This window comes from Saccostrea echinata, unplaced genomic scaffold (genome assembly GCF_033153115.1).
Source record: "Saccostrea echinata isolate AGI-Se365-2 ecotype Australia unplaced genomic scaffold, CSIRO_AGI_Sech_v1 ptg000028l, whole genome shotgun sequence".
Lineage (NCBI taxonomy): Eukaryota > Metazoa > Mollusca > Bivalvia > Ostreida > Ostreidae > Saccostrea > Saccostrea echinata.
The window spans coordinates 7,086,604-7,158,692 of NW_026889777.1; the positions used below are offsets into that span (position 1 = coordinate 7,086,604).

Here is a 72,089-nt window from a genome sequence, read left to right on the forward strand (position 1 = left end):
CATGGATCAGATTAGTAGAGGAAAACACTAGCGAAGATTCCGAGTTTCTTGTCTAGAAACTAACCTTTGCAGATGGTAACGAGCGCTTAGGATTCTAAACCTACTTTTGAAATTTATCCTGAACACGAAATTTCCTACCGGAAGTTTGGACAACTCTTTTCAATTTTAACTTCTGAGGGGGAGTTTTTTGTTATTTTGATGTGATTTTTTTGCATCGGAAACATCTAGTAAATAAATTCTTCATCTCTTTTTTAAAAGATGAACTTAAGCTTGCGTAAATCAATAGATCTATAGGCTTCCCAAATGTAAAAGTCAGTGACAAAACTATAATATATACTCCATTAAAGACGTAATGATTTGAGATGGTATAATTAGTATCAACCGTGGGCACATGTGTCAAAAGGATTATGAGCGGCAATTCCTGTAAAATGTAGGATATCCCCATAAAAATATTGACCTTTATAAGGATTATAAATTTAATACTTTTTGCAGTTGTTTTCCTTACGTTTATTGACAACAGTGATATTTTAGCTAAATTTTGTCGTAAAAGAAATACCAATATAATATTTGCAAAAATATGAATAGCGAATGGAATAAGGTGAAAGTAAGACATGAAAAAGTAATAAATTACTTTGTTCCATACGGATTCTGTTGAAAGAAATCTAAAATAAGAAGGTTCAAATACTTCACATCCCGTTATTACTTTCATAGGATGCCCTGGTTTAAACTGCTGCATTAACCGAATCTTCAAAAACTGTGTTTTCGTTCTGCATATTTCATAGAGAGCTGTTATCGACACATGCGTAAAAGCAAATCCACACCACACCTTTTTAAACTGCACTTGTCTAACTTTAAACGGAAACGCAACCAAAAACAGTTGATGCAAAATCATAAGAGTTTTTAACCAAACAGAAACGCCATGAATATTGCTTTGTGTTCTAAAGGAGTAAAATATCCATTTACAAACATTGTACTCGATAAAGCCGTAGTTCATGTCAAAGGCAGACAGGAGTCCATCTCTAATTGTAGAAACGAAAATGAAACAAACATCTGACAACATGATGCAGATAATGAATCGCTGTGTATACCCAAAAAGTTTTCCGCGCATAAATGCAATTAACATCAAAAAAGCGGAACCTAATGGTATAATAGAGAACACCGGTCCATAGAGGAAGGCATATGCTTGACCCCAAGTACCGTAAATATTTGTAATTTCGAGGCATTTTTTACTCCTCATGTTATCTAAAGTAAAATTCCAACCAATATTCTCTAGTCGTTTGATTAAGAAGTCTTCGTGATCCTTGTTCATCTTTTGTTTGATGTTATACACATGTAGTTTGGCAAGAGTCGCATTTACATACAAAAATTCAACTTGTTCGATAATGAAAAATCCCTACCATACTTAACAAATCTTAACTCTCTCTCTCTCTCTACATATATATGGTGGCAATGTGATATTTTGTCAGCCGATATTTTATCAGTGGCATTTGTTGGATCCAGAAAGGATTCTGTAAGTCTGGCGAGTACTCCTATACAGTTACTTGTCTTGAATTTTTTATTTTGTTTTTATGAAGATAACGAGATTCAATATGATCTGTGTTTTGCGAGGTATTAAAGCAAAGTGATACAGAAACATTGTTGTGACAAACAAGAAATTGATGCAGTGCACTTTGAATTAAAAAGTACTTTAGGATTAAGTTTTACTTTTTTTTTTAGATTTAATTTCTTCATTTAATCTTTTAATAAGATAAAGAAACATAATCAATCTTTCACGGTCGAATATTATTTTTTATGCTTTTGATTCAAAGACCACATTTCTTTCTTAATTTGTCAAAATATACCATAGTGATGAGCCTTCGATTGTATCGCGAAAAATAAAATTTAATCTATCCGTAATAAAGGTATCCAAAGGGCTGGACTTTATTACTTGTTTATACTGTAAAATCTCTTGTGGGGGTCAAGTTTGAGGTATTTCAAGTAAGAAAATGATATTGCTTCGTGGTTGAAGAAAAGTCATAATAATATAGTTGGAAATAGTAACATTTCGTTGAGAACATGAATTCACTGGAATCTTCATATCAAAAAAAATAATAATAATAATAATAATAAACCCAAACAAAAACAAAAACAGACAACAGGCCCAAGGGCCTTAACGGTCACCTGAATATAATACAACAATTTCAAAGTTAAATACACTGATAGATGAAGCAATGTGCCCTAAAGCAAGAGAAGTAGGAAGATCAGGATCAACAAAATAATTAGTCTAGTATTCAGTATCAACTCATAAATTAAGTTCTAATCTGTCCCCCACTTAACACTATCACCATGCAGACTATTGACAAACTATTAGTGCTTCTGTACTATTTTTTATACCCATATTAAGACCTCTAGCATTGACCTCTCTTATGGTCTTTGAAGAACTTTTAATAAGATAAGTTATTTTTGTCTCATTTTTATTTATCTATTACTTACAGGTCTACCTGATTATTAAAACTAAGAAAGTACTTTTTTAATTATACGATAAACATTCTTGCTTAATTATCTTATTCTATTAACCTTTCAAATACATTATTTACAGTGATTAATTATCAAAGGTGAATGGAAAAGGGGAATAACTTCTCTCAGTAGAATACAAATTAATAGAGCCCTGCCCAGGACCAGAATGCTTAGACGAATGGTCCAGATGTTTAAAAATCTGGTAGAAATACACTTACTCAATGACATATCATTTAAACTTTTACTCAGTTTGCTTCCGATATGCCCAGAAGCAGAGAAGAATTTCACAGGTACAATGCATTTTCACTACAGATTCAACAAAGCCTTACCCTAACACCAGAACCCAAGACCAAGGGTCAAGAAATTTACAAATTTGGAAGAGTTACCCTCATCGTCATAACTATGGACTTCAAAGAATTAACACTTTTCCACTATATTATCAAAAGCCCCCCCCCCCTCGTTATGCCAGAACCCCTCACCCTAGGACCACAAGATTTAAAAATTCTGTTCAAAGCTCCCATTTTCATCATAGCTAAGCAATTTATTATCAGCTCAACACTAAGGAGCAGACAGGATTAATTAATGATTAATTAATAGAATTAATGCTTTTTCACTATATAATCAATAGAGCCCCCCCCCTCCTCAAGAACCCCAAAAACTGAGGCCATATATTTAAAAATTTTGGAAGAGGCATCCTTGTCTATCATAATCATGCACTTAGTTTGTTTAAATAATCTCCAGTAGCAGAGAAGAAGATTTTCAAAGAATCAATGTATTTTCACTATATAATCAATAGAGCCCCACCCTAACACCAGAACCCCTGACCCTGGGGCCATGAAATTCACAATTTTTGAAAAGGCATCCTTATGCATCATAACCATGCACTTAGTTTGTTTAAATAGTTTCCAGTAGCAGAGAAGAAGATTTTCAAAGAATCAATGCATTTTCACTATATAATCAATAGAGCCCCGCCCTAACACCAGAAACCCTGACCCTGGGGCCATGAATTTCACAATTTTGGAAGAGGCACTCTTGCTCATCATAACTATGTACTTAGTAACTTTATTTGATACCCAGGAGCAGAGAAGAAGATTTTCAAAGAATTAAAGCATTTTCACTATATAATCAATAGAGCCCCACCCTAACACCAGAACCCCTGACCCAGGGGCCATGGCTTTCACAATTCTGGAAGAGGCCCACCTCCTCATCATAACTATGTACTTAATTTATCACCTTAATGCCCAGGAGCAGAGGAGAAGATTTTCAAAGAAATAATGCATTTTCACTATATAGTTGATAGAGCCCCACCCTAACACCAGAACCCCTGACCCTGGGGCCATGAATTTCACAATTTTGGAAAAGGTACTCTTGCTCATTATACCTATGTACTTAGTTACTTTATTTAATACCAAGGAGCAAAGAAGAAGATTTTCAAAGAATTAATGCTTTTTCACTATATAATCAATAGAGCCCCGCCCTAACACCAGAACCCCTGACCCTGGGGCCATGAATTTCACAATTTTGGAAGAGGCACTCTTGCTCATCATAACTATGTACTACTTAGTTCTTTTAATTAATACCCAGGAGCAGAGAAGAAGATTTTCAAAGAATTAATGCATTTTCACTATATAATCTATAAAGCCCCATCCTAACACCAGAACCCCTGACCCTGGGGCCATGAATTTCACAATTTCGGAAGAGGCACTCTTGTTCATCATAACTATGTACTTAGTAACTTTATTAAATAGCCAGGAGCAGAGAAGAAGATTTTCAAAGAATTAATGCATTTTCACTATATAAATCAATAGAGCCCCACCCTAACACCAGAAACCCTGACCCTGGGGCCATGAATTTCACAATTTTGGAAGAGGCACTCTTGCTCATCATAACTATGTACTTAGTAACTTTATTTAATACCCAGGAGCAGAGAAGAAGATTTTCAAAGAAATAATGCACTTTCACTATATGATCTATATAGCCCAACCCTGGGGCCAGAACCCCTGACCCTGGGGTCATGAATTTCACAATTTTGGTAGAGGGCTCAATGCTTATTATAATGATGCCAACAGTTTGACTGCTTGATGTCCAGGAGTAAAGAAGAAGATTTTTAAAGATTGCATTATTTTTGGTGGTTTTAGCCCCACCCCTTAGGCCCCAGGGGGGCAGGGACCATGAAATTCACAATTTTTGTTCCCCTTCACCTATAGATGCTATATACCAAATTTGGTTGAAATTGGTTGAGCGGTTCTAGAGAAGAAGTTAAAAATGTTCAAAAGTTAACGCACGACGGACGACGCATGACGCACGACGACGGACGAAAACAGATAGCAATAGGTCACCTGAGTGACTCAGGTGACCTAAAAAACCTTGATGCTGCCATAAGACAGTAGTACCCGCACTAAGGTGTTTGCCCATAAATGTACACTCCTTCAAATTTGGGTAACCAAGGAAAAAGCCACAATAATTGGTAATAATTTACATAGAACATGTAGTTGTCAAATCGAGCAAAAAATGCTCAGGTGGACATGTGGCCCATGCGCTTTCATATACTAAATTCATTACCAGTCTGAAATTACAGAGTTTAATTAATGATGTAAATTATGTGGTTTTTTTTTTTTTTTTTTTTTTTTTTTTTTTTTTTTTTTAAATTAATATTATTAAAGAGGGGGATGCAATTTTGGTCCATAATTGGAACTCTTTAAGTTTATTTTCAAAACAAATATTATTATTTTAGTGCATTTTTTGATGAACTCAAATTAAAAAAAAATTAGATGCCAACTTTCGAAATTGATCAGATTGTGCAAACTTTTATCAGTATTAAGGTAGGAAAAACCCCTCCCTAAAACCCACACCCGATCAATTTTGTCAACCTCCTCTCCCCACAACTTGCCTGTTTTCTGAAATAGATAGTACAAAATTATGTAAAAAAAAAAGTACTTATAATATAAAATTTGTACATGTACCATGTGTACACCTTTTTGAAAATTTCTAGACCCTCGACTCACATTGGACTTGTTTTAACATTATCATTATTGGATTGTACATGTCGTACACATCATTATATCAGTAGGAATTAATTCATTGTGTGTTTTAATTCATTTGGATTATATATAATGAAGTTGACAGTACCTATGACAGGTGGTAAGTAAAAGTTTAGGTATAAAATGGGGTAAAATAATCTGAAATGCAAATGGTTAGGTTATAGCTTAAAAAGGATCAAAGATCATCGGATTTCAAATGCAAGTTATATATTGAAGCAAGTCCCTGGGGGTCCTTCGCATTCCCTCGATATGGAAACAATCAAATAGCTTTAAATAAGATCGGAAATCCCAAAGCCGTCTTTTCATTATGACAGATTCAATGGTATAAGGGGTCATGACCCCCAAAGGTCTCCCTGGCCACCCCCTGTACCTGAAACGACAAATGATTATGTAACTGAAAAATGGTTAAAACTTTTCCCCTTGACCATGCACTGTTGACCATACATAATTTTGTTTCTTGTATCATTATGTATCTAATGGTATAAAGGTTATCAACCTCTAGCCTGAGGGTCATCCCCACCCCCTTGAACAGCTGTTGAACTAGAAATAGCAATATGACGTGCAATTCATCAGTGCATCAATGCATATGATAAGATTGCTTGACATTCCGTTCATGATTTGGGGTCAACCCACTCTCCTGATTATGAATGAAAATCATTCAGATAGACGTAATTTTAAACTTTGTGCACATTTTTGTTATATATTCACAATTTTTTTAATATCAAAGCAAAGTATAAGTTTGCATACATAAACAAACTGGGGGGTGGGAAAGGGGAAAAGGGGAAGGAGTTATCTCTGCTCCTGAACTCCTGATAATTATTAACCCCACTTCTGACTTGTCATCATTTTTTACTCTTCTCAAAACAAACATGTGCATGTTTATTACGTAGTCAATAGATATCTATTTAGACTTTTGGTCATATTCCTAGTTTTTCCTTGAATCTGGAATGATGATATAAATATTTTAAGAATGATCAAGAGTTGAACAGGTCTTGCATCTTAAAATTGATTAAGCTCTGTGGTTGAATTAGCTATCTATCGCTATAGTTTGATTTTGCTTTTCAAAAAGCTTGATTAGCTATATATAATGTACCGTTTTCTAAAATATGCAGTTTTTCAACATGGATAAAAGTCATACTATGGTGACATTGTATACATTTTCAGCTTCGAGCTATTCTGAAAACAATGCATGAATTTTTTCAAATAGATTATAGTTCTTTCTGAGCACTTGCGATCATAAGTTTTTAGTTTTGCATATGGCTATAAACCTGGGGTATTTTTTCTCTCTTTCTCCTTTTCTTTCTTTCTTTCCTTTGTTCTGACATCTACTTGAACCAACCATTAAAATGGAATAATATAAGAATTTTTTTAATTGATGATTTTTTAAGGATTTTATACTACATGTAATTCAAACTGCAGCTAAATTGATATCACTCCCAGATATATAAAAAATAAGTTTACTCACAATCATGTCTTTGATCTACAATTAATTGCAAAAGAACATAAGAAGTCTTTTTCATGATTTGGAACTTCTATTATTTAAAACACGTAAGTTTTTTACTTAAATCCCTTAAAAAATACACAACTGTCTTCGGGAGCATGCACAAATGAATTAAATTACCGATATGTTTAATAATTTGAAAACAACTCACTGAACCCTCAACTGATTTACCCCTCAGGGTATAATTATCATACATGAGCCTCTACAAAAAGTTTTAACTTAGGTAACACTTAGTGTTAATTCCAGTTTGTCAAAATCATGACCTCTTTGGGTAGGCTGGGGCTACAATAAGGGATCGAAGATTTACATGGGAATGTATAGGGAATATAAATCTTCAAAAGTCCTCTCAAAAACCACTGGACAAGAAAAAAATAACTTTATGTGAAAACTTCATAACATAGTGTAGAATCAAATGTGTTCTTTCAAAACTCTACTCTTCCTACAGCTTTGATTATGGATTTCATTAATACCTGGAGCCAAGTAGACTATACTAAGATACATGTACATAATTCTCTTTATCGGTTTTTGATTTCCTATTATACTATTGCCATGGTTAGTAAAAAAAAAAGATATTCTTGTGAAATGCATTCAAAACGCTACTCCTCCTAGAGTTTTGGTTCAAATTCAATGACTTTGTGCACATAACCCTTTCATAATGTACATAATTTAATGTTCATCAGTTTTTGATTTCTTTGAATAATGCTGCCATGGTTACAAAATGTAGATTAAAAATGCAAAAAGAAAAGTTATTTTTCAGCCCCTATTTGTCCCACAAGATGAATTGAAAAATTCAGAAACCTTATTCCACATCTACAGGACGCAATCAATCATCTTCCAAATGATAATTAGGCTACTGCATAAAATGTAAGAGGAGTTCTGCGAACCAGGGTGTTTTTGTATAAAAAAAAAAACAAACAAAAAACTTACATGATTTATTTATTATTATATTATTTATGTCTCATACTGTTTTCCTTAGAAACACTGAAGCTTGTTTTTGCTTAAAACTGAACACGACTCGTAAATAGGCATACGCCATTTTCGATATTACTATCTACGATATCAGCACCGGGGTATACTCTTAGCATTCGTTACACCTGACTGATTTATTGTCGCGGGTATCGTCGTGGAATGGCGACCCGTGTTCGTGCTGGTTATCTTGCATTACCTTTGTTTACATTTTTTTGCAGTAATATGTATTTTGTGTTTGTATACTGCACTTATCTGTGCATCTGTTGTACGTTTCTTTGGTATCTTACGCTCCTGCGTTAGGAGAAGTACACAGTTATTTTTTTTTGTCGCTACTGAGTGCTGTATAGCATACGTTCGTCTACACCGGTGACGATTGATTACAGTCTAAACAGTGACTAAGTGAGCGGCTTTATATAGGGGCGAATATGGCGGACACATTCCTTTTACGAATCGTGTTCAGATTTAAATTGACATATACAACAGGACAATTGCCTGAGAATGAAATATGTTATTTATTTTAAGTCAAAAATTAACGAAATATTGGATTTACAAACAAAGGGGGAAATCAGCAAATATCAAACATTTTGTCATCTAGTTACATAACATTTCATCACATTTCTCCTGATTTCCCCCCCCCCCCCCAAACAATATTTTCACAAATAACAATAATACTTCAGTATTAGTTCAATCACAAACTTTGAAAAATTGTTCAAAAGCTTATAAAAGCAAAAAGATGGCGAACAGTAGGGCCAAAGCAATTTGATGGCAAACAATAGGGCCAACAAGGCCTCCATACGCCAAAGAAGATTGTATTGCAAATCCTAGAATGTTACAAACAATATTATTAGATTTCCAAAATAACCAAATTAGTGTTACAAGTTATATCAAAATAATAAATAATACAAAAAAGCTGAGATTTCAAGGTGGATATACAAGATTTAGGGAGGTGGTAGGTTAATAAAATTCACAGTTTAGATGCGGCTGCAGAATATTTAAGTTAAACAATGTAAATAAAAGATTAAGGACGCATAATGCAAAAGTGAGATTTCATTGGCCGAGGCACAGATGATTCTCTCAGTGAAAAGGGGCTCAAAACAGGGCTTCATGATCGGGGGAACAATACAGGTTAAATAATAAAATGGAAAACAGTTTCGACATAAATGCTATTATCTTCATAATCTTTATTTTACTATGTATAGATTTCTATCATTGACCTTGGACCCTTCGACCTCTAAATCAATAGGGGTCTTATTGGACCATAGATACATGTAGTAAGATATAAAATTTCATTGCAAAAGCTCAAATGTTTTTTTTTTTAAGAGACAGTCCGGAAACAAAAGTGTTACACACAAACAGAATGTATGAATTTCGGAACATGATATTGTCTCTTTGATTTTTGTTTTTTATTTTGAACAATTATTTTACCGGAAAAAATTAAACGTTTCGAATAAAATGCTCGCAGAGGAGCGCGGAAGAATCATTGACATTTTTTAAAGTGGTCCCTGCGTAAAAGAGTTGAGTTTCTACGATATTATCAGCCTTTATCGACATTTTTATTACCACAAGCAATTATAATCTTTTATTCCAAGTAATTTTGTATTAATTAACACAAAGAAAAAAAATCTGTGGTTGCTTCACAATTGCATCTTCACCATTTAGGTGACCATTTGTTGTACCGGAAGTTTCGAGTGACGGGAAGTGATACTATCTTGAATCGTCAATTGTCAAGACGTCGGGTAACCAGTAAGATGATGATTTCGTTAAAGAAATCTGGATTGACAGGTGTCGAACAGTGATTTGTGGTCATATGCGGAATAAGGCTGTTTCATTAATTTTCAACAAACACCATTTAATCATGTTGATAATGAAAGAAATCAGAATAATAAAATGAAAATTTTACTGATACATGTATGTGTCCATTGAGCTGACGGGTTAAGTTTTGACTAAGATACATGAATATGGTTTTTCTCTTTATTAAATGATGGATAGCAAACAATAAGATTTATACTGCACACAAATACCCAAACAAAAACAGATTGTGACCGTCAATAAGTCTAGTTTCCAGTACATAAAACATTTGTATATAAAACAATTTGGGGACAACAATTAGAAAATTGGTTTACGAAAGGACAAGTTACAAGACATTACAAACTTTCAAAATAAGACTTGTTATAAATGCATAGGAAAACAGATATCTATTTCAATCGTAACAGGTTCCTATTTATATTAAAAGGTGAATTTGGAAACTGTTGCCAACACATGATAGAATTTGTTGAGAATAACCACTAAGAAATGAGACGTACTCAGACCATGTCAACTAAAGTCAATTTTGTGTTTATATAAAGGCCATGGATCAGATTAGTAGAGGAAAACAATGGCGAAGTTTCCGGGTTTCTTGTCTAGAAAGTAACCTTAATTTGCAGATGGTAACGAGCGCTTAGGATTCTACACCTACTTTTGAAATTTATCCTGAACACGAAATTTCCTACCGGAAGTTTGGACAACTCTTTTCAATTTTAACTTCTGAGGGGGAGTTTTTTGTTATTTTGATGTGATTTTTTGCATCGGAAACATCTAGTAAATAAATTCTTCATCTCTTTTTTAAAAGATGAACTTAAGCTTGCGTAAATCAATAGATCTATAGGCTTCCCAAATGTAAAAGTCAGTGACAAAACTATAATATTAATCTCAGCGAGATCCGTAGAGACTACAAATTTTGGTCTGGTGTCTCTACGGATCTCAGTACAGTATCACACAAACTGATTCGGGCTTTCTTGCCCCAACTTCGACCGCCTGTTTCAATCAATACGGGCTGAAATGAATTAGCTGCCCGCTTCAACGTTTTCCTTTGGACATCCTTTTAGGTCTCTATCACTATAAAACTTTCATGTCTTATCTTTAAAAGGTTTAAATCCAACAAAACATAAAGTTGTATATTTTTCATAGCTATGTGCTAATCGTTTAAACCTCCGACGCTGAAGAGTTCCAGTCAAGGTCGCAAATAGTCCGTTTCAAAATGTTTCGTACTATGATTTATATAGAAAACGGTGTCCAGAAGAACAGAACTTTTTAAAAACGCCCTCAATTTGCAATTTTTTTGGCACAAAACAGTGAACACGGAAATTATACGCAATTAAAAGGAAACTTTGATAATTTTATACAGTTCACTTCATTTATATTCATATTCTGGAATGCAGTTTTCTGGTGTCTTTGAATAGAAGATTGTTAAAACTTTATACCTGACATTTTTTTTCACTTCGTTACTCACCACAATTTAAGTTGCTCATAAGACAATAAATAATTTCAAAAATTAATAGACATGTTTATAATTTTAATAATTTTCTTTAACGGTAAATAATACTTTACAAGAAGTAGCCTACAGTATGCTGAAAAGAAGAATCCTGAAATTTGTACACTCTGGTGTATTATGACTGAAAGAGATGATACAAATAAATCTTTTTGTAATTGCATTCAAGTAAACATTCATCAAAGGACAAACGTCTTCAAAAACTTAATATTAAGAAGAGGAAAGAGCCCGATTAATCTAATATATGTAAGCATCCATTTGTACAGTATGTGGGTCCTCTTGTTACTTAAATTTCCTTTCTAATCTGTTGCTGTGCACCTCCGGATTTTATCAAGTCTTTTAGAAAGCTGGCACAGTTTTTTCTTCAATCTTTCCGGGTGCCTGGATTCGATTGAGAAATTGAAATCAGGGTAGCTTTTGAAGCTTCTTCCAGGGCTATACCTAAAAAACTGTTCTGGTAGAAGCAGTTTAACAAACAGTTCCAAATCCTTGGTGTAACTTGTATGGTCTTTCCTAATGAAGTCAGAGAGGTGTGCCTCAACGGACTCAGCATAAGCTTTGTCAATGACTCTGCCCAAACCTCCAGCTAGTTGGCTATGTCTGTGGATTGTTTCCTCTGTTAAATTGCCTCCTGCACCCTTCAGGGACTCTGTTACAAAAAAAAGGAACTTGAGACATCTATATCTATATCTATATCTATCTATCTATCTATCTATCTATCTATCTATCTATCTATCTATCTATCTATCTATCTATATATATATATATATATATATATATATATATATATATATATATATATATATATATATATATATATATATATAACTATATCTTTATGTTTTCAACAAAAGAATAAGAAGAACTAATGCATTACATACCTTTAAACTCTTTGTTCAAGAACTCGTTTACCATATCACATTCCAAATTTCTACCAGGACCACCTGCTAAATTGACAGTTCTATTCCAGATACTGTCCATGGCAAGACGCTCTGGAAGCCAGCCAGCCACCCCTAAATTTTGGTATAAATACATATATATATAATGGCCATTTTGTCTTAGTGTAAAGCAAGAATATATAATATCTACATGTAATTTAACAAACTAAAAGTTAACAACTACCATAAATTACCATTTATTGATTACCATACCTGCTAACAGTCTGTGTCCAAGTAAGACATATTTGGGATGATGGTTGTTATGGAAAAGGATCATATCCAGTCGCCAATGGGACATCATGGCTGTTCCATCATTTTCCCGGACAGCATCATGACGGACAAGATCCATCAGTCCTACAAACATCAGTGCTGTTATGTAATTGAACACACCATCCTCCTTTGTATCAGCCTTCAAATTCCTCTTCAAACCTGCTATCCTACATTCTTTGCTGCAGAACCATTTTCCAGCTATGAAAGAATTTTTGTCAGTTACTATTTAAACGGCACAGCATGCAGCATGTAATGTTTCTTAAAACACATTCATTTGAAACATATAAATAGTAAATAACCTGGTGCATTTTTCAGTCCTACACATTTCAAATGAAACCACTCATTCCTGCAATTCGGATTGTCACACCCCATCATCGGCTCATACTGTCCCATGTCCACATGGCAGTTGCAGTATTTATAAACAGCACGTTTCCTGCAATCATCAGAACAGTAGAACTCTTCATCAGGAACATCATCATCCTCCATGTGCAAACACTGTAGATGGAACCAGTTATTCCCTGGACAATGAATACCGGAGCAGTAGATCATTGGGACATCATCTCCAAGATCTATGAAAAAAAAATGATGGGAAAATGGGAAAGAAAATTTCAGACATTGAAACAGAGAGAGAGAGAGAGAGAGAGAGAGAGAAAGAGAGAGAGAGAGAGAGAGAGTATAACTTACCTATTTTACAAAGGCAGTAAATATAGCTGTCTTCCTCATCTGCATCGCTGCCAAGGATTTTTTCCACTCTAGGACTATGCCAGATGAGTTGGACAACTCTTCTAGCAACATCTGTCAGGAGGGTGTCATCATCTCCATCTTCCGGTAGATTAGGAGGGCCCCCTATGCTCTCCATACCACACATATCCATCGTTGCCAGGAGGACATAACCATGCGTTACAAACTTTATAAAGTCTGCTGCATGGTTAAATGTCTCTCTTTCATCTTTCTTAACAGACCTGTGTCCAAAAACATTTTTCAGATGGAAAAGAGTTCCCTTTTCTGCTGCACTGCTTCCATGGAAAAATGTGTCCATTAGATCCTGTTAATGCACAGACAGTGATATAGCACATATTTGCTACCATGTAATTAGAAAAGTTTCATTTAGTTTTCATTGAGATGAAATTACCTGCATAAGTAGCATTCTCTTGTGAAATTCTTGAACCTGAGGCTGCAATCCCTGTAGTCTTGAGAGCATTGATTCTCCATTTGAACGAGCCATGTGAGCATCATTGTGTCTCTCACAAGACAATCCATCGCCAAAACATATCAGTTGGAAGAGTTCATCCCCCTGTCGTGGAACATACTCATGCAGTTGTTCCATAATCTTGATGGTCCCAGTGGTGGTTGAGGGATTTTCCTGACAGACTCCAAGATTTATCTGCATTCAAGTATGCATATATTTCAAATACTTCTTATGCAGACAGTAATTGTTCAGAATTAATTTTTCATGATAAAATAAGCAAATTTATATTACTGAAAACACATGATCAACAGTTGGAAAGTGAACTTACTACTTTACTCTTCCTGCTAGACTCTCTCCAGAATTTGTGTCTGATGTGAGGAACAACTTTGCAGCTATTAAAGTAAGGCATCTCCTTCTGTATGATCCTTGCTACAATGACCTCCATGCGCTGTTTGATTTCGGTGATGTCTTCCTCCATTGGCAAAAACTTCTGGAGCGGTATATCTGAAGCATTCACATAACTGTTTGTTAAGTGTGTTGTAGGAATTCTGTTCTCCGCACAGTAAGCCAAAGCCCATAGCATCATTTTATTTTGCCGTTCTGTACTCTGATGACAGGCCTTTACCATTTTCCCAACATTGTCCCATGTGATACAAAATCCCCGTGAATATGGAACTGGAATACAAATACTTGCATTGTTTAAAGTTATTAATTTTATAACTGTTACTAAAAAATGGTTGAACACCATGCTAAATTTAATGTTTCCTATTTTCATACAAGGTTTTCTTAATGAATAAATTAATTCTTTATTTAATACATGTACTACCTAAATCCGAAACACTTTCAATTGTGTTCAGTTCTTCATCATCTCCGGAAACAGAATCCTCAGAGTCCTCTTGAAGAGAGCCTGATGAGGTACCTACGTCAGTCCCTGAGGACTGAACTACTTCCTCAGAGCTCAGTTCACTGATATCTATATCAGTATCACTCTCTAAACATGTTTCCAAAGTACCTGCTTCCATCTGGTGCTATTAATCACAATGAAATAACAGGAGTTTACTAATGTTAAAAAGGGGCAGCATGTTCTTGTAAAGAAAACTTTAGTATAAATCATAACAAAAAATTATAAATTTAAATACCTCAATGACCCTTTTCAAATACAACAAATCCTCATCTGAATGCACTCTTAATTGAGATATCAGTCTCAAAGCTGTGTTCTTGCTTGTGCAGAATCCCAACTGATTCAAGTGCAGAAATGCCTACAGAAATTTTATTTCATAATTAGTTTCTCTTGTTAATTGACACAATAAATTAACTTGATAATAAAAAAAATTACAATTTTAAATACCTTTCTTTGTGCACCACATCTCCATAATTCAATAGAATTCAACCCCTGCACAAACTTCACTTTCAATGGGGAATACAAATGGAGAAGGACTGAAACTGCTAGTCCAATACCAGGAGCCAATGGTTTATTGCGAACTCTAAAAAAAATGTTGAAATGTTTGCCATCTATAAAACAATTAAAAAAATGAAATGAATATAATATATATCAGTTACTATAACAGGAACTAGAATTCCATGTTCTCAATTTTAAGATATACACCTGGTACATGTAGTAATACATGTTAAACACATCTAATTCATCGAAATACATGTACAGGTATATAAAGCAGAAGTGCTTTACTATTATACTTAATGTCATAGGAATTTATATTAACCTTGATCGAAGATTTTTCTCGTTGGATGGACTGGCAACGGTGGCAATTAATGCTGAATACAGAATGGGAATGTACTTCGCAACATCAGACAGAATAGCTGACCAACTGAATTTTTTTATGTTCTCCAAGTTGCATTTCTTAAGAAGACTTCCCTCTTTGTCATTAAGGAGATTCTTTACACCTTTCCTTATTTCTTTCTTTACCAAGTTCTCCACTGCTCTTCTGGCACCAGCATAATTGTTGTATAAATATGTGAAGGCTTTCTTATATTCATAATGCTCTATGCATCTACAGGCATATCCGACACTTTTAATCTGAAATTAGCATAATATTTTACATTACTATTCTGAAGGATATCAGTGCCATTTGGACACTTTTTTTAAAAAAATTTTCACTGTCTGCACTTTCCATTTGTAAAATTAAGTATTTAAGATAATATGTTGTTACAGTATGCATGCGGAGGAAGGGGACACTGCCCCCTTTTTTTCATGGGCAAGATAAAACAAATTATTAAAGTGCAACAATTAAAAGAAATCATAAAAAATTACTTTGGAAACTCCCTTTGGGAAAAAAAGATTTCTTGTAACTTTGTGGAATTTAAGAGCCCCAAGAATTAGATTTTCAAGTTTGAATATTGCAAATTTAATTTCTGTCTTCTTATATCTTTGCCTAAATTTTCAACTCAGAAATATTTTTGGAGTTAATTACTCTGAGTAATTTTTGGATCCGCATCTAGTTTATTTAATTTTCTTTTGTAAAAACCATTTTCATATTATCCGGTATGTGATTACAGTATTACTTTGACATTGTGCGTATTATCTTACTTTAACATCTTTGAACTTTGAAGGAGTACTGCCAACCGGTCGAAAAACCTTCGTTTTCCGCGGTGTCTTTACCGGCGTCAACCTTCGTTTGTATTCCATCTCTGCTATGTTACACGCGTGTTTTCGCGCCAAATGTCATGAGAATACGTTTGACGTTCGACGTCAAGATTAAAAGAGTTATGGACGTAAAGGATATAACTGAAACTTTTGAGTCACTGAAAAGCGTGTACAATTTTCCATTTCATCTCAAAAAAGAACAATTAGCAGTCATTCAAGGGTTAATGAACAAGCGAAACGTTTTTGCTTTGTTACCTACCGGTTATGGAAAATCCATGTGCTTTACTCTACCTCCTTTGTTGCTTGACGAGGTAATTTTATTTAATTAGCAATTTTGTTCTTATATTATGTGCAAACACTCTTTATTCTACAAATTTTCTCATTTAAAATCCGAATAAATTACGAAATGTGTTAATACAGTGGTCCCAGAAATTTTTAGAGATGTCAAAAAATGTTTAACCCCCTTGAAATCATTGGCCCCTATATATATATATATATATATATATATATATATATATATATATATATATATATATATATATATATATATATATATATATATATATATACATTTGTGTGTGTGTGTGGGTAAAGGGGGTGGGTTGAAGGAACCCCCACCCAACCCCCATGAAAGGTTTTTAGGTTGAACAATTTTTTTTTGGGGGGGGGGGGTGTCAAGAAAGTTTCACTTGAATTTTCTAAGTAAGTATGTAACCCCACCCCCACCCCCGCAAAAAAGTTTGATGGTGTAGACAAATAATGAAAAAATGTCCATTTCACAGTTTGATTGGACCATTCGCCATATAGCCATTGTGGTGTCACCTTTGAAATCTCTTATGGCTGACCAGGTAAACACGCTGAAGGAGATGAATGTCCAGTCAACTGCTGTAGAACCAGATATGTCCACGGAAGCTATTGCTGGTAAATATCTTTTTAGCATGTACTTTTCCAAATCACATCTATGATCAAATTAGATATTTAGGTTGATTGACATGCGTATTTCTTTTTACGGGTATCAAGGAAGGAATGTTCTCAATATTATTCTTATCCCCTGAGTCAGTAAGATCAAAATTCTGGAGAGAGATATTCCTTAGTAGTAGTATGCAGAAGAAAGTTTGTTTGTTGGCCTGTGATGAGGCCCATTGCATATCTGAATGGTATTACATTATAATGGAAGTTTTATCTTACAGAAAAGATTGTTACATATAAATTGCTCTTGAAGTTGACCAACTTGTTGAAACTCTGTATATACTTGCATATTTGTCTTCATTATTCTAGGGGAGAAGATTTCAGACCAGCATATAAGGATGTTTTACACTTGCGAAGCATGTTTGTTGATGTTCCAGTTCTTGGAGTAACAGCAACCTGCGATGAAAAGGTCCGTAAAGACATTTTCACATCATTGGCTTTTGATGATGAATCTTTAACAGTGGCTGTGGTCCCTGACAGGTAGGATGATATTCAAATATATATAATGCCATTGTGCAGTTATCAACTTAAATTTTGTTCATGTGAGTTCAAAGCTTTTTAGTTATGCATTGATTTTTTGAGAATTGCCTTGCCTTTTATGTTATATTTGCAGACCTAACATATACCTCGACATTAGGGAATCCAAACAGGATCATGAAAAGGAATTACAATGGCTTTTGGACTACCTATTGAGAGACACCATTTGTTTAAAGAAAATAATTGTGTATTGCAGGTAAGCATGACTGTTATATATGTTATTGAATTTTTAAATCTGTTGACATTACTGAAATTTTATAATTTATACATATTTCATTATAAAATTCAGGTCTGTGACTTCAACTGCTACTCTCTACAATCACGTAAAAGACCATCTACTTCTGCAGAAAAAATCTGTACAAATTATTGACATGTTTCATCGTAACATCGATGAAGACAGCAGTGTAAGAATATTACAGTCTTTTAAAGATAATGACAGTGAACTTAAATGTTTGTTCTCTACTGTGGCATTTGGGATGGGAGTTCAAATTCCAGATGTGGAACTTGTAGTTCACTGGGGAGTTCCCAAGTCTGTGCTCTGTTATTGGCAGGAAGTTGGAAGAGGAGGAAGGGATGAAAGGGATGCGTATGCTATATGCTATGCATATGGCAGGTCATTGATTAAGAAAATCACGGACGAGAAGATGATATCAGTTGCCAAGTCATCTTTGCAGAAAAATGCATGCATTCGATATTCTGTTCTGAAGAACATGGAGATAAAAGGAATGGCATTGTCTCACCTACAGGAAAATGGTCAAAGTTGCAGTGGAAATGAAGATCAGTGCCTAGCTTCTAGGTGTTGCACTTTCTGTTCCTTGAAGTGCAGCTGTGGTAACCAATCAAAAGTTGGAGATGAGTTTGGTATCCCATGATATCATTACATATTGATATGCAGACTTGGGTCCTTAATTCAGACTTTCAAGTACATAATTCAGTAATCAAAATCATAAAATTATCATTATTATGTAGCTGAGATTAGCCAGTTGTATACTAAATGTGTGCTTTTCAAAAATTCTTTTTTAAAATTTAATTTTAATTAAGTATGTCTTTGTTTGTATGTATAAATTTCATTGAGAGGCCCTAATTGCATTTTATATACCTTGATTTGAGATATAGAAAAGAAAAATTTAACTGAGAAAACTGCATTCCAGAATATGAATATAAATGAAGTGGACTGTATAAAATTATCAAAGTTTCCTTTTAATTGCGTATAATTTCCGTGTTCACTGTTTTGTGCAAAAAAAAATTGCAAATTGAGGGCGTTTTTAAAAAGTTCTGTTCTTCTGGACACCGTTTTCTATATAAATCATAGTACGAAACATTTTGAAACGGACTATTTGCGACCTTGACTGGAACTCTTCAGCGTCGGAGGTTTAAACGATTAGCACATAGCTATGAAAAATATACAACTTTATGTTTTGTTGGATTTAAACCTTTTAAAGGTAAGACATGAAAGTTTTATAGTGATAGAGACCTAAAAGGATGTCCAAAGGAAAAAGTTGAAGCGGGCAGCTAATTCATTTCAGCCCGTATTGATTGAAACAGGCGGTCGAAGTTGGGGCAAGAAAGCCCGATTCAGTTTGTGTGATACTGTACTGAGATCCGTAGAGACACCAGATCAAAATTTTTAGTCTCTACGGATCTCGCTGAGATTACTATAATATATACTCCATTAAAGACGTAATGATTTGAGATGGTATTAGTATCAACCATGGGCACATGTGTCAAAAGGATTATGAGCGGCAATTCCTGCAAAATGTAGGATATCCTCATAAAAATATTGACCTTTATAAGGATTATAAATTTAATACTTTTTGAAGTTGTTTTCCTTACGTTTATTGACAACAGTGATATTTTAGCTAAATTTTGTCGTAAAAGAAATACCAATATAATATTTGCAAAAATATGAATAGCAAATGGAATAAGGTGAAAGTAAGACATGAAAAAGTAATAAATTACTTTGTTCCATACGGATTCTGTTGAAAGAAATCTAAAATAAGAAGGTTCAATACTTCACATCCCGTTATTACTTTCATAGGATGCCCTGGTTTAAACTGCTGCATCAACCGAATCTTCAAAAACTGTGTTTTCGTTCTGCATATTTCATAGAGAGCTGTTATCGACACATGCGTAAAAGCAAATCCACACCACACCTTTTTAAACTGCACTTGTCTAACTTTAAACGGAAACGCAACCAAAAACAGTTGATGCAAAATCATAAGAGTTTTTAACCAAACAGAAACGCCTTGAATATTGCTTTGTGTTCTAAAGGAGTAAAATATCCATTTACAAACATTGTACTCGATAAAGCCGTAGTTCATGTCAAAGGCAGACAGGAGTCCATCTCTAATTGTAGAAACGAAAATGAAACAAACATCTGACAACATGATGCAGATAATGAATCGCTGTGTATACCCAAAAAGTTTTCCGCGCATAAATGCAATTAACATCGAAAAAGCGGAACCTAATGGTAGAATAGAGAACACCGGTTCATAGAGGAAGGCATATGCTTGACCCCAAGTACCGTAAATATTTGTAATTTCGAGGCATTTTTTACTCCTCATGTTATCTAAAGTAAAATTCCAACCAATATTCTCTAGTCGTTTGATTAAGAAGTCTTCGTGATCCTTGTTCATCTTTTGTTTGATGGTATACACATGTAGTTTGGCAAGAGTCACATTTACATACAAAAATTCAACTTGTTCGATAATGAAAAAACCCTACCATACTTAACAAATCTTATCTCTCTCTCTCTCTCTCTCTCTCTCTCTCTCTACATATATATGGTGGCAATGTGATATTTTGTCAGCCGATATTTTATCAGTTGCATTTGTTGGATCCAGAAAGGATTCTGTAAGTCTGGCGAGTACTCCTATACAGTTACTTGTCTTGAATTTTTTATTTTGTTTTTATGAAGATAACGAGATTCAATATGATCTGTGTTTTGCGAGGTATTAAAGCAAAGTGATACAGAAACATTGTTGTGACAAACAAGAAATTGATGCAGTGCACTTTGAATTAAAAAGTACTTTAGGATTAAGTTTTACTTTTTTTTTTAGATTTAATTTCTTCATTTAATCTTTTAATAAGATAAAGAAACATAATCAATCTTTCTCGGTCGAATATTATTTTTTATGCTTTTGATCCAAAGACCACATTTCTTTCTTAATTTGTCAAAATATACCATAGTGATGAGCCTTCGATTGTATCGCGAAAAATAAAATTAAATCTATCCGTAATAAAGGTATCCAAAGGGCTGGACTTTATTACTTGTTTATACTGTACAATCTCTTGTGGGGGTCAAGTTTGAGGTATTTCAAGTAAGAAAATGATATTGCTTCGTGGTTGAAGAAAAGTCATAATAATATAGTTGGAAATAGTAACATTTCGTTGAGAACATGAATTCACTGGAATCTTCATATCAAAAAAAAAAAAATAATAATAATAATAAACCCAAACAAAAACAAAAAAACCTTGATGCTGTCATAAGACAGTAGTACCCGCACTAAGGTGTTTGCCTATAAATGTACACTCCTTCATATTTGGATAACCAAGGAAAAAGCCACAATAATTGATAATAATTTACATAGAACATGTAGTTGTCAAATCGAGCAAAACATGTGGCCCATGGGCTTTCATATACTATATTCATTACCAGTCTGAAATTACAGAGTTTAATTAATGATGAAAATTGTGTGTGTGTGTGTGTGTGTGTTTTTTTTTTTTAAATTAATATTATTAAAGAGGGGGATGCAATTTTGGTCCATAATTGGAACTCTTTAAGTTTATTTTCAAAACAAATATTATTATTTTAGTGCATTTTTTGATGAACTCAAATTAAAAAAAAATTAGATGCCAACTTTCGAAATTGATCAGATTGTGCAAACTTTTATCAGTATTAAGGTAGGAAAAACCCCTCCCTAAAACCCACACCCGATCAATTTTGTCAACCTCCTCTCCCCACAACTTGCCTGTTTTCTGAAATAGATAGTACAAAGTTATGTAAAAAAAAAGTACTTATAATATAAAATTTGTACATGTACCATGTGTACACCTTTTTGAAAATTTCTAGACCCTCGACTCACATTGGACTTGTTTTAACATTATCATTATTGGATTGTACATGTCGTACACATCATTATATCAGTAGGAATTAATTCATTGTGTGTTTTAATTCATTTGGATTATATATAATGAAGTTGACAGTACCTATGACAGGTGGTAAGTAAAAGTTTAGGTATAAAATGGGGTAAAATAATCTGAAATGCAAATGGTTAGGTTATAGCTTAAAAAGGATCAAAGATCATCGGATTTCAAATGCAAGTTATATATTGAAGCAAGTCCCTGGGGGTCCTTCGCATTCCCTCGATATGGAAACAATCAAATAGCTTTAAATAAGATCGGAAATCCCAAAGCCGTCTTTTCATTATGACAGATTCAATGGTATAAGGGGTCATGACCCCCAAAGGTCTCCCTGGCCACCCCCTGTACCTGAAACGACAAATGATTATGTAACTGAAAAATGGTTAAAACTTTTCCCCTTGACCATGCACTGTTGACCATACATAATTTTGTTTCTTGTATCATTATGTATCTAATGGTATAAAGGTTATCAACCTCTAGCCTGAGGGTCATCCCCACCCCCTTGAACAGCTGTTGAACTAGAAATAGCAATATGACGTGCAATTCATCAGTGCATCAATGCATATGATAAGATTGCTTGACATTCCGTTCATGATTTGGGGTCAACCCACTCTCCTGATTATGAATGAAAATCATTCAGATAGACGTAATTTTAAACTTTGTGCACATTTTTGTTATATATTCACAATTTTTTTAATATCAAAGCAAAGTATAAGTTTGCATACATAAACAAACTGGGGGGTGGGAAAGGGGAAAAGGGGAAGGAGTTATCTCTGCTCCTGAACTCCTGATAATTATTAACCCCACTTCTGACTTGTCATCATTTTTTACTCTTCTCAAAACAAACATGTGCATGTTTATTACGTAGTCAATAGATATCTATTTAGACTTTTGGTCATATTCCTAGTTTTTCCTTGAATCTGGAATGATGATATAAATATTTTAAGAATGATCAAGAGTTGAACAGGTCTTGCATCTTAAAATTGATTAAGCTCTGTGGTTGAATTAGCTATCTATCGCTATAGTTTGATTTTGCTTTTCAAAAAGCTTGATTAGCTATATATAGTGTACCGTTTTCTAAAATATGCAGTTTTTCAACATGGATAAAAATCATACTATGGTGACATTGTATACATTTTCAGCTACGAGCTATTCTGAAAACAATGCATGATTTTTTTCAAATACGATTATAGTTCTTTCTGAGCACTTGCGATCATAAGTTTTTAGTTTTGCATATGGCTATAAACCTGGGGTATTTTTTCTCTCTCTCTCCTTTTCTTTCTTTCTTTCCTTTGTTCTGACATCTACTTGAACCAACCATTAAAATGGAATAATATAAGAATTTTTTTAATTGATGATTTTTTAAGGATTTTATACTACATGTAATTCAAACTGCAGCTAAATTGATATCACTCCCAGATGTATAAAAAATAAGTTTACTCACAATCATGTCTTTGATCTACAATTAATTGCAAAAGAACATAAGAAGTCTTTTTCATGATTTGGAACTTCTATTATTTAAAACACGTAAGTTTTTCACTTAAATCCCTTAAAAAATACACAACTGTCTTCGGGAGCATGCACAAATGAATTAAATTACCGATATGTTTAATAATTTGAAAACAACTCACTGAACCCTCAACTGATTTACATGTACCCCTCAGGGTATAATTATCATACATGAGCCTCTACAAAAAGTTTTAACTTAGGTAACACTTCATCACATAGTGTTAATTCCAGTTTGTCAAAATCATGACCTCCTTGGGTAGGCTGGGGCTACAATAGGGGATCGAAGATTTACATGGGAATGTATAGGGAATATAATCTTCAAAAGTCCTCTCAAAAACCACTGGGCAAGAAAAAAATAACTTTATGTGAAAACTTCATAACATAGTGTAGACTCACATGTGTTCTTTCAAAACTCTATCTTCCTACAGCTTTGATTCTGGATTTCATTAATACCTGGAGCCAAGTAGACTATACTAAGATACATGTACATAATTCTCTATCGGTTTTTTGATTTCCTATTATACTTTTGCCATGGTTAGTAAAAAAAAAGAAGATATTTTTGTGAGATGCGTTCAAACCGCTACTCCTCCTAGAGTTTTGGTTCAAATTCAATGACTTTGTGCACATAACCCTTTAATAATGTACATAATTTAATGTTCATCAGTTTTTGATTTCTTTGAATAATGCTGCCATGGTTACAAAATGTAGATTAAAAATGCAAAAAGAAAAGTTATTTTTCGACCCCTATTTGTCCCACAAGATGAATTGAAAAATTCAGAAACCTTATTGCACATCTACAGGACGCAATCAATCATCTTCCAAATGATAATTAGGCTACTGCATAATATGTTAGAGGAGTTCTGGGAACCAGGGTGTTTTTGTATAAAAAAAATAAATAAAAACTTACATCATTTTTCGATCCCAATTTGACCCCCAGGTTAAAATGAGAATTCCGAAGTCTTATTACACATCTACAAGACACCACTAATCATCTTCCAAAAGATGACTAGGCTACTGCGTAAAATGTAAAAGGGGTTCTAGGAACCAATGTGTTTTTTGTATAAAAACCATCTAATTAAAATCAGATCCTTTGATCCGCTCACATAGACCGCTACATACCCCATTCAGGGTCATCTCCTGGTGACCTATCCAATCAAACGTTCGCTGGCAAGAATTTAGAAGTATCTCGGAATTCACTTACAGAAGTAAAGTCCCGGTGATATACGAACGGAAAATTGTGACCTGGTTTCGTAGCCTGTCAACAGAACGACCACAGTATTTCTGTACAGAAATACCCTAAGTTTTTGCTTTAATCTTGTTTTCTTAGCTCTTTGATTTGTACGAAACATTTTAAAACCTAAGATCTTCTCCACAGCTACTTTCATTTCTACATTTATTTTCCCGAATGTTGATTAAGTACGAGCTCTCTGATTGGTCAAAATTTTAATGACTATTTTTATTAGAAAGGTCACCAGGAGATGACCATAAATGGAGTTTCTTTAGATCCTTATGTAGCGATCTATGTGAGTGAATCAAAGGAACTGATTTTAATCAGATTGATGAAAAACGTCATTTTTCGACCCCCATTTGACCCCGAGGGTGAAAATGAAACTAACGAAACCGTATTGCACATCTACATGACACCATCAATTATCTTCCAATAGATGATTAGACTATTGCGTAAAATGTAAGAGAAGTTCTGGGAACTAGAGTGTTTTTGTAAAACAAAATAACGTCATTTCTCGACACCAATTTGACCTCGGGGTGAAAATAAAAAAGCCAAAACCTTGCACATCAACAGGACAACACCATTCATCTTCCAAAAGATGATTAGGCTACTGCATAAAATACATGTATGTTCTGGGAACCAGGCGGTTTTTGTATAAAAACGTAGTTTTTCGACCCTCATTTGGCCCTCAAGGTGAAAATGAAAATTTCGAAACCTTCTTGTATACATTTATAGGACATCCTTAATCATCTTATAAAAGATGATTAGGCTACTCATAACTGCGTAAAATGTAAAGGAGTTCTTGAAACCAGGATGTTTTAAAATTTGTATTTAAAAAGACATCATTTTCGACCCCCATTTGACCCTACGGGGAAGATGAAAATTCCGAGACTTTATCGCACATCTACAGGACACCTCCAATCATCTTCCAAAAGATGATTAGGCTACTGCGTAATATATGTAAGGGGAGTTCTGGGAACTAGGGCCTTTGGTATAAAAAAAAAATCGACCCCAATTTGATAAAAAATAATTGACTAATAAGATATAAGGAGTCTTTATTTTCTCGAAAACATGTAATTTCCCCGTCAATTCTATCTGTATGTCATTCTGTGCAATTGGTTTGTACTTTTGTGTAGGTTTAAAAATTGGCCATATATAATAAAAATACACAAGGTAAGAAACAAAAATAATAAACAAACGGGGGATTCCCCGCTTCGAGGCTGATTTCCAAGGTACTAACAGTTTTATCTATCATATTTTTGCTACCACTCTTTAAGGGAATTGTTCTCCTACTCGTATCTTTAACCTACACTCCATCTTTAGTGTTTCATATGCTGTAATCAGACGATATATTAGATAGACACGTAAAATTTTATCTATTGTCAGCCTTGCAGGAGGTTTGATATGTTACGCTTAATCTGATTGGTCGACGGAATACAGTTTAAATCATTTTACCAATATACGATACAATGCATAAAAATTCATTGAAATACGTTAAGCGGGGTTAATTTTATGGCTCCAGTCCAAAAATCCTTTTTGTAACTTTTAGTGAGTTTTTTATTTAATTGAATTTAAATAAAATCAAGCTCGTAATTCATACAGTGCACCTCTTCGTGACCATTATATCATTTCTTAATTCACAGTAGAGATTACACTGACAGGCAAAAATAATCCTAGAAAATGGTAGAGTATCATTCCCTTGGACAATAATTAATTACACCAAAATTACCAATTATATTAGTTTCGTATAAACAAGACAATGTAATGACTACAAGAAACAAAACTGTACAAATGGCGCCGAGCTTCTTGTTCAGACGACACCGACTGATCAGTATGGCAACAACAAGTAATACGACACTCAAAAGAACTGTGATGGTGGAGTAGACTAGTCCGCGGCTGTTTATTTTTACAGCGGATCCACTAGAAATGGCGGACATCAGTAACCATGGTAACCCCAAACACATCAACACGTCAAACACATTGCTTCCTATAGTATTTGCTATCGCCATGTCTCCGAAACCTACAGGAAGGTAACAAATATAGAACTATATATAGACTTAAAGGCTTTTAAGGTTGCTTTAACGTTTATGATTTTTTAAAAAGAAGTATACTTTATAAGTAAAATCCAAATCATTAATTTTCAGCAGAGCTTGTGGGGCAAAATTGGACAAAAATGACTGTCCAACTTGACAAAATATTATTTATCCAATAGTTATCTCTCTTATCAGGGTATCAATGGATCCTACGTGTTGATCTTAGTGGTGCGTAAACTAAGCGATGTACAAAAATCTGCTTCATTTTATTAAAATACTTTTAATTTCAGTGGAAAAAGGAAATACTGTGAAAATCGATGCTTAAATATTGTTTGTTAAAAAAATAAAAGAAATATATGGAATGAAAAAATATTAAGTTGTTCTGATCACACTATTTCCTTTTCGTGCAGAAATCGTTTATTGTGTAATCATGGTTGATATTGTCTGGGAAGATCATTGAATTATTTGATATCAAACAAAAACTGTGTACTCTTGACCTAGTACTATTAATGTTTAATCTCACCTGCTCTGGCGACAAATAAACTAGCTAAGCAGTCCTGTACGCTCTCTCCCGCAGCCAAAACAGTCAACCCCATCACAGACTCAGGGATCCCTATAGCGTCTCCTGAAAATAATATCATTATACACCTTAACCATGTTATCATAATCAGCTATTTTTCAAAAAATTGAGGAGCATGTAGTTAATGAGTGTCAGGACAGAAGTATTAAAGACTATACTCATTTATGTCAAAAGACTATACACATGTATGTCACAAAGAATATACACATGTATGTCACAAAGACTATACACAGGTATGCCACAAAGACTATACACATGTATGTCACATAGACTATACACATCTTTGTCACAATGACTTTACACATGTATGTCACAAAGACTATACACATGTATGTCACAAAGACTATACAGAAGTATGTCACAAAGACTATACACATGTATATATGTCACAAAGACTATACACATGTATGTCCTAAAGACTATACACATGTATGTCACAAAGACTATACATACACATGTATGCCACATAGACTATACACATGTATGTCCTAAAGGATATACACATGTATGTCCTAAAGGATATACACATGTATGTAACAATGACTATACTCATGTATGTCACAATGACTGTACTCATGTATGTCATAATGACTGTACTCATGTATGTCACAAAGACTAGTATACACATGTATGTCACAAACACTGTACACACGTATATATGTCACAAAGACTCTACACATGTATGTAACATAGACTATAAACATGTATGTCACAATGACTATACACACGTATGAAACAAAGACTATACACAAGTAAGTCACATAGACTATACACACGTATATATGTCACAAAGACTATACACACATAAGTCACAAAGACTATACACATGTATGTCACAAATACAATACACATGTATGTAACATAGACTATACACATGTATGTCACAAAGACTATACACATGTATGTCACAAAGACTATACACATGTATGTCACAAAGACTATACGCATGTATGTACATGTCACAAAGACTATACACATGTATGTCACAAAGACTATACACATGTATGTCACAAAGACTATACACATGTATGTAACATAGACTATACACATGTCTGTCACTGACTATACACATGTATGTCACATAGACTATACACATGTATGTCACAAAGACTATACACATGTATGTCACAAAGACTATACATATGTATGCCACATAGACTATACACATGTATATATGCCCTAAAGGATATACACATGTATGTCACAATGACTATACTCATGTATGTCACAATGACTGTACTCATGTATGTCATAATGACTGTACTCATGTATGTCACAAAGACTAGTATACACATGTATGTCACAAACACTGTACACATGTATGTCACAAAGACTATACACATGTATGTCACATAGACTATACACATGTATGTCACATAGACTATACACATGTATGTCACAATGACTATACTCATGTATGTCACAAAGACTATACTCATGTATGTCACAAAGACTATACACATATATGTCACAAAGACAATACACATGTACATCACAAAGACTATACACATGTATGTCACAAAGACTATACACATGTATGTCACAAAGACAATATACATGTATGTCACATCGACTATACTCATGTATGTCACAAAGAATATACACATGTATGTCACAAAGACTATACACATGTATGTCACAAAGACTATACACATGTATGTCACAAAGACTATACACATGTATGTCACAAAGACTATACACATGTATGTCACAAAGACTATACACATGTATGTCACAAAGACTATAAACATGTATGTCACATAGACTATACACATGTATGTCACAAAGACTATACACATATAAGTCACAAAGACTATACACTTGTATGTCACAAAGACTATACACATATAAATCACAGACTATACACTTGTATGTCATAAAGACTATACACATGTATGTCACAAAGACTATACACATGTATGTCACAAAGACCATACACATGTATGTCACATAGACTATACACATGTATGTCACAAAGACTATACACATGTATGTCACAAAGACAATATACATGTATGTCACATAGACTATACTCATGTATGTCACAAAGAATATACACATGTATGTCACAAAGACTATACATATGTATGCCACATAGACTATACACATGTATGTCCTAAAGGATATACACATGTATGTAACAATGACTATACTCATGTATGTCATAATGACTGTACTCATGTATGTCATAATGACTGTACTCATGTATGTCATAATGACTGTACTCATGTATGTCACAAAGACTAGTATACACATGTATGTCACAAAGACTATACACATGTATGTAACATAGACTATACACATGTCTGTCATAAAGACTATGCACATGTCTGTCACAAAGACTATACACATGTATGTCACAAAGACTATACACATGTATGTCACAAAGACTATACACATGTATGTCACAAAGACAATATACATGTATGTCACAAAGACTATACACATGTATGTCACAAAGACTATACACATGTATGTCACAAAGACTATACACATGTATGTCACAAAGACTATACACATGTATGTCACAAAGACTATACACATGTATGTCACAAAGACTATACACATGTATGTCACAAAGACTATACACATGTATGTCACATAGACTATACACATGTATGTCACATAGACTATACACATGTATGTCACAAAGACTATACACATATAAGTCACAAAGACTATACACTTGTATGTCACAAAGACTATACACATGTATCGAAAACCATTAAAATTAATGTAATCATCAAACAATCCTTAGTGATTCCTTACTCCTGAACATCAAACAGATGAATTGTTAGCCTAATATGATAATAAGTGATAAATTTTTATCATAACTGCCTATTTATGGCACCATGGGTTTCAGTTTCTGGCCCCAGCTGCAGGGTGGAGTTAAGCTGGTCATAAAGAATGAAAATGCATTCTATCTCAGAAAATCGCCTTATTAATCGTGGACTCTTTTTCTTCTTCAAGCATATGGTATTTTTCTTAACGTTAAGTTAATTACACTTTAATTAGTTCATGTAAGATACCAGAAACTGTACAAAGACATCATAATATTTCACAAACCTGCTATAGTTGCCATCCAAACCAGTACATAAGAAATAGCACCCAGCCATGAGATTGACATAAGGAAAGTCAAAGGGTAAGTTTTCCGCCATTTTCCCTGTCGTCTGCAGTCTGGTATTGTGACGAAGAATAGCGTTGTCATTGGAAGCATTATCACCCAGAACACACGTAAAATCCACTGGTTGGGCATCTCAAAAGGAGACTCATATTCTTTTACTACAATTATAGTTTGTTGCCGATTTAAAAACTTGTTCATTCCAATACTTTTAAAATAGCACTAATCTTTTGAAATTTCCTGAGTATAAATTTATTATATTTCTTTAAATGTTAAGATAAGAATAGACCCTTTTTTGGTGAATGTTCAAGTGTACATGCATGTAATCCTTATGGAATTTTTTTTCCGTTTTTTAAGACTTACTGGAATTGTTGTCCAATTCAATTTTAACCGATTCTTTTTCTTCTTCCGATGTTTGTGACTCAGAGTTCTTCTCTTCTGGTTGATGAATGGTAGAATTCACTACCCCCGATTTTCCATTTGTTTGTGTAACGGAAGTCAGTTGAATCTGACTGTCCTCCACTTCCGGTTGTTTCCTTAGATCCTGTTCTAGGTTACCTTTGGTGATTTTATTGAATATCCCGTAGAATGTATTCTCCAGCCTCGAGTTAAAAATCATCATCAAGATGTATATCCCATACATTAGCGATAGTATGAGGCTTTCATACCTAAAATACCACATTGACATGAATATAAACGGCTTGATACACATGTTACAATGTACATATTGTGAAAATTCAAAAATTTTCAATGATTTTTGAAGGTTAATTTTTCCAAACTTTGAAATATATATCATGCTCAAATGTAAAAGGATGAAATTTTTATACTTTTAAATTCTACTTAAGAAAAGAAAATTAAAAATAAATAGGGCCACATAAAACAATTAGAACACTTGAAACACTGTGGTCAAAAAGAATAATTAATCATTTGACCATCCAACATGGTCTTCATACAGTCGAACATGATTAAAGCGCCAACTCATAAAGCGAATACCTTAATATAAAGAAGTGTGAAATGTCAACTAGAGTTAAATGGCGGATTTAAGAAACTATTCACAGCTTTCCCGTGCTATTCAGTATATTTATGCAGTAAATTGAAGATTGATTGATTGATTATGTGTTGTTTTACGTCCCGTTCGAGAATTTTTCACTCATAGAGACGTCACCATATATCGATGAAGGGCTTCAAATTTAGACCTTTACTGGGCACTCAGGGTCATTGAGCAGTGGGGGCTCTTTATCGTGCCAACGCCTACCTAGGTTTTTAAGGTTTCATCCGAAAGACCCGCAACTTTCACTCCAAAGTGCCGAGCGCTTGGCGAAGGAACAGTTGCTACCTATTATTTATCGACTTAGGTCAGTCGCGGCCGTGATTCGAAAACACGACCTTCCGATCACAGAGCGAGCGCTCTACCGACTGAGTTATTGTGACGATATAAATTGAAGATATAAGGGTAGTACAAAAGAACTGTTAGTACTCACCAGTGAATCTGGTTGTCATACATGGAGATGATAAGTACTGCTACAGATATACTATAGAAGACACAGTCACGTAGAACAGGATACCACGTCAGATGTACTACCTGGATGTAAAACAGCCAAAAATGTTCTGTGATCAATGGATTGTTGCAGAGGAAAGCTATTTTTATGTGTCAAATAATGTTTATGAATTAATGAATTACATACAAAAAATAGACAATATATGGCTTACATTGATAAATCACAATGTTTTCATAAACACATTTTCATCTTCATTTTTTGTGTTTCAAATTTCACCACATGTGATGTGTAAATTTACACTTTTCTTAAATCTGCATTTCGGTATGAAAATTGTCATTATTATAATTATGTACATTTTTCATTTAAGTAAGAGGCAGTAACCGTTGTAATTCTTCCTGAAAACCTACAATATTTTAAAATGTTACCGCAAAGAAACAAACTAACCATTCCAGCAAAAAGGCCACAAATTGCAACCACAAACAGAATATTGAATACGGCTGTTCCCACTATAGTGCCCACCCCTATATCACTCTCCGCTATAAAAACACCTAAAAGCAAATTTGAGAATCATTAAAAATTCATTACATGCTCGGGTTCAAAGAAACCATGGTTCTTTTCGTGCGTTTGTTGTTTTTACTTCACCTATAATTGTTGTAAAGAATTCCGAGGCAGAACTTCCGGCGGCCATCAACGTTGCCCCGGCAACATCCGGTCTAAGATGTAGTTCTGTGATGAAAGACTTTTATGAGTCTTAGTCAAGTATGCCCAATAAATACTAACATTGCATCGTTAGTGTCTAGTAACTTTTAAAAAAATCAGTATTAAAGCTATAACAAGAATTAAAACATTTACTTAAATGGCATTTAAATTTGACAATGTAATACTAGAGATGCTTTTTTAAATTTCTAGTGATAATTTTAATTTTGTTAGTAAAATTAAAAGCCCCACAAGCTAATTTTCCTTGTGATTAATGTTAAAAGCTAGGATTTTCACTGAGTTAATAATTTATGTCAAGATTGAAGCTCACCATCACAGATGACTTCAAGGGAGGCGCAGAAATAATCGTCACAGACGATAGATAGGGCACCAAGTGTGTACAGTACCAAAAGTATGTGTACCACCACGCCCCCTGCCTGAGTCTGCTCTAGAGTCATGAAATTTCCGGGAAACTCCTCTATGGAGCGCTCTGTGCAGTTTTCCTCACTCCCATCTTCTTCTGTCTCTGTGAAATCAAAATGTTTAAATCCAGCCAGAATTTCAAAATGCAAAAATAACATAATTTAAGTTATTGAATTGATTTATATGTATTAGAGTTGGGTAGATTTTTTTTAAATGTTTGTTTTAAGTGATTTTTCGAATTGATGGTATGGATTATATCTCAAATATGGGGTCTATATCGGGGAAGTGGGGGGGGGGGGGGGCTCCTATACTCAAGCACCTGTGTTGCATACAACTCAAAAAAGTAAATTGCTGTATGTTTTATCTTATTATTCCATCGTTCAATTTTATTTCTTGGAATATGAGAAGATCACATGTAGATTAAAATTATACATATTCTGGTATATAAATCAAGGGAACGTTCGATCCCGTCACTTCCGTTTCACACATGGGACAGACCTCCCCCCCCCCTCCAACACACACACACACACACCCTCTCTCTCTCTCACACACACACACACACATAGCCCTCCGTTGCGAGGGAATAATGATATCTGCTTTTTTGAAATTCGAAACATATATACAAGGCTTATGCTTTTGATCACTATTAATAGATACTATTTTTATTCCAGAACGGACAGAAAGCACATACAACTTAAGAAGCTGTATGGGGGAAAATCACAAACCATGAAATTATGTTTTTTTTCCCTACATTATCTTTTGGCAGCATACTTATGAGTTTTGAAATGATCTGTTCATTACGTCCTACTTTGAAGCTTTCTGTGACTAGAAAACATTAATTATGACTTCATTCATTGTCGTAATACACGTATTATTTTAAGAATATGTTTTACTAGGAAAATCAGAAACAATGTTCCGTACCAAATGGTTGAAAATACAGCTTAGAAAGCAAATCCATAATAAGTACGACATCAAAACAAATAAAAACAAATCATATCAGTTAGTTTGAAAGAGGTCATTGCATGCGCAATCTACCTAATATGTAAAAATGTACAGTGTGTATAAGGTTACGCACATGTACTGTATGTGTAAGTACATCAGACTAGGACCTGTTACATGTTTAGACTACTATAAATACTGCACTTACATTAACAACTTTACCTTTTTGTACTTTTCTTTATTTATCTGTCCAGATATACAATTTTAAGCTTATGTAGCATTTCTGACTGAGCCAACTTAAGGACATTCATATTACCCCGTGATATTATTATCAGGAAGATAACAATGTTGTGGCTGAAATGATGAAGTGCTCTCTATATACAGTTAAAAGTATTATTTCCTCAGGTTATACTCTGTTTGTTTAATGTCCTTTCGAGAATTTTTCACTCATATTGAGATGCCACCACTTGCCGGTGGAAGACCTGTACTCGGCTTTTACGGCCTTTGACCGGTTAGGGATCTTTTTCGTGCCAGCACCTACTGCAACACGGGGCCTCGGTTTATAAGGTCTCATCCGATGGACCGATATCCACGTCCTGATGTGGGATTCAAACCTGCCACAACATAAGGATCAACTCCTTACTCTGCGACTCTGAAGCAACCGTTCTGACCACTGCGCCACGAGGGCGATGGTCAATCGCATCATCTCGGGTCTTTCCGTCAGAGGTCGGATGTTAAAAATTATACAAGATGGAGTCGCTTAAAACTTAAAACATTGGAAACACAGAGTTCAAGGTTACTCCTTTAGTATATTTTAGATGATATTTCTACATTCAATAAAGTTAATCTCCAAACTATACAGATAAGAGGTCTCCCTACATTAATTGTAAATTTTGTGAAAAGGGGGGTTGTGAGGGCCGGTACACACGGTAAGGCTTCAAGTGCCTTACAAGTCTAAAACCTTACATTTTGCAGGACCGAATGGCTCTCGTGTCCACATGTTAAGACAAGACTTACAAGATTATATACAACATTTCCATAAATCCCACGTGTTTCCAGCCATAAATAGTGCATTCGGTCATTAAAATAGAAGAATAGATTACTAGGCTTTGTAATAATTATACCAACAAGTACATTCACACTTCTTAAGGAAGAAGAGGTTGAACAGAAGCATTTGTTGATATTTTCATTAGCTAATTCAAAAATACTTTGTGTTCACTTCAATTTACCCACGTGTATAGTTTGATAAAAATAGAATGACATTTGGGCGAATGATTTTCATTGGTTGAGACGAAAATTTCAGCTGTCTTTTATTAAGAAATGAGCAGTGTTCTATTTGTAAGTCAGACTTGTAAGGCTCTAAAAACCGTGTATTAAGGGTGTACACACGGTAAGGCAAGAACTTAAGTTCTATGACTTACAAGGCAAGCCTTATCGTGTATACCGACCCTAATGGACGCCTACGTAACACATTCGAGGTTGTTTTTCCGCTTGTCGGAAAGGCTCGAGAAGTTTCGATTGGGCGATGGTTATACTCAGACATCGACAAAAATACAATAATGAGTGCATGTGTTTCAAAAGTATTAAACACACAAGCAAATAAGATCACTTCTATTATGCTATGCTGCCAAAAAAAAAGGATTAAACAAAGCAGAAATTGTCCTATTAAGAAATAATTCAGGATAAAACTACATGCGTCATTTAATAAACTGCATGATCAATTAAATGTCTTGAATGATGGTAGAGCTCTGCCATTCAGTCACCTTTCATTAAAATGAATGGTACAGTTTCATCTTAATTGTATGACTGCGTTTTATGCGCTACCCTAAGCCTGTGGAGACATTACTGATCAAGATTTTAAAATAATCTGAATTATTTAATGAAAGAATTATACTCAATTTTAGAAAGCAATGGATAATGCCTGTTAAAAGTGACAAACTCACCATTGCCTGCAGTCCACTGGTATCTGGTAGAAGAGTTGGAATCTCTCTTAGTCCTGCTCCAAGTGTACTCTCTGAGAACTTCACTATAGTTTGGACTAAATAGTAAACGTACTCCGTAAATAAAGTTTAACACAACAAAAATAGAAAATAAAAAGCCAAGAAATGCGTGCTTTGTGTTTCGACGTTTTTGTAGAAAGTATTGTCTTTGATTTCTTTGAGTGATGATTAATGTTTTCGTCGGATTCATCTCCCTTTAATAAAACAAGTTTTTCAGTATTTTCGTTGGTGTTTGGTTGGCTTGACATGGGAGCAATGAACTTAAAACTAAACTTTAAGGTGAAAGATAATGAGCGTTTTCTAGGGTATATGTCGTAATGTCCCACAGACAATCTTAATAATTCTCCTATCACCTGAGCATGGCTGCCCTTTAGTGAGTCAAGGCTGATATTACTTAACGTGACTGTGTCATAGATACATGTAAGTTAATGTTACAGGGATTTCAACAATTTAAAGTCAGCATTTCATAAATTCTATGGTCGATAAAATGATCAAATATAACCTATCATTGGGTCATATTTTGGCTCACGTGTTTTATACCAATCGTTAGGCCTTTGTTTTTATACTAAATTTGACTACGGAATGTTCCCTCTATCTGATCAATACATAGGGCTCACGGCGAATATGACCGGTCAACAGGGGATACTTCTTCCATTTAGGCACCCGATCCCACACCTGGAATTTCCTGGGGTCCGTGTTTTATGTCTTCTTTACAGATTAGTATTGTTTGTAAAATATTTTTTGAGATCGATCACTGTTCGTTATCTTAAGCTCGAATAACTAGTCAAGTGCAATAGATGCGCCCGGATCAAAAGATAACCTAAAAGGTTGATGGCCTATAGCTACATGTACCTATACGTGTACTGACTAGAGACAATGTTTAGCTTAATTTTACATGTATCTCTTTAAAATCCATTAATACACACCAACAAGCAAAATCACGTTATTTCTCTCTTAAATTCTCTGGATAGGTTACACAGGTGTTGAATGAGAGGTCATCTACACTCTGTAGTACATCCTGTTCTATGGTGTCCCAATAGGACCATTTGCAAAAGTGTAACAGCGCGTTAGGAACAACGCACTAGCGCAAAGTGATAACAAGCTAGCGTGTTGTTCACAACATACCGTCGCGCTAACAGAAAACACGCCGTCACGCTAACGCAACTTTACACAACACACCGTCGCGCTAACACACTACAATGTTTGAAGTTCGCGCTATGCTATCGCGTTGTAACTAATGCGCTGTTATACACTTTCGCAAACGGCCCTATCGGGACACCAAATTGATCTTTAGAAATGCAAGAGATTTGCAGTGTGGAAGAGATTTGCAGATATGGATGGTTACACAAGCTAGTGGTACCTGAAAATTGCCTTAAATGGTGGTCTTCATCCATACTTTTTTGATCGGCTTCGGTCCGTCGTAGTTGACTGAGGTTTCCGGCAAATGTAAATTACTAAAATTATCAGTACTTGACGGAAAACGGAGGTGTCTGTTATTTTTTCGTATCATTAATGTATTTCAATCGCTAAGAAAAAAATCAAAATAATTTCTTTGTGATGTATATTTATATATGTTTTATGCTGTGTGAAATAAATTTCTGTTTATTTATTGATTGGGTCCTGATATCAGATAACGACCCCCCCCCCCTTTCCCAGGAAAAATCAACGAAGGAATCTCAGGGACAATTCCCAAACGAACTTTTGTTTCCTAGCGGCAGCCACTGGATTAAGTGGCAAAGAAGCAGTGCTAGCGGCATTAAATTTTGTTAAAAAATAATTGAATAACAATTGTTTGGGAAAAAATCCGTACATGAATTTTACGGCAGAGACATTAATAAAATGTTATTCAAGTCAAACGTAACAGGAAATGTTAATTCGGTCGTGTTGATACAGACTTTTGAGTATTTTAATTCTTCTATGCGAAATCTTACAATACTTTAGAAGAGGCGAGAGGTTTATACTTGCCGATCAATTCCTTTAGAAGGAATACGCTTCATTTTGTAAGACACCCCCCCCCTTCCCGGTCACAAGACGATTCATCAACAAAAGATTTACAGCTATATAGACGTGTTGTTAACGGAGGGCTTTTATATATTTATGTGAGATCTGAAAATAAATGTTATTTTCTTCTCTTGAATATTATGCAATACTGACCTAAACTTTGTCCATGTACTTGTATATGATTTTTTTTTTTCCATCAATGCATTTTTGGTAGCTAGTTAAAACTCTTTGTGTTCTGAAACCGGAAAGAAAAAAATTGAGCAAGTCAGATTTTTTCTGTTTTCGCATACACGTAATACTCATGCAAGGATCCGGGAATTTTTTTCAATGGGGTCCATGCACATTCGAAAAAAAATGACGAAGATTATTGAATAGAAAAAAAAATTAAAATAAATATATAAATAAATAATATGTTGATAAAATAGAAAATAAAATTAATAGAGGATACCTATATTGTGTGTTTTGATACTTGTTTTATCCAACGAGTTGAATGGTGAATGTTTGCGAGGCTTGCCGAGTGAATTTCAAATATCAAATCACACAATTATAGATGTTCTATTTATCTCATACGATGTTCCTTTTTAACAAACTTTGACGTCGCACTGTGACGTTGACATGTCTAAAGAAAGTTATTTGTAGATCATGACTGTACAGAATATGAAATATTGAAATCTTTTAAAAACATGTGATTATCTGTTGGAGATTTATTTCATACAAGCTTTTGACTGGAAGTTCTACAGTGTTGTACATAAGGACCATGGTTTGTCCTCAATCAATTATTAGAGTGTACGGCAGTGCTATGCTACTTGTAGATCCATGGTAAGTTATACAGTTAGTATAATGTAAGAAAGCATTGTTGAAAGTAGCTAGACTTTCCTGTATGTTCAAAGGAATATTCCAACTTCAACTTAAACGAAAAATACCCAAAGTAAATAATAATATGCAGCTGGTGTTTAAAATGTTATGCCGTCATTGGGATAAAAAATCAGGATTTCTCGAATATGATGATGGGCGTAAACTTATAAAGCTTTTCAAACATTTGTAATTTCGAAGCTATGATATTCTACAAAGTCGTGCAAGACTAAGATACATATATTAATTAAAACTACGACTGTAGGTCTATATATAACTTTTTGACCATATTTATTGCTTCCGAGCACGTGGTAAATGTATGACGTATTTTAATTGTGTATCATGACGTCATATTTACGTTACCGGGAAGAATTTTTCAATATTGAAGTGCACGGATGAAAAAGGTATTGTTTTATTTTTGATTCAAGCATTTTTAACATTCTTTAATAAGTATTCCTGTATAAAGGATTAAATGTGTCTTTTTGTTGGTAGGATTTTTGTAAAAAAAAATGTCTTTAATACATAAGAGGCTACTCTCTCATGAAGATATATGCATTAGTTCTTATATTGTTTTTGTTCAGAATGCCTACGAATGGAAATTTGAGAATAATTTGGTTCCTCTGTATTGTCTTCCTATTGTCATTCAACTACTGGAAGTCGGTAGAAGGTAAGATTATGATATTCTAATATTCATACTCAGCGCTGGGTTTTAATTCTAACAGCACGGAACAGAGATGGCATAACAAAGCATAAATTGTAAAACAAAGTATTTCGTAGAGAATTTATTATCATATTAGAATTATATGTTTTTCATTAAGGGGGGCTGCGATTAATTTGTAATATTACACTCCTTGACACTGTAATCTGTTGCAGCTTCGAAGTCAAAACCAAGTTCATTTGACTTGTTTAAAACCAGGATTTTAATGCCACCGTTCTTTGGATACCAACAACTTTGTCCTTTTCACCTTGACCTTGGAGTTTGACCTAATTTTGAAAAACTGAAAAATTGAAGGTCGACTTTTTATGAGTTTACTTGCCTTTTATATTTTTTATCAGTGCATACACATGTACTTTTATACTGTTGCTTGTAACTGTAAGTAATGCAGAATTTAAAAAAGTGCAGGCCTGTAGCAACGGTTTCAAAAGTTAAAAGGGGGGGGGGGGGACTTCCCAAAAAATCTGACAAGTCAAAAAAAAAAAAAAAAAAAAAAAAAAAAAAAAAAAGATAAATAAAAAATGAAAACCAGACTGACCAAAAGTGGGGGGAGGGGGCTGGGGGGGGGGGGGCAACTTCCCAAAATTATCTGACAAGCAAACGAAAAAAAAAAAATTAAACATGAATAATTAAAAATTTTTTTTAACAAAAGCTATTTAACTGTCCTCCAAATCCCGGAATTTACCGGTGCTCGACCTTACAAAATCAAAAAAAAAGGGGGGGGGGACCAGCATCTAAAGGAAAATTTACTATACCAAAATATTATACTCAGAAAAAAGTAGGGCCCCCCTCCCTCGCGTTTTACGGGCCTGGGGTGAGTTGGGGACGGTAGAATACTTCTTGTTTCCATTTTATTCACGGAATTTTTATCTAATAGAGTACAACCACATATTTTGATTTTTTTCTTTATGTAAGTTGCAATAAGTTTTGATTGCTTTAAAAACAGTAATTATGTATCCAAATGAAGTTATTTTTTTCCTAGATATTACTACATTATGGTCGCATATTTCTGCCCCTTGTGTGCAAGTTATTTTTCTGTCAAATATGTCGACATGCAAGATGAATATGTTGACATGCAAGATAGTTATGTCAACATGCAACATAACTATGTTGACATGCAAGAAAATTGCAATCAAATAAAATTATAAAAAAAATCTTCAAAAATCTCAAATATCGCCTACATGTGACATCCAACATGCTAGATGCTACTTATTTATGTTTACATGCGAGATAAATATGTTGATATGCAACTTATTTATGTCGACATGTGACATCCAACATGCTAGATGCTACTTATTTATGTTAACATGCGAGATAAATATGTTGATATGCAACTTATTTATGTCGACATGCAACTTGGTTATGTTGACATGCGAGATAAATATGTTGACATGCAACATATTTATGTCGACATGCAACTTATTTATGTTTACATGCATTTTTTAGATACAGTTCTGCTATGACCTTAACCTTAGACCTCGGACGAACAGATGGACGGACGGACACATTAATAACTATAGGTAGCCCGCAGAGAGGGGTCCTAAAAACGTTTTATAATCTACGGTCACGTTTCTGAATCGCCAGGACATTTTATCTAAGGAAATCCAATTTATACTATGTTGGCCACGTCATATTATAGAAAATAATTTAAACTGCAACATTTGCTTAAATAAATTTTCGATCATTAAAATCAACTTCAATTTTACCGACAGAAAAAAAAAAAAAAAAACAGAACCGTGCCTCATTGCACATGTCTTGGGTAGTAACGAATCTGCACGCTCGCACAAATGTTCAAATTATGTATCACATAATTTCTTTTGCATTTAAATTTAATCATATAATTCAAAATCTTATCATTTTGAAAATCGATCATATTTTAAAAAAAAAGTATATATCCAAAATGAAATAAAAAATCGATCATATTCACTGTAAACTTTTTCGCAATTCCTAGGTCTTCAGACATTTACATTTACATCGATCTGTGATTTCATTTTTGGATATTTACTTTTTTAAAATTATATATATATCCGCTATTCAACTTAACTAAGTTGCATGTCAACATATTTATCTCGCATGTCAACATAACTAAGTTGCATGTTGACATAAACAAATTGCTTGTTGACTTAACTAAGTTGCATGTTGACATAAATAAGTTGCATGCTGACATAAATAAGTAGCATGTTAACACACGTAAGTTGCATGTTGACATAAATAACTTGCATGCCAACATATTTATTTCGCATGTCGACATAAATAACTTGCATGTCGACATAAATAAGTAGCATCTAGCATATTGGAAGTCACATGTGGGCAATTTTTGAGATATTTTAAAGATTTTTTATAATTCTTATTTGATTGCAATTTTCTTGCATGTCAACATAGTTATATTGCATGATGACATAACTATCTTGCATGTCGACATATTTGACAGAAAAATAACTTGCACACAAGGGGCAGAAATATGCCACCATACTACATAGCTAAATTGTCGAAAAAGACAAAAGCTGGGCACCAACCCTTGATTAAAAAAAACTGCACATTTCATCAATGACGCAACAACACATACACTTCCTGTAGTATATATATAGTACAGTATAGTCCTTCGCATTGTACAATCTTCCCGCGAGGAGAAGATATAAAAATATAACGGCTTGGTCATGCCGTACACCAGCGGCCGTCCACCTTCGACTGTCTGCAATGGCCGTTGCAGGGCGTAGAAAAAAAAAATGAATTTTCGTACTTCATTTCAGTTATGAATTGAAACACCGTAATTAAAGGGGGAAAAGCTTAATTTCAGCTTGTCCTCATGGATTTTACGGCACGGGATGTTTCCTTTGGTGTAGCGGAAACTGTTGGAACAACGCCACCTGTAATTCTACAACCGGCTTATGCGACAAAGGATGTACCCAAGGTTACACGGGACCGATGTGCACGGGAAAAAGTAAATGTCTTTTTGCAAACTATATACATGTACAAATTTCATTGATTCGCTCGCATAGATCGCTACCCAAGGATCTGAGGAAACATCATTTTGAGTTATCTCGCCTGGTGACCTTTCAATTATCCAATCAACCGTTTGCCGACAAGAGTCTGCCAGTTTTGCAGAATCCATGATCAGTTAAGACGTACGTACTTAAGTCCCGAAGATATATACGAAAGGGGGAAAAGTCACTCAGTCTTTTAATTTCTTGGCAACAATGCAATGAATATTTACCACAGCTCTTGTTTGTACTAACTCCAGGATCCTTTTCTATAAATGCAACTTTCAACCCGAATATTGATAATATAAAGTACGAGTTCATTAATTAGTTAAAATTTTAATGAATAATGTTTGAAAGATCACCCGGAGTTTGGGTAGCGATCAGTGTGAGAGGATGGTTCAAAAGAAACTTATTTCAATCAGATCGATACAGCTTTCCTTTTACAATCAAATAAAATCTAATTTCAAATAATCATTTTAAATCTATTTCTGTGATTAAATGTGAAATTGTTAAAATTTCTCTTTTTTTTTAATTTCAGCTCCTGAATCTTTTGCACTTAGCGCCGCTGAGCTCGTATTTCTTATTTCCGGTGTGGTGGTGGTTGCGATTGTCATCTTTGTTCCGACAACCCTGTACCTACGGTAACAAACATGTCCTCATTTTCAGAGGGGAACAGTTATTTGTCCTCTTTTTCCAGTCACTTTCCTTAGGGAATGTATTAAGAATTTTTGGAAGGCTTAACTACGCGAAGCTTGAAAAAAAAATACACTTGAAACTTTGACGACATAGGTTTTTCAGGACATTCATTTAATATTCATTTTTTTTGTCTTGTTTTGTTGATTTATTATTTGTTTGTTTTTCAGATCTAAATACATTGGTCAGCATGGAGGAAAATTAGTAAGAAAAAAATTCCTGAGAAGACCTACCCTAAATATAAGGGGTTCTATATTTTGTAAGTTTCTATACTGAAAAAAAAAGAAAATCTGATTAAAAAATAAAATACTATAATGGATGTACATGTATAAGATTTATGTCCTCTTACTGTATTTTGACATAGTTTTTGGTCTGTCCTTGCATCTTTCGGTTTGTGTGTTTATCCGCAAACACTTTAACCTTGACCATAATGTTTGAATGGTTGGTGCTAGGGATTTCATACTTCAGTTGTGTATTCCTTGTGAAAAGGCTTTTCTTTTTTATCTCTTCACCTTAACCTTTGAGTTTAATCTACTTTATTAAAGTTTTAACCATGCCGCGCCCATGGTTTCTGAACGGTTGGTGCCAGAGCTTTTATATTTCACGTACATATTTTGTGAAACGACCTTTCTTTGGTTTCACCATATTTCAACTAATGAACTTGACCTTAGAGTGTGGCTACTTTGAAACATTATGACATTTGCCATTATAACTTCTAAATGGTTGATGCTAGAGCTTTCGAATTTCTCATGGTTATTCCTTGTAACAAGACCTTTCGTTGAGTATCAATATTTTTAACATCATGACATGACCTAAACCTTGGTCATGAGCTGACATACGGGGACATCAGTGTTTCACAAAGACGCCTTGATTTGAAATGTAGAGTTGCGTGTGTGATGATCAAAGATAATTTTAATTTGTGATTAGGAACTCTGTAGTAGAAAGAAGATTACATACACTCACTAACCGGTGAGAATCAAGGATACTAATTAGAAAAGGTATAAAAGCGCTGTTTTTCTCAGTGCAGTAACACACAGTCAGTAGTAGCAGCACAGTTAGAGGAGCCAGAAGTCAAGCTGAAGAAAACTTAGAGTGAGACAGGGATTAGACGTGACTGAACAAGTCTTCCCTTCCCTATCTTTTAATTAAGTAAAACTTTTAATTAAAGTAAACTTAGTCATAAATAAGTGAGGCAAAACTGTCAGTTGACGGTGCATTGGGACTGGGTTTCATGATTGAAAATAACTGTACAATAGACATGACAAACAGAAGAATACAGCTCGGAAGAAATGAAGTTCTATTGATTTCATCTGGTGTTGTTGGCTGGTATAAGATTGCATAAGCTAATACTCTGAGTATCCTACCTAGGAAAAATAATTACTGGTGATATTTATCTCAATGAAAAGGAAACAACAACTCGAGGAATCAGACTGATTAAGCCAGATTAAACATTCATCAGATCGGATAGAGGTTAAAAAGGCAAAGTGCTTGCTAATGTAGGAAATGGTTTTCGTATTAGAACCATGAACATGACGTCGATCGGATGTAAAAGTTTCACACAAGGGCACAGTAGTTGCCATTCAGAGCCCAATTGAGCAGGTCATGAAAGATTTGTATGATACAAATTCCACACAATTGGAAACTTTAAGGTTCACTCCTGTACTGGAGGATTTGTACGAGTTTGGCTGCTAAGCAGAAGTGTCCAATGTGCCTATTCAAGACACTGGACCTTAAAGTGCTGAAGAAAGACACTGTGGTTTGAAACAGCTAGCAAAGAGATTTTGATGTGATTGGTGTAACTATGCATCAAATAAGAATGCTAATCTAATACGGCATAGAAAGAGACGTGTTCAGGAGAACAATGTCCACGATTGATCAGGTGATGCCAAGATGTCGGATCCTAATGATGTACATGAGATCATTGGAACCATGTCAGAAGACTCGGGAAGAAGCGAGTTACTTCAGATGACTCTGATGGTGAAGATACGCCAGAGAAGAATGAGAATGAGACTTTCAAAGAACCAGGAGTGGTACACGAAGAAGCTCAAAGATCCACAGCTGTAATGCAAAAAGAGTGAGAAGTTGGAAGAGTAGTGAGAAACCCAACGAAACCGTTCCAAAGAGAAAAGGTGAAGATGAGAAGTTCCAGAAAACTAACTGTAAAGCCGGTAAGACAATTTGTGCCAAAACCAAAGGTTCCCAAACCATATCATATGGCAGAGAAAGTTTTCAAACTTGGAGTCCAGACATTGAGGTAATGCCAACAGGGAGCCTCCACAAGTCCATGAAAGGGTACACGTTGGTGTACAGACGTCCTTCTCCAAGAGAAAAGTTGTATGGACCACAGCTAAGAGGAAAGAGGGAGATAAGGACATAGAAAGAGTTGAGATGATAGAAGAATTTGAATAATGAGCAAGAGACAAATCTTCTGAGATAGACAGTTGAGCTCACATGAAACATTGTTTAATTTTATAAATTAGACTAGGAAGTATTTTGTTTAAAATTTTAGATGGCAATTTTTTAGCAATGTACGATTAATACATGTAAATAGTTAATTTTTAACATCAAATGGTAAAAAAAATATTTTTTTTATTATCATGTGGAACACATGGAAAATGAGGCGTGGGTAATGTGATATTCACAGATGATACTAATTAGTGATTAAAAATCTCTAGTAGAAAGATTACATAAAATCACTAACCAATGAGAATCAATGATACTAACTAGAAAAGGTATAAAAGCGCTCTCTTCTCAGTGCAGTAACACCGTACGTAGCACAGTTAGTGGAGTCAGAAGTCGAGCTGCTGAAGATAACTTAGAATAAGGTGAGACAGGGATTAAACATGACTGAACAAGTCTTTCCTTCCCTATAATGCATTTAATTAAGTATAACTTAAGATTAAATTATTACCCCCCCGTCCCAAACTTTTTGTATATATTAATTCCTTTTTGTTACATTCTCGGAAGATATCTGAGCTTTCCCACGAATCACTTTTTGAGCAAGTCGCTCAGTCTAAATTAGGAATAATATTTTTGTAAATAGTTTTGATTATTTTCGTAACATCCGCTCGGTTACACGTCACACATGCACCCGGTTGATAAGTTACATTACAGTTTTATACTTTACAATTTCCTATGGCATAGGGCTGAAAAAGAAAAGCATTACATTGTCGTAGTATAATTACACTTATTTAAGGTTTTTGCTCATTTGTGCTCACCAGTGAACATTATTTCAGTGGCTTAATTTACATTCTTTGTTACATCTCTCCCCTGCAAAAAGAAGAATTAAACTTTTCTGTAATTTTTTCCTTAGTGCCTTCTGACACGGAGAATATGATGAGAAATTCACGTCAGACGATGTCCGCCATAAACAACCAGGTTCATATAGTTACAAAGGAGGTGGAGGTCAATGGATTGGCGGATCTACTGAGGTACGATAAGATAAATGGGTACGAGGAACTGGTGGCGGAATTCCAGGTAAGGATAATCCAACAGAAAAATGGATGAAAACGGATAATACGTAAACATTTATTGTCCGAAAGATTAATGGATAAATACAGATAATACAAGCTAATTTGGCAATTACATATATAGTCTTTGACAATAAAAAGATAACAGATGTATTTAAATGAATGTCTTTTTAGACAATTCCTGTTGGAGAACAGTGTCACATACCATGCACAGTCGCCAAACTTTATAGAAACATGTCCAAAAACAGAAGTAATGTCACAATAGCGTGTACGTATACTAAATGTTAAAAAATGTCAAAGTCCTCCCGTTACCAAATGTACATTAATTTATTAGATTCCCAAAATTACCTTATACACTCTGCACAATGAAGAGTTCCAATTCCACGAGCTTTTATGCAGTAAGAAAAATCCGGTCTTTCGGATGAGACCTTAAAAACCGAGATCCCGTGTCACGCTAGGCGTCTAAATTTCAAGCCTTTCACCGGCATACAGTAACGTCTCTATATGAGTGAAAAATTCTCAAAAGGGACGTTAAACAGCATACAATCAATCAGTCAATAATCACTTTAAGTGTTTTAACATTATATTCCACCAAATTTAAAAGTAATTGAATAATTTGTTTGCATGTGTTTTCCCATAATCAAAATAGCAAAAATTAGAGGAAATTCCGGTTAACAAGTATCTTTTTGTAAAATTATTTATCTCAGTTTGGAAGTGTTATTTTAATCCTTAATTTCGAAGAATATGATGACCTTGACCCGTTCTTATTACTTAAGATTGATTGATTGATTGTATGTTGTTTTACGTTCCATTCGAGAATTTTTCACTTATATAGAGACGTCACCATATAACGGTAAAGGGCATCAAATTTAGACCTTTACTCGGCACTCAGGGCCATTAAACAGTGAGGGTTCGTTATCGTGCCAACGGCTACCATGACACGGGCCCTCGGTTTCCAAGGTCTCATCCGAAGGACCCGTGATTTTCGCTTCAAAGTGCCGAGCGCTTGGCGAAGGAACAGTTTCTACCTATCTTTTGTCGACTTAAGTCAGTCGTCGTCAAACGACCTTCCGATCACGGAGCGAGCGCTCTACTGACTGAGCTACCGTGACGGCTCTTACTCAAGATAGGTAGTCAATTTAAATTGAAATTATACAATCACTTAGTGATATTGTCTTCTTAATTGTGTGAGAATTTCATGAATTTTTATATGTAATAAATATGAAAAAAATCCCTCCTTAATCAATACCTTGTTGTATTTGAAAATTTTCCAGAGGGAGAATGACTGGTACCCCTTGTTGAAAATGAAATAGATATCTTTATCTTTATATGATATCATTTTCTCAGATTTAAAACAAAAAAATAAATCAGTGTGTAAAAGGTCCCCAAAGATTAAAAAAAACAGTGCAGGAATTTATAATCAATTAAGTAATAAATTAGTATAATACAAAACTTATTCATTTTAGATGATCATTCAAGAGTGAAGTTGGAAAAGAAGAAGTCGGACTACATAAACGCAAATTACATTTCGGTAACGGAAAAGATTTATTTTTCCCAAGATGGATAAGCACGATCCGATTTTGAAGATTTTGTATCTAAATATATTATTTTTCAATTAGTTATCTAAAAGTATCGTTGAAGTCTCCCCTATTTTGCAAGTTGTGAAATTATGCAAGTCAAAAGTTTGCAATGCATTTTCCAGGTTTTCTAACTTAATAGTTTAATATGCTTTTTATTCTGGCAGGCAGAGGATGAATACAAATGCATAGCCTCGCAAGGTACATTATTAAACAGGTTTTCCTAAGTATTGATATCATCACAATGTCAAGGTTTTGTGATTTTGGAACTCCACACCTGAATAACCAAAATCGTGCTTTGGGGTAGAGTGAGGGGCAAGACCATTTTATCTAACTTCATGTAAATTCAAAAACTCAGAAGACCCCAGGGGAGGTCCAAATCCTCATGCCCCCCTATCCTCCTTAATCTGCACATACACGTATAAATTAAATGGACATACGCAATAAGTAGTTATAAGATACACAGTGTAAGACATTTCAGATTAGGGATGGTATTGAAATATGAAAAAAAAACATACATTTATTTTCATTTTTTTAGTCCAAAATTCAATGTATTAAAATAGAAAAGAAATACCTTGGCTTTTCCTGGAGACAAATTACAAAGTCTCTTCTTGGTGCTTGAAGGAGGTTTACAAGTCCAAGATTGAGAACTGATCCTCAGCAAACATTTTCTAGCTTTTCTTGGTGTTGGTGAGTGTAAAATCATCCGCTTCGGGGTGAGAGATCTTTTAGGGGTCTGTATACATGGTATATTTGAAACTACATGTTCCATTTCTGACCGATCACGAGCTTCTGCTGGTTTCAATGGAGTGTTAATAGTGACAGTAAGAACATCAGTATTTACTGTATTTCTGTGTGATCGTAGATTTTTTTTAGAATATCAGTCTTTTCTTTTCTCAAATGATCTACCTTATGTTTCAACTCGAAGTTAATCTTGGAAAGTTTGTTTAGTTTGTTAAAGCACATGTAACAATCCGTCGTTTTCACGTGGAAAAAAGCCTAAAACCTCATAAAATTGTTCAAAAACGGTAAATGATTTTTCAAAAATTAATCGACGATATTTGTTTAAGTTATTATCATTACAAATACGACTAGAAGGTGGAGAGTTTGACATTGTCTAGGATCCACATGGGTGCAGCCATTTTTGTTTACGTTGTTTCTGCTCAGAATGAGAACCACATTCCGATTGGCTCCAGTTTGAGACTTGGAACGAATGAATTACGGACTACAGAGCCCGACTTTTAAATAGCGACTTATGTCAAGGGTTTGTGTGGAGTTCCGAAATCACAAAACCTTGACATTGTGAGGATGAAGTATTGAAGGTTTCCAAAAAGAGACTTTGGACACTGTTAAGTTGAAATACCTGTTAAATGATTCTGAAAGGAAAAAGGGGAAACATTCTAAAAACTGTTTTCCAAATTCAAAATGTAGGCAAAATTTAATCCCGAAAAAAGGAGGAAATTTAAAAAGAACTGTTTTAATATACAACATTAAAACAAACTTGAATTTTTGGAAAAATAAAGATCTTGGTAATGCTTGTACATTGTCAAAGAGCCTTAAGAAACTTAAAGTCAAAAATAGCAGAGACATGCATATATTTAATTAATATGCAATTATTCTTAATCTTTTCATCCTCTAATGTAGGTCCTGTTGAAGACACTGTGATGGATCACTGGACAATGATATGGCAGGAGCGGATCTCTGTTGTTGTTATGCTGACAAACCTCACAGAAGACAGCAAAGTATGTCATGTATTGTAAAAACCCTCTCTGATCTCTGTGCAAAAGTATGTCATGTATTGTAATAACCCTCTTTGATCTCCGTGCAAAAGTATGCCATGTACTGCAATAACCCTCTCTGATCTCTGTGCAAATTATGTCATGTATTGTAATAACCCTCTCTGATCTCTGTGCAAAAGTATGTCATGTATTGTAATAACCCTCTTTGATCTCTGTGCAAAAGTATGCCATGTACTGCAATAACCCTCTCTGATCTCTGTGCAAAGTATGTCATATATTGTAATAACCCTCTCTGATCTCCGTGCAAAAGTATGTCATGTACTGCAATAACCCTCTCTGATCTCTGTGCAAAAGTATGACATGTATTGTAATAACCCTCTTTATCTCTGTGCAAAAGTATGTCATGTATTGCAATAACCCTCTCTGATCTTTTGGCAAAGTATGTCATGTATTGTAATAACCCTCTCTGATCTCTGTGCATTATAATACCCCTTTCTGATTTCTGTGAAGGTATGTCTTGTATTGCGATAACCCTCTCTGATCTCTGTAAAAAGTATGTCATGTATTTCATCATAATATTAACTCTCTGAAATGACACAGAGGAAATAAAGTATGTCTTGTATTCTAACAATACTCTCTGATCTGACACGAAGGACATCAAAGTATATCTTTTTTCCTAACAACCCTCACTGACTCTCTAACCAACGTTATCTTGGTAACATTTATATTTCGGTATATGTTTAAAACATGAAAACCGCGACTTGTTATCAACAAAACCTTTACTGTTTAAAAGAACATCGAACATATGTGTTGATTTTGAAGCAAAGTCATATCTCAAAGACTGATACATATATCACTAGGATATTAAAATGTGACCAAAAAGTCAGGAACTCTTGATTTTAATGAATTCAAGCTTCACTGATTCGTTACTGACTTGAGGGTGTGTCATGAAAATGACCAGGGGTCATAATGGAAAATCGTTAAATTTCATGAGGTTAATTTTCCTTGATTTCGTGGTGTGATTGATTGATTTTATATTGTTTAACGTCCCATTCGAGAATTTTTCACTCACATAGAGAAGTCACCGTATGCCGGTGAAGGGCTTCAAATTTAGACCTTTACTCGGCACTCAGGGCCATTGAGCAGTGGGGGTTCTTTATCGTGCCAACGCCTACCGTACGCGTCTCATCCGAAAGACTCGTGACTTTCTCTTCTAGTGCCGAGCTCTGGGCGAAGGAACAGTCACTATCTATATGTTTACGTCTTAGGTTTGACTAAAAGAATCGAACTCGGGCCTCCCCATCACGAAGCGGGCGCCCTACTTCGTGTAGAAGAGACCCACGTATTTATGTCCTCCACGAAATGTTATATTTTAAACTTCTCAATAAAAATCGGAATTTTGAAAAAAAAAAAAAACTTCTAATTAAAACAAGATAAAAACTATGCAATTAGAGCTTTCATTTGGAGAAAGTAGTTACCTTGAATTTCCACAATGAAGAACATAGTCAAATAGACTGAAATGTGAATGCAATAATTGATTTCTTTTACAGGAGAAGTGCTATAGGTATTGGCCCAGTAAACGTAAGACTATTGCTGTGGGGCCACTATCGATAGGAGTCATGCAGGAAAAGGTCTATGCATTTTATACCTTAAGGAAGATAAAGCTTGTTCATAAGGAGGTAAGGTTAATATTTCAAAAGATTGTGCATTTTTTGTATCGATTTGTACATGTATATATTTTAATTTTTAATTTTCAATTAAAAAATTAAATATACAGTTCCTTAAAATCTTATTTCTATGATTATAAAAGACTTAATATAACTCTTGTAAAAATTCTTCAGACTGAATGTTGAGCAAAGAAATATTTACCTCTTCAATAGATTTTTAAACACGTGGTTAAATGTACAAATGCACTTGTATAAATATAAACAGCTCGTTAATTAAAATCAGTAGCAATATTGAGAAAAATATGATTCAAATTAATGCTTGACGTTCAATGAAATTAAGCCGGATGGTGAATTTAATATTCTTCATTCCTTCTTATCGATAATTTGATAACAAATGATTCATTAAGACTAATATGCATGTGTTCAAACAGTGAACATACCACGGAAATTTTAAGTTACTATACATTAAGTATGCATGAGGTATATGTCGTTCATTTTGATGAAAAATTACTTGTAAGTGTGTCTTTCTTTTCAGACAAAATCCAGTAGATTGCTCTTTCATTTTCAATTCACTAAATGGACAGACAGTGAGGTTCCGTATCCCTCAGAGCTGGTTCAGTTTTACAGAAGTGTAAAGCGTTGTCATGATGCTCAATCTAAGTCAACTTTACTTGTCCACTGCAGGTGATACAATTTCTTAAGTTGTGTGCTCTTATGCCTTAACGATATAACCGATCAGTATGCAAAGTTTCTGGTTTTTAGGGAACTGTAGAAATTAAAAAAAAATATGGTAAAAAATCTTCACAAAATTATTCCTAATTGTAAAAATTAAATACTTTGCAATGAACATTTATGATAACGTAACAAAGTAATGACCTAAATAAGATCACAATGTAATGACACAAATGATAAAATAACTATGTATTGACATATATGATAAACTAACAATGTAATGACAGAGATAAATGATATTAAATTAACAAGTTATGACATAAAGGATTACGTTACAATCAACCTCTTGATTCCTACAAACTGGTATGTCTTTTCAAGTGCTTGAAGATAATAATTAGTCCATTTGAAATCTTAGCATCGAATTTCAAGTCATTTTATTCAAATTCCTCCCCATGATCTGTTAAAGCAATAGTAAGGGGTTTTACTATTAAACATTTTGATGGTTTTGTTAACAACCTATGGGGTGGATAATTTGAGCATTGAGACTTAGGAAGACATAGTTTATAATATGCAAAAAGGTAAATTGAATACAGCATAAGCACAAAAACAGTTAAACTTGACTTAAAAGGTTGGTTTAATTCATGTCTATAGCAAACATTATACAAAATGATATCTTATTATCGGTCTATACCTGTCTTTGAAACACATGCATAATGATGAGCCCTTATTATGAACATTGAAATATGAACAGATATTTTATTACTGACATGCACTAGACAAGTTGCTAACGCACCATCATAGAAAATTATTTTTTTACTTTTTCAAAAGTTGTTTAAGACGTATCTTAATTCTTATATATGAATATGTAACTTTGTTTGAAAGTAAGAAGATTAAATGCACATACAGGTAAATAGCTAAAAGATAACGAAGTGTAACCATTTCTTAGAAAATGCGTGAAAATCATCTCAACGGTTAGGAATACACGTGTAAATTTTTTTGAAACTATTCCGTATGTTTGCCTTTAATTAAAACTCAGAAAAGTCGCCCGCATGTCACAGTGGTTAGAGTGTTTGCTCAAGAATCACGGAGTAAGGAGTTGATCCTTATTTCGCGGATACGAATCCAGTGTGTGACGAAGACCCAGGTCATGCAAATGAGATTGTATTAACCCAGGTCCCTTGCCGCAGTTCTTGCTGACACGAATAAGATCCCTCACTGCTCAAAGGCCGTAAGTGCGAATACAGGTCTAAGTTTGTAGCCCTCCACCGCCAAGTGGAGGTGTATCAATATGAGTGAAAAATTCTCGTTAAACAAACAAACCAAAACAATCAAAAACCTTACTGGGAATGCAGCGTTTGACCATAGAAGAGCGTGGTAGGGCAGTTGGTATGGTGTCTGCAAGGTATTCCTTTGGAGATGCTTGTGGTTACAAATTAAACATTTAAATTGTTGATTTTATTGGTTGAAAAGTACTTTAATTAAACTAAGGAATAGAAAATATAAAAATGTCATCTGTAAACATGGTAAATACTACATCAAACACGACATTCAACAGACACCATACGGCTATTGCAAGATTGTACTGTAAACTGTGGTAAACGGAAATATGATGAGCTGGGTACAGATGCCAATTAAAGCACTGAATGATTACTACGCGACATATTAGACGTTTTGCTTGATATAGTTTGAGAGAAGGATCACCATCTCTGTTGAAATCTCTCTGATAAATATCGGTAACATCCAGCCTTTTATCAGCATACAAAAGGTGCACAATCCGCTTCGAGAAATTAGTTCGCGCGCAAGAGGGTCTCTTTGTGGGTGTTTTGTTGAAATAAAGACATCGGGAAATTAGACTGCAGTAAGCAAGACGATAATTTAGACTTACTTGTGTCGACGAGGCAGATGTCGCATATGCAGATGAAAGTACTGGTTGGTGCGTTAGCAATTTTGTCTAGTGTAAAGTGGAGGCAGATTTTGGCCATTTTTAAAGATTCTTTTTTTTTTTTGGTCATTGAATAGGTAATAAGGGTAGGCTCTATGAAAACATCGTCTTACAAGTAAATGTCATGAAAACTTAACAAACAAAGCCCTTTTCTACTCACAGTGAAGGGGCCGGCAGGACGGGTACCTTTATAGCTCTGGACAAACTGCATAGATCCGGTCTGAGAGAAGGGGTGGTCAATGTAGCTAAATGTCTCACTGAAATGTGTAACCAGCGGATGAATATGGTTGAAAACATGGTATATCCTTGTTAAAAGTCTACTGATACAGCGAGTGATAATAACTCAGTTTTGATATAAACACTAAATTTTACTAAAATAAGCAATGCAATCTAAAATATTTTATTGTTATTATTATAATACTTCATGTAATACTCCTTTTCCGCTTCCATAAACACAGAGCATAAGTTTTAATTGAGTGATAACTTTAAAACTCTTGCTATTATCTTTTTACATATAAAAGATGTTATCTTAAAATGTTATCTTAAAAGGAACAGTATGTATTACTTTACCACACACTGAAAGAATCATTTCATCGAAATGTTAACCTTCTGAGAAAGGAAGATGTGTCACAGATACTGCAAGGGGAGAAAGGAAAACAAGAAAAGGAAAATATCTTTAGAAAAGAATTCTGTGTAAGTTTTATTGTATTGTAGACTATATAAAAGTTTCATATTTTTTGCAACTTTATGTACTCATGTCTGAAAACGTCGTAAGGGAGATGGAAACCTTCAACGACAACATTCTAATTGACTGGATGAAATCTATAGAACACAGATTTTACTATTGAAACAAATTTATCTAATAAATAGATAAATAATTTTTTCATTCTTTGAAGGAGTGTATGTCGGTGAGACCTATTTATGACGAAAGCATCAAGGCTAAAGGACATATGAACATTAATCTTAATCTGATGCCAAACGTCTTACCGGGTAATATTTAACATGATTACAGATTATCCAAAATATTGCCCCACAACTTGATTTAGTTGCATTTAACAGTAGAATTATCATCTCTTTGAAATAAGATACTGTTTTGAAAACAGATTTGAGTTATTAATTTGACAGATACATGTAAATTTTAAATACATTTTAAGAATATGTATTTCACTCAGATCAATACGATTTCTTAAAAGTATCTTTAGTGTGTATTTTCTTTTTTTTCATTTATTTATTTATTTATCTTATTTTTTGAATTGCAGTGGACGAGTTTCGAGTGCGCCTGTCATCAGATGAGTTCAACAGAAATGATTATTACAATGCTGTTTTCTTTGCGGTACGTTTTCTTGTTTTTATTAGTAGATACAGTATGTAAGTCTTGCATTCGTAAATTTAACACAAAGCATAATTATGATAATTCATATTTTCTAATCTAGAAAAAAAAATGAATTTTAGAGATTTGGCTGGATGTAAATCAAACAATAAATAGACATAACTTAAAAGATATCCAAATGATATAGACAGGGGAGACAAAAAGTAGTAATAATATGGGCAAATGGTTAAAAGGAGTTGGAAAGAAAACAAGACTTAAACAGATAGGTAACAGAGGCAGAAGGGCATTAGAATGGACACACTCATCTTCAATATGTCAAGAAACATTTATACAAGATTTAATTTTTTTGGAAAATTCAGTCATGATAAACAACAAAGCTATGCATTAATGATGACTTCAACTTTTCAATCGTCAACTTCCCTTAATTATGTAGCAATATACCCTTATCACCTGCCTATGGGGTTTATGTCTCTCAGTTGATTCAATGCTCTACGTAAAAACAATTTCTAAAACGAGGCATGCCATTGACAAACAAGTTGATAAAAAAAAAAAGAATATCAACAGTCTCGTTTAAAGTCTTCATTTCGCAAGTTCTATGGTCGATACAATGACTTTGTTAACAGATAAGTCAAATGCTGACGGACATTTTTCATACTAATTGTTAGGCCATTATTTGCTCGCTGAATTATCTACGGATTTTTCCATTATTTACCGATCTTGACAAGGAGCACACCGCGGGTGTGAGCGGTTGGCAAGGGATGCTTATTCCTCCATGGCACCTGATCCCACCTCTGATGTTTCAGAGGTCCGTGTTTGCTCTGCTTCCTATTCGTATTGTTTCAATGGACTATTATGCTTGAATACTGTTCGTTATCTCCATATTTCATTAAGCATAATCAATTATTATTTTGAAATATTTATACATTTAGTGTACTAATTTCGTGCTTATCAATATCATAAAGTATTCCTATACAAAAAAAGATATTCTAAAGTTGTTGACTGGGGTCTTGGGGAATAGTTGATTCGCCGGACCATTTTGCAAACGTAGGCAGTGGGCAACATTTTGCACACCTTTCAAACGGATGGACTGTTGCTCGAGACCCCTGTGAACACCTGTTTTGTTTTACCCATATAATAAAAACTTTAAATCAACATTGTACATTTAGTATTCAATCAGGATTATTTATATTTGTACTATCGCTTAAAAGAAAACGTCATTTGAATCATTTATCATGTTAATATTGTGCGATTCTTCGAATAACTTCGATCGATCCATATCGTATGGAAATCGTATATTTGTAAGAGTACATACTTCTCTCTTCCTCCTGAACTACAGAATGAATTTTTTTTATAAATTTCAATTAATTCACCGCATGTGTTTTTCGCAGGAAAGGACAGACATTAAATAATAATCGCCGAAAATATGTATGCCGCTTTCACAAAATCTTTAGCATGTTTGCTGCCTCTGCTTTCTAAAGTGTCCTAAATTTCCTCTTTGTATGCAGCTGCGAAGCGTACACCGGCCTTTTATCTTTAAAACAGCTAACGTAAATTATTACGCAATATGACGTCACATCAGTCAACATTCCTTTTTAACAAGTCGATATAGTTCCAGTTCAACACATCAATATATATATATACTACTTGAAATCTGTTTCTAGACAATAACAGAATACAATAGCCTGATAGCTGCTCAGTATCCTGGGGAGAACACAGCTGTAGACCTGATACGTCTGTTAGTAGAGCAGAAGTCAGCAGTGGTGGTCACTGTACACCCATTCATTGAGTTACGCTCGGTAAGTTCTGCGAGACATTTACGTTTATATGAACACAGCTGTAGACCTGATACGTCTGTTAGTAGAGCAGAAGTCAGCAGTGGTGGTCACTGTACACCCATTCATTGAGTTACGCTCGGTAAGTTCTGCGAGACATTTACGTTTATATGAACACAGCTGTAGACCTGATACGTCTGTTACCAGAGCAGAAGTCGGCAGTGGTGGTTACTGTACACCCACTCACTGAGTTACGCTCGGTAAGTTCCAGGGTCCATTTAACGTTTATTAAGGCGCGGCTTTAAACAAATGACTGTTAGCAGAGCAGAAGTCAGCAACGGTGGTCACTGTACACTCACTCATTGATTAGTATCAAATATGCATTGAATTATAACATGATCTTTTGTTATTCATCGAATAAAGTCTTAGAAATTGCATTGATTTTTATCATAGCTTTTCTAGATCTATTTTTAATCATTCAAACTATTACTTTTCTTTTGTTTCCAGGTTGTACTGTGGTATCCTGTGGAATCTTCCGTCCTAACGCCTTATAAAATCCAAAGAGAGGCAACTGACCACGTCACAAACGAAATTCAAAAGACTACACTTCTGATAGAAAATTCGATAGTAAGTAAAGTAAATAGATATCTAGGATCTTCCAGGGCCGGGGAATAAAAAAATACACAACTGGTTAGATAACAATCATATCCAAGTATAAAAAATTGTATCTTCTATAAAGTCTTACAATATCACCTGCATACGGGGTTTATATTTCTCAGTTGATTCGATACGAAAGAGCATACTCTACGTATGAACTATTTCTAAAACGAGGTAAGTTATTGACAAACAAGTTGATGAAACAAGAATATCAACAGTCTGTTTTAAAGTCATCATTTTGTTAGTTCCATGGTCGATACAATGACCTTGTCAGCAAATACAATCTAACATTAAGTCAGATTCTGACTGAAGTTTTTCATACTAATTGTTAGGCCATAATTTATTGAATTGTATACGGATTTCTCCGTTATTTCCAGGTCATCTTTATATATTTCATCTTGAAGTAATTTTCGAGGAATAAATGAGTGATTTACAACAAAGACGGTCGACGAAGGACGTCTGTATTGATTTATTAGAAAAGAAGTTTCTCGAAGCGAACTATAGTTAGTAAATGATTGATAAATTATTAAAATAAAAGCTGAAGGAGGGGGTTATCTGAAAATGAGTTTGGTACCCTGTGATAAGAAAATAAAGAAGGGGCTGACTCCCATAGACAAAACAAATTCCTGTGAAAAACAAAAACCATGACTGTGTGATAGGAAGAGAATGGCCGTTATCCGCTGTATAAAGACATAAACATGTGATGATTTAAATAGTTATCATATTTGACAAAATATTATTTACATTGCAATGATTACAAGGATGTTTAAATGGGTCGTATCAAATTGAAGAGTTCAATTGAAAACCAGAATATGTGTTTGAATGTTTTTATAAATAATCCTATTTATAACTATTTTGTTTGGATTTAGAATGCTGAAGTGCACCGAGTCCATGTATACGAGATTATGTCGTGGAGCACCAAAAACATCTTACCACATGATACCAAACTGTTAATAACAGTCATCACTGAGGCGTGTAACAGACGGGAGCAGGAGGGAGGGGGACCCATTACGGTCATGTCATAGTTAGTTCAATACATGAAAGTACTCATAGAATAACATTCTACTCAGATTCAGCTTATCAATAGCAATTCTCCGCATCAAAATTCATACAGAATGGAGGAGTGATTCTTCAGATCATCATCTAGTATTTGGAATTGAAACTTTACCTTCTCTACACTTTAGAGTATTTTCTTTCATACCCCACAGTAAATCCATGGACAATGATTTGAACGAAATCAAATCTTAACAACACTAGTAGTTTTGTAGATTGATATTAAAAAATGATAACCCTGCTGTTCTTCAAAGGAAAATTATTTTATATAGTATATACTGTATTTGTACTTAAAAACGCGGGCTTCATATTTTAGCGGCTTTGGCGCAGACAACGATGCGCTAATTCATGAATACCGCTAAGAAATCGTTTATAAATACAATACACGGCACGGACATGGAAAGCGCTAATTCATGATTTCGCCAGCAACTCCATGCCCAGTGACTGCGCTAAATTTGTGTACACGTACAGTACTTCCTATGAATAATGTAAATAGATACCATTTTTTCGGTCGTAGCCTAGATTTTGACTACCTCAATTAACTCAAATGGCGATAATCGCACATTTATACACATTTACCGTGCCCCAGAGACCAAGAACTTTGTTTTTAATTTGGTAATTTAGACTTCAATTTAGGTAAATAAAGACGATACGCGATTCTTTTTATTATTTCTGTCTTGAGCTCTCATATATTTTATATAGCGGCATTCTGCATATTCTTCATGTAGACAAATTAGTTGAATCTTTTGAATAGAAATCATTTTTTGAATTTTTAAAAAAAAAATATTCTGGAAAACTTACATTTTCGTATTCAAATTTCGATAGTTGAAGCACGTGAAAGACAAAAGTAATTTTAGGTCGCTGGATCCTTTTCATGTTTTAATAAAATATTTATTAAATGAAGAATGATTTTGTAGTGACGGTGCGTCAGGTTGTGGGGTATTTATAGCTGTCTATAACGCTATGGAGCAGCTGAAAGTAGACGGAGTGGTGGATATGTTCAGTATTGTACACGACATCCACATCAGGCGACCTGAGATGATGACCACAATGGTAAATATATAAATGTCATTTTCTATATCAATGATCCCAAGGAATTTATTAATTATTTTATTTTGTCAACTCTTTTTTTTTGCAGGATGAATACGAGTTCTGTTACCGCGCCATCGCTGAATTGTAGAAGATACCGAGAGATCTTAGAAGTTCTCAACTTGTGCACTTTCGACAGTTTCATTAGTTCTACTAATATAGAGTATAACTCATCACAATTCACCATCTTCTTCAACAGTTTATCTATATTAAAGATCCTTTTATTGAAGCTTATTTAAGTGCTTAAGATAGTTATTCAACTTCGCCAATTATTCTATCCTTTCAGTGAAGGTTAGAAATTTGGAGATTACAATCCTTCAAATAGTTCCCCTTTAATCACTCCATTACCTGGACAAAATGAAGACGTAGGCGTTAACACTGAAGTCAACCATACAATAAACCAAATAATTATACGCGATGTCTGAAGTGATTCGTCCTTAAATAACGTTATTAAACAATTAGATCTTCATCACATTAGCCCATTACTTTTCTCAGTCTCAATGAAACATATAAATGGACCACTGGAAGAAGCTTAAGTCCATTATTAATTCAAAAAGCAAATTACAGGCTAATGTTTGTAAAAGTGGATATTGCCCATCATGTATTTCGCCAAATTTTAATTTGACACCCTATATTTGTTGTTGGTATTTTCCAATTATTGCATTCAAAATTTTCAATTTAAATCAAACTTTTCAGTCGTTAGATATTGACCATCTAAATGTTTTAATGAACGGTGATAAATCCAGCAAAACAAACAAATCCAGAACAGGGCAAATACACGGAAACATCAGAGGTTAGGTGAAAAGGAGGAGTAAGTATCCCCTGTTGACCGGTTACATCCGCCCTAAGCCCTTTGTATTGGTCAGGTACACGGAACATTCCGTTGTTAAATTAGTATAAAAGCAATGACCTAATAGATGGTATGAAACATGAAATGTGAAGATAACGAACAGTTATCAAGCTCAAAAGTCCATTGGAACAATACAAATTGGGAACAGAGCAAAGCAAGCCCAGTTGAAGGATCACACCCGCCGTGTGCTCCTTGTCATGATCGGGCAAACCTTAAAAACGTAGACAATTCAGTGTGTAAGCAATGTCCAAAGAATTTTTATGGAAAACGTCAGTCAACATTCGAATTAATGATAAATTGTATTTGCTAACAATGTCATTGTATCAACCATATAACTTGTGAAATGTTACTTTAAACAGGACTGGTTGATATTCTCAACACATTTTTTAAATAGCTTGCGTCGTTTTAGAAATATTCGTACATAGAACACACTCTAACTGGGAGACGAACTATATTATGCAGGTGATAATTGTATAAAAGTATTGTCACAACTGCTACAAAATCTTTAATAATCAAATGTTATCAACATATTTTACATATACCCTTTTCTATTCTGCTTTCTGCCTTAAAATTTAATTCGATTACTTAAAATAGAATTTAAAATATTAAGATAAACACAGCGTTCTGTTTTGTCTATCGCAGCACGGCAAGAATGTTACTGACGTCATTATGACGTTACTTTCGGTTCATGTGCTTCTTTTTAATAATCTTCACTGCCAATTTGTTATCAACCGTCTTGTTTTTGAGCTTTTGTAATTGAAAAATTTGAAATTGTCCATTTTTTTTTTCTAAATTCATTCCTTTTTTGCGTAAATCTTAAGTATCATCAGACGAAGAGAAGCGCTCATTACGAAGTCGGAACGTTCTTGCCGTGCGGCGCTAGACGAAATCCAAAAAAATATTGCATATATCTGAATGAAAATTTAGTTCAAAATTCAAAATAGGTTACAATTACATTTGAGAAGAACCCGATCTTCGTTCAAAATCTGATTATCCAACTTTTACTTTCAGTTGCCTTTCGATGAAGAAAGTCTTCAAAATCACGATTTTCCTGTTACATGTAAATCAATTGTATTCAAACGCATGACTTTTCAAAACTTTATTCAACCACTCCTCACGATAAAATAAAGACCGTGCTTCTGATATAAACGATTGCTTCTTCAATAAAAAAAATAAATAAGACTCCAAATCATTGTTCATTGTTAAAATTCACATTTTTCCTTTCTACACAGATTATGTATTCGAAAAATCTTCACAATTCGCCTGACAATGGCAAGATAATAATTGATTTTCGAATTTTTTCTCATTCTATTACAGGCTTTTTTCTGTTCAAATAGCTTCCCTTTTCTTGTTTAGGCGGAGGATATTTCTCAATGTCTTCTGTGTAGTGGAAGCACAGATTTAGAAATGGGTCAAAGTAGCTTTCCATAAAATACCTAAATGTTTGGGTTATAGACGGGAATTTTCAGCAAGGCTGACATGGTTAAGGAAGGAATTCCATGTATTCTGTACTCACTCTGGACACAAGTACAATGTATGCCGTTTCCGAGGAGATATACATGTATTTTCTTGTCCAAGTATCACTATACTTTGACCCCTCCATGTTGTATCAATCTCCGGTTTTTACTACATAACCGGTAAGTCTTCCACCTGTAACAGGAAAAAAAAAATTTACCGGACCGGGAATCGTACCCTGGAATCTTACTTCCTAGTTTAGTGCTCCAATCACTGAGCCACCCAGGCCGATATCCCAGGTCCACACATACAGACCAATAAATTCTTTAATATGAGGTACATGTACACGGTAACAAATTTAACTGGAAATGAGAAAATTTACGGCTGGACCAGGAATTGAATCCGGGATCTCTGCATTGCTAGTCAGGCGATATAACCACTGAGCTATATTTACCTTAACCCAAACCGTAACCAATATCCACGGTCCATATAGCCCAAATCACTACAAACAGTATATTAAAACCATCAAGTATTTCCCTGATTCTGCATCAAATGCTGTGTTACCGTATATACTCACCTATAATTATGTAAGTCGGATTTTGGGGAGTTAAAATTTGAATCAAAAGTCTAGGTCCGACTTGGAGGGGAATACTAGAAAATTTGGAATTTTTCTGGAAGAGGGAATATTGTAATATTGTAACAAAACCAACGATAATTGCTTGTAAAGGTCGGAACTTAATCTAGTGTCGGTAATGAAGATCAAATTTACCACATGCACATAAGACAAGTACTAAGAGTTTTAAATGATCTTGTATTTGTTCAAATTGTTAATAAAAGATCTTCTATCGATATCTTACTCCAAAATATACTTTGAAACTTTGGTAAATACAATAGATTATTTATCAAAAATTGTTTAGAGATTCTAGCAAGAAACTGCACCAACTTATAAGCGGTCAATGGTTTATTCTTCAAAATTAATCTTTAAAAATACTACCGACTTATATGCGGAGCGACTTATAGGCGAGTATATACGGTACATAAAAAACAAATTTTAAACTAATATGTCAGCCACCGCAATGAAACCTGCATATGATATCAGAAACGAGCTCTCACACATCAATATAAAGAATGACGGCAAGATGACAAAGGTTTAGGATTGTTGTAAACAAGTGGCTTCTTTTGGTTTTGCATTTTGCTATTGTTGTGTATATGAAAACTACATACACACAAAAAATAACAAGGCAAAAATATTAAGCTGCACATAATTACATATACATGTAACTACCAAATCAGCAAATACTGGTACCTTTGTTCTTTTTATAAAATCACAGCGGCTGCCACAAGTCAATGCATTAATTACTAATACATGCTGTTCATATTCAAGGTGTTCTCCCCTTGAAATCCTAGCTGTTGGCATCCTTCTGTCTTGAAAGACAATACATGTATACGCCAAGTCAGTACATTGCACACATGAGCAACGCCGGTTGTGGCTAAACATTCTGATTTAGAAAGGACAGGTCCTCTGGCATTTGCTGCAGGTGTAATTTGTGGAGGATGCAACAGGACTTGGCTGATCACACTGTCACCTGCGGGCCATCTTTTCCTCCTGATCATTCTTACTTTTCTTGGCTTGTTGCATCCGAGCCATATCGACCGAGCGCTGGGTTTTGCGCTCTCATGTGATTCGTTTGAGGTCTTCCTGGCATATTCTACAGGCCCTCAAATGGCGTATACAAACATCTTTAAAACTGAGTTGGGGTCAAACTGTGGGCTGTATCCTGCAGTGCTTCCTCACTGCGGACTGAAAAGGCTACATCGTCTTAAAAAAGCCCCCCCCCCAAAAAAAAAAAAATGAAAAGATTCTCAGTTTGATCCTTAATAATGGGCAGTGCTAGTCATCGGTCGTAAAAAGGACATCAAAATGGCCGACATACGCCACATTTACAAGCATACTTCTGTAGAACTATAGTAACTATTGCATTAAAAGTTCATAAATATATCTGTATATGTGTAGAGAACTTTTTAGCTCACCTGTTGTCCGTTAACTGTCTTTATCGTTGTCCTGTTGTCCGTTAACTGTCTTTGTCATTGTCGTCTTTAAATTTTCAATTTTTTATATTCTCCCAGATCATGGTCCAGTTTAACTTGCCATGAAGCATGATCCAATCCTTGAGTAAAGATTGTTTTACTCCAGATACCGAGAGATCTTAGAAGTTCTCAACTTGTGCACTTTCGACAGTTTCATTAGTTCTACTAATATAGAGTATAACTCATCACAATTCACCATCTTCTTCAACAGTTTATCTATATTAAAGATCCTTTTATTGAAGCTTATTTAAGTGCTTAAGATAGTTATTCAACTTCGCCAATTATTCTATCCTTTCAGTGAAGGTTAGAAATTTGGAGATTACAATCCTTCAAATAGTTCCCCTTTAATCACTCCATTACCTGGACAAAATGAAGACGTAGGCGTTAACACTGAAGTCAACCATACAATAAACCAAATAATTATACGCGATGTCTGAAGTGATTCGTCCTTAAATAACGTTATTAAACAATTAGATCTTCATCACATTAGCCCATTACTTTTCTCAGTCTCAATGAAACATATAAATGGACCACTGGAAGAAGCTTAAGTCCATTATTAATTCAAAAAGCAAATTACAGGCTAATGTTTGTAAAAGTGGATATTGCCCATCATGTATTTCGCCAAATTTTAATTTGACACCCTATATTTGTTGTTGGTATTTTCCAATTATTGCATTCAAAATTTTCAATTTAAATCAAACTTTTCAGTCGTTAGATATTGACCATCTAAATGTTTTAATGAACGGTGATAAATCCAGCAAAACAAACAAATCCAGAACAGGGCAAATACACGGAAACATCAGAGGTTAGGTGAAAAGGAGGAGTAAGTATCCCCTGTTGACCGGTTACATCCGCCCTAAGCCCTTTGTATTGGTCAGGTACACGGAACATTCCGTTGTTAAATTAGTATAAAAGCAATGACCTAATAGATGGTATGAAACATGAAATGTGAAGATAACGAACAGTTATCAAGCTCAAAAGTCCATTGGAACAATACAAATTGGGAACAGAGCAAAGCAAGCCCAGTTGAAGGATCACACCCGCCGTGTGCTCCTTGTCATGATCGGGCAAACCTTAAAAACGTAGACAATTCAGTGTGTAAGCAATGTCCAAAGAATTTTTATGGAAAACGTCAGTCAACATTCGAATTAATGATAAATTGTATTTGCTAACAATGTCATTGTATCAACCATATAACTTGTGAAATGTTACTTTAAACAGGACTGGTTGATATTCTCAACACATTTTTTAAATAGCTTGCGTCGTTTTAGAAATATTCGTACATAGAACACACTCTAACTGGGAGACGAACTATATTATGCAGGTGATAATTGTATAAAAGTATTGTCACAACTGCTACAAAATCTTTAATAATCAAATGTTATCAACATATTTTACATATACCCTTTTCTATTCTGCTTTCTGCCTTAAAATTTAATTCGATTACTTAAAATAGAATTTAAAATATTAAGATAAACACAGCGTTCTGTTTTGTCTATCGCAGCACGGCAAGAATGTTACTGACGTCATTATGACGTTACTTTCGGTTCATGTGCTTCTTTTTAATAATTTTCACTGCCAATTTGTTATCAACCGTCTTGTTTTTGAGCTTTTGTAATTGAAAAATTTGAAATTGTCCATTTTTTTTTTCTAAATTCATTCCTTTTTTGTGTAAATCTTAAGTATCATCAGACGAAGAGAAGCGCTCATTACGAAGTCGGAACGTTCTTGCCGTGCGGCGCTAGACGAAATCCAAAAAAATATTGCATATATCTGAATGAAAATTTAGTTCAAAATTCAAAATAGGTTACAATTACATTTGAGAAGAACCCGATCTTCGTTCAAAATCTGATTATCCAACTTTTACTTTCAGTTGCCTTTCGATGAAGAAAGTCTTCAAAATCACGATTTTCCTGTTACATGTAAATCAATTGTATTCAAACGCATGACTTTTCAAAACTTTATTCAACCACTCCTCACGATAAAATAAAGACCGTGCTTCTGATATAAACGATTGCTTCTTCAATAAAAAAAATAAATAAGACTCCAAATCATTGTTCATTGTTAAAATTCACATTTTTCCTTTCTACACAGATTATGTATTCGAAAAATCTTCACAATTCGCCTGACAATGGCAAGATAATAATTGATTTTCGAATTTTTTCTCATTCTATTACAGGCTTTTTTCTGTTCAAATAGCTTCCCTTTTCTTGTTTAGGCGGAGGATATTTCTCAATGTCTTCTGTGTAGTGGAAGCACAGATTTAGAAATGGGTCAAAGTAGCTTTCCATAAAATACCTAAATGTTTGGGTTATAGACGGGAATTTTCAGCAAGGCTGACATGGTTAAGGAAGGAATTCCATGTATTCTGTACTCACTCTGGACACAAGTACAATGTATGCCGTTTCCGAGGAGATATACATGTATTTTCTTGTCCAAGTATCACTATACTTTGACCCCTCCATGTTGTATCAATCTCCGGTTTTTACTACATAACCGGTAAGTCTTCCACCTGTAACAGGAAAAAAAAAATTTACCGGACCGGGAATCGTACCCTGGAATCTTACTTCCTAGTTTAGTGCTCCAATCACTGAGCCACCCAGGCCGATATCCCAGGTCCACACATACAGACCAATAAATTCTTTAATATGAGGTACATGTACACGGTAACAAATTTAACTGGAAATGAGAAAATTTACGGCTGGACCAGGAATTGAATCCGGGATCTCTGCATTGCTAGTCAGGCGATATAACCACTGAGCTATATTTACCTTAACCCAAACCGTAACCAATATCCACGGTCCATATAGCCCAAATCACTACAAACAGTATATTAAAACCATCAAGTATTTCCCTGATTCTGCATCAAATGCTGTGTTACCGTATATACTCACCTATAATTATGTAAGTCGGATTTTGGGGAGTTAAAATTTGAATCAAAAGTCTAGGTCCGACTTAGAGGGGAATACTAGAAAATTTGGAATTTTTCTGGAAGAGGGAATATTGTAATATTGTAACAAAACCAACGATAATTGCTTGTAAAGGTCGGAACTTAATCTAGTGTCGGTAATGAAGATCAAATTTACCACATGCACATAAGACAAGTACTAAGAGTTTTAAATGATCTTGTATTTGTTCAAATTGTTAATAAAAGATCTTCTATCGATATCTTACTCCAAAATATACTTTGAAACTTTGGTAAATACAATAGATTATTTATCAAAAATTGTTTAGAGATTCTAGCAAGAAACTGCACCAACTTATAAGCGGTCAATGGTTTATTCTTCAAAATTAATCTTTAAAAATACTACCGACTTATATGCGGAGCGACTTATAGGCGAGTATATACGGTACATAAAAAACAAATTTTAAACTAATATGTCAGCCACCGCAATGAAACCTGCATATGATATCAGAAACGAGCTCTCACACATCAATATAAAGAATGACGGCAAGATGACAAAGGTTTAGGATTGTTGTAAACAAGTGGCTTCTTTTGGTTTTGCATTTTGCTATTGTTGTGTATATGAAAACTACATACACACAAAAAATAACAAGGCAAAAATATTAAGCTGCACATAATTACATATACATGTAACTACCAAATCAGCAAATACTGGTACCTTTGTTCTTTTTATAAAATCACAGCGGCTGCCACAAGTCAATGCATTAATTACTAATACATGCTGTTCATATTCAAGGTGTTCTCCCCTTGAAATCCTAGCTGTTGGCATCCTTCTGTCTTGAAAGACAATACATGTATACGCCAAGTCAGTACATTGCACACATGAGCAACGCCGGTTGTGGCTAAACATTCTGATTTAGAAAGGACAGGTCCTCTGGCATTTGCTGCAGGTGTAATTTGTGGAGGATGCAACAGGACTTGGCTGATCACACTGTCACCTGCGGGCCATCTTTTCCTCCTGATCATTCTTACTTTTCTTGGCTTGTTGCATCCGAGCCATATCGACCGAGCGCTGGGTTTTGCGCTCTCATGTGATTCGTTTGAGGTCTTCCTGGCATATTCTACAGGCCCTCAAATGGCGTATACAAACATCTTTAAAACTGAGTTGGGGTCAAACTGTGGGCTGTATCCTGCAGTGCTTCCTCACTGCGGACTGAAAAGGCTACATCGTCTTAAAAAAGCCCCCCCCCCCCAAAAAAAAAAAAATGAAAAGATTCTCAGTTTGATCCTTAATAATGGGCAGTGCTAGTCATCGGTCGTAAAAAGGACATCAAAATGGCCGACATACGCCACATTTACAAGCATACTTCTGTAGAACTATAGTAACTATTGCATTAAAAGTTCATAAATATATCTGTATATGTGTAGAGAACTTTTTAGCTCACCTGTTGTCCGTTAACTGTCTTTATCGTTGTCCTGTTGTCCGTTAACTGTCTTTGTCATTGTCGTCTTTAAATTTTCAATTTTTTATATTCTCCCAGATCATGGTCCAGTTTAACTTGCCATGAAGCATGATCCAATCCTTGAGTAAAGATTGTTTTACTCCAGTTACACCTCCTCTCGTCAGTGAGAGATAACCGAGCAATAAAAAACTTCTCAAGAATCATTGAATGATTTAAGTTTGTTCAGATCATGGCCCCTGGTGGTAGGGTGGGCCACAATAGGGGATTAAAGTTTTCCAGTATGAATATCTAGATGGAAAACTTTAAAAATCTTCCTCTCAAGAACAACAATGCTTTGGTTAATGAAATACTTAGGTAGTGCAGATTCAATTTTATTCAAATCATGGCCACAAGAAGGGATCAAAGTTTTACGTATGAATATATAGGAAATCAATTTTAAAAAATTCTAGAGTAGCTATTTTATGCTTAAATGCAAACATTTCCAACTTGTGTGGATTTAAGTTTTAAAGGGGTTGGGACACACATTTGAAGCTCACATTTTCCAAAATTTTCTAAATAATATCGTGACTGATATGTTGCTAGAGGATTTCACATCCATATATATTAAAATCATTTTAAAAAAATTCTTTTATCTGGAACTTATTAAAACTACGATTTTCGGGACGCCTTTGATTGACAAAGTAAACTTTATCCATATTACTTAAGAAAAATAGAAATTTTGTTGTGTATAAATGAAAAATATGAAAACTATAATCCAGAAAGTTCAGAGTAGAAACTCACCAGTATTGTCAGTCTTTGCGCAGTGATGTGTGCAGGATTAACAAATTGAACACATCCGATAAAACGTAAACATTAACAATAATAGAGCTCGTGCTCTGTTTACAGACAAAATGTTTGACGTGATGTTATGAAGAATGTCGTTGTCATTGAATTCTTATAATATTCATGTAAGTTCAAATCATTAAACTGAAGTTATTGTTGACATTAGGGCAAAAATGGGATGAAATCGGGAATCACATTTTATATAATGCATGTACTATTATACAGGAATAAATATTTCAAGGAAACAGCAAGGCCATGTTAGCCATATTGATAGTGAAGTATCCCAATGTTGGGTCAATTCAAATGTCATGGCCCCTTTGGGCTGGGATGGCTCCACAGTATGTGGCAAAAAATTCCATGTGAATTGAGAGAAAAAAAATTCTTTTGAAGAACAGCAAAGTCAAATTTACTTAGTTGAGTGTTGTGGCCCAAGGGGTCATGTTAAAACTTAAAAGTAATTACATTAGATTCCTTTATGAGAATGGCTGGGTTTACTAATTCATCCTGTCACCTTTCAAATACAGGAATTACAACAACAGGGACAGTAGTCCTTTTCTCACATGCATCCTATGCTCCTTGATCAAGAAGTGCTCATGAGGTTACCGTCTCTGTCTTGTGTATATCAAGTTGTTAAGCCATTATTTTCACGCTGAATTGTTTACGGATTTTTTTCCGTTTACCCGATGAAGACAAGGAGCACTCAGATGATGTGACCGATCAACAGGGGATGCTTACTCCTCCATGGTACTTGATCCCACTTCTGATGTTTTTAGAGGTCTGTGTTTGCTGACTGCTGAATTTGTAACCTTCCAATGGACTTTTGAGTTTGATTACTGCTCAGAATTTCAAATTTCATATTTCAGCAACATGCTAATGACTGCTTTTGAATGATATTCACAGAAACTGAATATAGAATTCTGGAGTTCAAAAAGTCTTGCAAAGAAAGGGATCAAACCGAACCATATTTTTAGAACTGTTAGACTGTTGTGTGCATTGACCTTCGTTCTAAGTCTGTAGCTTTGATCACTTCCGGCTCTTACAGAACTTGCAATCTGTTATTGGATACCTCTTCATCTTAGCGACACATCAAAACACCCTAAAGTAAACCATAAAGAAAGGGATACCAAGAGGGTGTTCTCTACCATTCCCATTGATCAGATACAAACATCTAAGAATGCATATATCAAGGATGATAAAGAAATTGTTTCCCTTACCAATGAACAATCATCTCTTCTCTGATGGAAGGTAGATGGTAGCTGGACCAGAGATTAATACAGAAGTTTCATGTTAGCCTCTCAGAAAAAAAAAATGTCATCAATGTCCAAGTGTATAGACGTTGTTTGCTGCAGGTGTTTGATCTCTTGTTTGATCAATGGCTAACAATCCCTTTGAAAAACAAGAGGCCCTAGGGCCTTAATGGTCACCTGAATATAATACAACAATTTAGAGAATCCATAGAGTATAAAATGAACTGAAAGGTGAAGCTTTGTTGCCTAAAAGCAAGAAAAGTAGGGTGATCAGGATCAACAAAATAATTAGTCTAGTATTCATTAACAGTTCATAAATTATCTATTACTTACAAGTCTATCTGATCATTAAAACTATGAAAGTATTTTTTGTATTATGCAATAAAAATTCTTGCATAATTCTCTTATTCTATTAACCTTTCAAGTACATTATTTACAGTGATTAATTATCAAAAAGTAAATGGCAAAGGGGAATTTCTCCTCTCAGTAGAATACAAATTAATAGAGCCCTGGCCAGGACCAGAACACTTGGTCCAGATGTTCAAAAATCTGGTAAAAATACCCTTCCTTATTAAAACTTTTACTCGTTTTGCCTCTGATATGCCAAGGTGCGGAGAAGATTTTTAAAGAAATGATGCATTTTTACTACAGATTCTACATTATCAATAGAGCCCCCTCCCCTCCCCACCGAGAAACACCAGAGCCTCTCACCCTGGGACCAGAAGTTTAACACTAAGGAGCAGACAGGATTATTTAATAGAATTAATGCATTTTCACTATATTGTCAAGAGTCCCACCTTTACACACAAGCACATCTGACCCAGGGGTCATGTAATTCACTTCTCTGGAAGAAGTACTCTTGCTCATCATTACTACAGTGTATATACTTAGCTTCTTTGCTTTTTAACCAGAAACAGAAAAGAATATTTTCAAAGAAATTTTGCTCTTTCAATATATATTCAATAGAGCCCCCCCCCCCCCTTTCACCAGAACCCTTGACCCTGGGGCCATGAAATTCACAACTTTGGAAGAGGCATCCTTGCGTATCATAACAATGTA

The 72,089-nt window shown here is 34.6% G+C and overlaps 4 protein-coding genes across 4 annotated transcripts; 2 read left to right on the top strand and 2 right to left on the bottom strand.

The window, feature by feature from the left end:
- Positions 1 to 11,613: 11,613 nt before the first annotated feature.
- On the bottom strand, positions 11,614 to 16,612 carry LOC133193961 (uncharacterized). The gene is made up of 12 exons (XM_061329873.1): positions 16,257 to 16,612; positions 15,433 to 15,746; positions 15,060 to 15,195; positions 14,851 to 14,970; positions 14,538 to 14,739; positions 14,040 to 14,386; positions 13,655 to 13,906; positions 13,207 to 13,567; positions 12,822 to 13,091; positions 12,466 to 12,720; positions 12,196 to 12,327; positions 11,614 to 11,963 (listed from the first exon to the last, which is right to left on the bottom strand). Exons 1-12 carry the CDS (start codon positions 16,353 to 16,355, stop codon positions 11,614 to 11,616), a joined length of 2,838 nt encoding a protein of 945 aa, XP_061185857.1. The 5' UTR covers positions 16,356 to 16,612.
- Positions 16,613 to 17,325: 713 nt separating this feature from the next.
- Positions 17,326 to 18,691, top strand: LOC133193686 (uncharacterized). The gene is made up of 4 exons (XM_061329641.1): positions 17,326 to 17,470; positions 17,592 to 17,762; positions 17,896 to 18,015; positions 18,109 to 18,691. Exons 1-4 carry the CDS (start codon positions 17,340 to 17,342, stop codon positions 18,689 to 18,691), a joined length of 1,005 nt encoding a protein of 334 aa, XP_061185625.1. The 5' UTR covers positions 17,326 to 17,339.
- Positions 18,692 to 26,390: 7,699 nt separating this feature from the next.
- Positions 26,391 to 33,209, bottom strand: LOC133193962 (sodium/potassium/calcium exchanger 3-like). Its single transcript, XM_061329874.1, has 8 exons — positions 32,960 to 33,209; positions 32,575 to 32,658; positions 32,377 to 32,480; positions 31,915 to 32,015; positions 30,797 to 31,101; positions 30,379 to 30,594; positions 27,256 to 27,357; positions 26,391 to 26,719 (listed from the first exon to the last, which is right to left on the bottom strand). The coding sequence occupies exons 1-8, from the start codon at positions 33,207 to 33,209 to the stop codon at positions 26,391 to 26,393; spliced, it is 1,491 nt and encodes a 496-aa protein (XP_061185858.1).
- A 6,216-nt stretch (positions 33,210 to 39,425) lies between these two features.
- LOC133193964 (receptor-type tyrosine-protein phosphatase S-like) lies at positions 39,426 to 60,345 on the top strand. Its single transcript, XM_061329875.1, has 20 exons — positions 39,426 to 39,510; positions 42,356 to 42,499; positions 43,078 to 43,180; positions 43,403 to 43,491; positions 46,546 to 46,709; positions 46,877 to 46,970; positions 48,169 to 48,233; positions 48,447 to 48,480; positions 49,924 to 50,021; positions 51,569 to 51,697; positions 52,221 to 52,369; positions 54,462 to 54,597; positions 54,849 to 54,992; positions 55,196 to 55,289; positions 55,559 to 55,632; positions 57,291 to 57,425; positions 57,909 to 58,028; positions 58,928 to 59,082; positions 60,029 to 60,164; positions 60,250 to 60,345. The coding sequence occupies exons 1-20, from the start codon at positions 39,426 to 39,428 to the stop codon at positions 60,289 to 60,291; spliced, it is 2,190 nt and encodes a 729-aa protein (XP_061185859.1). The 3' UTR covers positions 60,292 to 60,345.
- Positions 60,346 to 72,089: the final 11,744 nt, after the last annotated feature.

Coding starts and splice junctions, on each gene's coding strand:
- LOC133193961 (XM_061329873.1), bottom strand. CDS start 16,355: ATGGAATACAAACGAAGGTTGACGCCGGTAAAGACACCGCGGAAAACG. Junction 15,747..16,256: donor CAAAGTTCAAAGATGTTAAA/GTAAGATAATAC, acceptor TGCTAATTTCAG/ATTAAAAGTGTCGGATATGC. Junction 13,092..13,206: donor TTACTGCCTTTGTAAAATAG/GTAAGTTATACT, acceptor TTTTTTTCATAG/ATCTTGGAGATGATGTCCCA.
- LOC133193686 (XM_061329641.1), top strand. CDS start 17,340: ATGTTCTCAATATTATTCTTATCCCCTGAGTCAGTAAGATCAAAATTC. Junction 17,471..17,591: donor GCCCATTGCATATCTGAATG/GTATTACATTAT, acceptor TCATTATTCTAG/GGGAGAAGATTTCAGACCAG. Junction 17,763..17,895: donor GTGGCTGTGGTCCCTGACAG/GTAGGATGATAT, acceptor TTATATTTGCAG/ACCTAACATATACCTCGACA.
- LOC133193962 (XM_061329874.1), bottom strand. CDS start 33,209: ATGTTATTTTTGCATTTTGAAATTCTGGCTGGATTTAAACATTTTGAT. Junction 32,481..32,574: donor ATTCTTTACAACAATTATAG/GTGAAGTAAAAA, acceptor ATTTGCTTTTAG/GTGTTTTTATAGCGGAGAGT. Junction 27,358..30,378: donor TTGGATGGCAACTATAGCAG/GTTTGTGAAATA, acceptor TATTATTTTCAG/GAGACGCTATAGGGATCCCT.
- LOC133193964 (XM_061329875.1), top strand. CDS start 39,426: ATGCCTACGAATGGAAATTTGAGAATAATTTGGTTCCTCTGTATTGTC. Junction 39,511..42,355: donor CTACTGGAAGTCGGTAGAAG/GTAAGATTATGA, acceptor GCTTAATTTCAG/CTTGTCCTCATGGATTTTAC. Junction 54,993..55,195: donor TCTTTAGAAAAGAATTCTGT/GTAAGTTTTATT, acceptor CATTCTTTGAAG/GAGTGTATGTCGGTGAGACC.